The sequence below is a fragment of the Aplidium turbinatum genome, chromosome 8 (genome assembly GCF_918807975.1).
Source record: "Aplidium turbinatum chromosome 8, kaAplTurb1.1, whole genome shotgun sequence".
NCBI lineage: Eukaryota > Metazoa > Chordata > Ascidiacea > Aplousobranchia > Polyclinidae > Aplidium > Aplidium turbinatum.
Window position 1 is genome coordinate 21556840 of NC_137479.1, and position 59275 is coordinate 21616114.

The 59275-nt window shown below is 38.6% G+C and overlaps 2 protein-coding genes across 5 annotated transcripts; both read right to left on the reverse strand.

Moving 5' to 3' along the window:
• Positions 1-8213: 8213 nt before the first annotated feature.
• On the reverse strand, positions 8214-27051 carry LOC145776155 (serine/threonine-protein kinase/endoribonuclease IRE1-like). Its single transcript, XM_082587556.1, has 24 exons — positions 26932-27051; positions 24822-24970; positions 23995-24064; positions 23800-23872; positions 23011-23139; positions 22657-22761; positions 22262-22321; positions 21677-21881; positions 21088-21166; positions 20346-20454; positions 19752-19858; positions 19348-19436; positions 18313-18436; positions 17978-18102; positions 17239-17368; positions 16694-16753; positions 16389-16491; positions 15931-16127; positions 15596-15737; positions 15078-15205; positions 14682-14878; positions 14400-14576; positions 13796-13909; positions 8214-11769 (listed from the first exon to the last, which is right to left on the reverse strand). Exons 1-24 carry the CDS (start codon positions 27049-27051, stop codon positions 11055-11057), a joined length of 3507 nt encoding a protein of 1168 aa, XP_082443682.1. The 3' UTR covers positions 8214-11054.
• A 4847-nt stretch (positions 27052-31898) lies between these two features.
• Positions 31899-51712, reverse strand: LOC145775137 (intraflagellar transport protein 56-like). Of its 4 annotated transcripts, none has more exons than XM_082586364.1 (17): positions 51593-51712; positions 48493-48621; positions 47519-47611; positions 45940-46054; positions 45302-45351; positions 44814-44962; positions 44167-44236; positions 42907-43083; positions 42578-42680; positions 41927-42036; positions 41627-41690; positions 39868-39956; positions 39335-39418; positions 39139-39208; positions 38798-38904; positions 32902-33035; positions 31899-32627 (listed from the first exon to the last, which is right to left on the reverse strand). In XM_082586364.1, exons 2-17 carry the CDS (start codon positions 48535-48537, stop codon positions 32510-32512), a joined length of 1578 nt encoding a protein of 525 aa, XP_082442490.1. In that variant the 5' UTR covers positions 48538-48621; positions 51593-51712; the 3' UTR covers positions 31899-32509. The 4 variants fall into 4 exon arrangements, with proteins under 4 accessions (XP_082442490.1, XP_082442488.1, XP_082442491.1 ...); XM_082586362.1 differs by lacking the exon at positions 51593-51712 and adding an exon at positions 51016-51184; XM_082586365.1 differs by lacking the exon at positions 51593-51712 and adding an exon at positions 49238-49328.
• Between the last annotated feature and the right edge of the window lie 7563 nt (positions 51713-59275).

Below are 59275 nucleotides of genomic sequence, written 5' to 3' on the forward strand. Positions count from 1 at the left end.
AGTTAAGTTTTTTATAACTACTGTAATTTGTGTGTTTGTGTAACTTAATTTTTTAATTGTTAAATTTAGCCCTAACATTTAATATGTCTACACTCGGTGGTGACAAGGACTCGACCGCCGTAGACTCGACTGAGTTTAAGCCTGATGATGTTCTTTGCGGTCGGGCAGGCCATTCTGGGGAGGGACCCATTAACGATGAGGCTAAGTCAGTTCGAGAGGCCCGGCATCTTAGACGGGATATTTTGACTCAAATTGGGGAACTTTCTGTAGCCCTAGGTTCTTTGAGTGATAAGCAGGAACTGTTAATTTTTCGATCTAACTTATCTACTTTAGAAGAGGAATTAAGGCATTTCCATGCTCTTTTGAGTAAAATTGTTAACTCTGCAATCTTGGCAGAACTTCGTGATAGGGTAGATCCCGAATTTAACTCGTTAAAAAATAACTTCGAACAAAAAGAAAGTGAGTTCTCAGATAGGTTGGATGCTGACATACATCCTGAGGATAGCGCCTCAAATGTAAGCACTAGGATGTCTGAGAGCTCGTCACGGATAGTTGCACAAATTAACCTACAGTTAAGACGAGAGGAGCTCCAGATCCAAGCTGAGGCCGAAGCAAGAGCTGCTGAGGCCATCGCAAGAGCAGAGGCCATACGAGCTGAGGCCGCACGAGCAGAGGCTGCCGCGAGAGCTGAGGCCGACGCGAGAGCTGCTGAGGCCGCACGAGCAGAGGCTGCCGCGAGAGCTGAGGCCGACGCGAGAGCTGCTGAGGCCGCACGAGCAGAGGCTGCCGCAAGAGTTGAGGCCGAAGCCGAAGCTAGAGCTGCTGAGTTCGCACTCAAAGACGCTCAGTTGAGGGCCGAACAACGTAAAGAGGCAGTTTTAGCTGAATATCGTTCTGAGTTGGGCTCCCGGCGTAGCTCTAGGAAGGGCTCTTCTAGGCATTCCAGAAGTGAACATCAATCGCAGTTTAATTTACCTAACCTTTTCCAGACGCCTGTTCAATCTGTAAGTGGACCAGTGCGATCCACACGTTTTCCAGCTGTTTCAGGAGGTCTCGGGGCCGCGGCTAAGGGTCTTCCGAAGGACCTAGTGCCAAGGCCTGCGAATTTTAGCCGAACTCTTCCCCCAGAGCGTACAGGTCACGGGGCCGCCATTAGCAGTAATGCTTTGCCCCCTTCAAAGTTTTCTGCGCCGCTAGTTGTTGATCGCCCAGCTACACGTAATTTGGGTGGTTGTGAGAGGCGTATCGTGTCTCCTGATTTTAACGTGTTTGAGGATCGTGATCGGGCTGTGCATGGGACTGAGCCCACTCAGCCCCTTAAGGGATATAGCTTGTCTTCTCCCGCTAAATCGAGTTCTCAACAGCAGGATTGCTTTTTTGAATACCAAAATAGTAGGACGTTCTTCGATAAGGCGGCCTTGATTGGTTACGATGGTAATAATATGCCATTTGTCTTCTTTAAAAATCGTGTTATGGCCTTGATGGCAGCTTCGCCCTTTAAGGGAACTCGTTTGACTTTGTTGCAAGCAGCTTGTGTTAGAACAGCTGCACAAACGATTGCTAATTTGGTTTCCGACACTCCTGGCTTGTCAGAGGAAGACAGGATAGAAATGTCATTAGCTCGCTTGTCTCAACGTTTTGGAGTTCGTGGAGGTCTTTTCGCAGAACCGGAAATTAGAAAGTATCGCTATGGTAGCAAATTGACTTCTATCTCTTCCAGTGATTTGAAAGAGTTTAAAGATGAATTGTCGCAGTGTTTGCTTTACGCGAAAGCTTATGGTCAGCGTGATAAATTAGAAGGACGTTTTGTTTTGGATTTGGCTAAGCGACTCCCGTTTGACGCTAAGCAGCGTTATCTTGACTTTTTAGGTGATCAGTATGGTAGCACTGAGGAACCTACCTTTAAGAGTTTGTTTGATTTTGTAGTACGGGAGGAAACGCGCAAGTCGACTGATTTTAGCATTATGCTAATGGGCGATTCTGGTGAGTCGCAGCATTTTACAAAGTTTGGCAAAGGAAAATTGCCTTCATGTCCGGTTAGGCAGACGTCGGTAAAGCCCCATGATAATGTGATTTCAGGGAGTTCGCAGTACTCGACTGCTGTTGGCGCACCGCGCGGCGGTGTGGCCAAACATAGTGACATACCGGCGTGTTTTTGTTGTTCGTCACGTGGTCAAGTTGAATATCATTTTTTGTCTAATTGTAAAGAATTTTTGCGCTTGACACCTAAAGATCGGAGAGATGTCATTGTGAAAGCTGGCAAATGCTTGAATTGTTTGCGCCAGCATATGGTTAGAGACTGTAATCATGCAAATAACTGTCGTAAGTGTGGACCTACCAACGATAGGAAACACTATTTTCTTCTGCATGATTTTTATGTGACGTCACGTGATTCTCTGGATTCGGTCGGTAAAGATGATGCTGGTGCCAGAGTTCCTGTGCGTAATGTTAAGATTGGAAATGTTAAAGCAGCCTTTAACCGCGTTACTGCTGCTCGTGTTTTGAATCCAATGACGGGCAAATCGAAGTTGGTGTATTGTCAGCATGATCCTGGTTCGCAGTTGACCTTTGTTTCGAGTGACTTGGTGTGCGAACTTGGTCTTAAACCGTATGATAAAGCGTCGTTTAAAATGGATACTCTGGCTGGTCAGAAACCTACTTGTGCTGACCTTGTTAAACTCAACATCCAGTCGTTAGAGACTGATGAACTGTTTTGTGATATAACCTCGGTGGTTAACCCAGCTTGGGCTGACGATGTTAAAACTTTACCTCATAAACAAGATTTAAGTGGTTTCCGTCATTTTCATGACGTGAATATGTTTCATTTGAATGATTGTAGTACTGTAGATGTACTGATTGGCAACGACAACGCTTATTTGATGTGTGCAAAAGAAGAGCGTGTTGGTGACAATCGTAGTGAACCGCATGCTTTGCTCACTCCTCTCGGTTGGTTGGCTTGTGGTGGTAAGTCACCCTTAGTTGAAAGCGTTGCTAAAGTGTGCAGAGTGCAGACGTCTTCAGAGTCGGATGTCATCTCTGGCTTTCAGCGTAAAATTGAGTCTCGCGATATGGAAATAGCAGACCTGAATAAAGTCATTCAGGATTTAACTTTGCAAAATGAAACCTGTGAATTGTCTCGCAATGATAATTTGGCTAGAGAACTTGTCGAACCGAATATTGAGTTGAAAGATGGTCGATTTGAGATACCTGTTCCGTTGAAGGAAGATATCGATTTACCTAACAATTTTGTGTTGGCGTCAGATAAAGCTGCTGATTTAAAGAAGAAGGCTTTAAAACAATCTGAATTCCGAGGAACTTGTGTAAATGATGTAATGTCTTCTTGTCCTGAATTGTCTGACTTGTTAAACCCTCTGGCAGATGTCTTGGCTAGATTTCGGCTTGAAAGATTTGGTTTCATGGCTGATGTGACCAAATACTTTTTTCACATTTTGGACTCTTCAATTCGTAAGCCCAATTTTATTGAACTGCTTACGTACACAGGCAGTGCCGTTCGGATCGTGAACGAACGCCCTTTGGTACCTTTGAGTGACGACCCTAGGGATTTTACTGTCATCACCCCTGCCTCACTTTTGACCCCATACTTAGACCCATACTGTGCTGTTGGGCAACCACATGATCGTGACCAATTAAGAAGGGATTATCGGTTCAATTTGTCACTTTCTCAGCAGTTTTGGAATAAATGGATCGATTTTTACTTGCCAGGTCTTCAGGGCCGGAAAAAATGGCTAAAAATGGCCGAGAATTTGGAGCCTGGTCAACTTGTAGTGGTAGGTTCTCTCCAAGACATTGGTAAACGTGGGAAGTATCAACTTGGGAGGGTGCATGAGGTAGTTCCACAAATTAGGAAAGGGAAGCCTGTGGTTCGTAGAGCCAAAGTTGCCGTCTGCAACTATGATGAGAGTACGGGGAAAGTGAAAGTAGACTACGTGTTGAGGGATATTTCGTGCCTCGCCCCCGTAAAGAACACCTAAGTGTTAGGGTTTGAGCCTGGTTTTGTCTGCGGTGGCCGATACTTGTCTGAGCCCAGAACAGTCGGTTATTATCGCAATAATTTATTGTATATAGCGTCATTTTAGCGTGTACCTATGGTACCAATTTCATGTATCGTCGCGTATTCTTATTGCTGTTCATTCTTTGCATGCCCTTTGTATTTGCGTATTAACTTAACGTGAGTGACTCAAGCAATTTGTGTATCATGTGTTTTATTCATTGGCTCACGATTGTCCTTCAATTCTTTTTTAGTTATGCCATGTTAGACTGTCATAACTAGGGGCCGCTATGTTACGGCCAATCTCTGTACAAATCAAACGTCATATAAAACCGTTCAAGTCTACTGAATATTACGTCATGGAAATTCCTAAAGCATGTGCCAAAATTGCACCATCGTTCATAAGACCTGTTTGGACTTGTTTGGGCCTGTTTAAACAGGAAATATTACATCAGCTTGAACACCTGTTGGAATGACTTCATAATTGTCTTTCATTTATTGCGTCACAGTTACTTTCTACGTGAATTTGAGATATTGATATCTATTCTGGTCATTCGTAAAATGATTGTTTGAAAGTTGGCCGCACTTTTAACTGTTGGCTTAGTGCTTGCTAGCTGGACAAAGGTTCCGTCTTTTATCCAAGTAATTTGTATTGTAGTGACAGTTTTTAGGTGTACGGCGTTGCACCAGTCATTTCGATAGCCTCGGGCTAATTTTACTGGAATACACTTTGAATAGACGTTTCGAAAGTGTGTTTATTTTTGGGTCATTGCATGCAGACGAACGGATTTGGGAATCTTACGTTACAATTTTCCCACGAAGAGATTATGGTTTACCGCTGTGACCACAGGTTCACAGTTAAGTTTGTTCAGAGCTTTTATCTTCACACTTGCAAGCGCTGAATAGCCACTTTCACACACAAAAAAAAACGTCGCAAAGAGCCATTGTCAGTGGCGTAGCCAAGGGGGAGTTTTGGGGGTTACAACCTCCCCTTTAACACGTGTGACGTCACGATATTGAGAATGATGCTTTCAGTCTAAAGTTCTAAACAAAACTGCATTAAAAGACCGAGTTTTGCCAATACCAAACATCTCAGCCAGGAATTAGCAACAAGAAAACATAGAGACTTAGCTTTATTTCCGAAAAATGCCGAAGAAAACATGATCTTATCCTTTTGCTATGCCATGCCACTGGACAGCACCATTTTACAGGAATATTCATACTCACATTCTTGTTGAAAATGCTCTCAAAATGCACCAAATTCAAAGTAATTTTTCAAAATTTTCTGGGGGAGGCCCCCCAAACCCCCACCTCTGGGTCGTCAAACCCCCCCCCTTTCAAAACTCCTGGCTACGCTACTGGCCATTGTTATCGACCAATGGACAAAACAAGAACCAAAAGAATAAGCGCTGGAAAATAAAGTCAAAGCTAGGTCAAATTTTCAGTCAATAGTGGTGACAAGATAAGGTGTGTTACCAACATTTCTGTTAACGACTTGTACAATACAATTGCATACCGTACTAGTGTAACACTTTACCGCATTCGCTCCACCCAAAGGGGGTGGGGCAAGTTTAAGGACCACTGATCTAAAGGGCCTTTATCAGTGGTGTAGCTGGACTTCCAGCGCCTTCGGTCAATTACTCTGTTTGCGCCCCTGATAAATTCGTATGCTATGAGCTATACCGGTAAGCAGGATGATTACACGTAGGCCTACCAGTGGCCATGGGCCTACTGATAATTTTGAGTTTTATTTATATACGATTCCAGATCTTGTCAAACGGAAGACTTTTACAGAGTACCGATTGTGTTCTTTCTTGCATGACGCAGTGAGAAGAAGTCAGGTAACAATGTGATGACATCTTAAATCGGAATCAAAATTAAAAATGAGCCCGTCGCTAAAAGACCCTTGCAGTTATAAAGCCACAATATATAGCCTATAGCCATAACATCATTATTAGGGCGAATTTTTGTTGCTAAAATTACTTTTTTTTTTATTTGTACCAATTAACAAAAGAAATGTAGAACCAAAATTTCATGGTTGTGGGGTCAATATTTAAGAAGTTATAAAGTTACCAAAAATAACTTTTTGTGTTTTTAGGTTACTTTTCATTTGTAAGGTCACTTTATTTTTACATACTTTTTTTGCCTAATTCCCTTATTTATTTTTCATTGCTACTATAGAGATAAATTTACATTCCATGTAGGCCTAATGCCAAGACTTTTAATGTATCTTCTACTATGGTAGGCTACAGATTTTAGGTTTGCACGAGCCCAAGCTTGTTCGTATCGCGTGTATTCCCAAAAACTCGTGAAGCAACTTTTTCAATTAAACAAATTGTGTTAACTATATTTAACCACTTGTTTTCCCTGAACAGCTAAAGTGTTTGTGTTTGACAGAAACTTTCTGCCAGAGAATGTAAAACATTACATATGTGTAATTTGAATGTGCAACTATAATTTGAGCACAAATTGAAGCTAATTTAAATGTTTTTTTATGTTAAATTGCTGCTTTTTCTTTGGTTTTTTTGTTTTTGTTGAATAAAGTTACTTTTTGATTACTTTTTTGCAAAATTAAAGTCACTTTTTTGAATTTTTTAGGTTACAAAAAAATCGCCCTTATCATTATTTATAAAATTAGAGTTTGTGTGATTACTATTGTATCATATTATAAAGTAATAAATTTGCTGTCAAATTTATTTTAGAACACTGCACCAAGTAGCATTGACATGGGGTCCAGAGGATGCATTTAGACACGAGCCCGAGTTTAGGGCCTCTAACCTTTCCAAGGAACGCTATAACTTGAAAAAACCGTGTAGGCTATTCTTTAATTTTAGAATTGCCTTGATTTTGGGACCGAAGATCTAATTGGTGGGCTACTGGGCCAACACTATCCTCTCAACGCCCTGGTTGTACGGGTTTGTGCAATTGCACAAAAATTATGTTAAATTATATGTCCCTACAGATGTACATGCGTAACATTGTAGCTTTTCAAAAAAATGTAGTTTTTGTAATTATAAAATTGCAACTGTTACTGCTGGCAAGTTCAATTTTGCTCAATAGCTACCAGTATTACCTGTTGCGTGTAGCCTAATATAACCTACAGTGCCGTATAGGTATATTTCCATTTCTGCCTTCTTTAGAATTAGCATTAGGACAGAATGACTCACGCAGTGCCATTTCGATAACACTGGAGATTGTTATAAAGTGAAAAAAACGCACAAATATTTCTGCCTGATTGAATTAGTCTTATCGCCTAGTACGGTATTGTATTCGTGCACTAGTTTGCATTAAAGTGATGTCTTTGTCAGGCACGAGGCAAAAAGGGAGATGTGACCCCCTTGGCTATTATCATTTAGGCTATGGCTAAAGAGTTTACGTCAAAATGCTTTCACAACGTTTCAACGAAGAAATTCACTAAAATATTAATTTTTTGAAAATAGAGTAAGTTATTTGGCAAGTAATTTCCGATGAAATCGTAAAGCCACCACCACAATCTGAGAGAATGCTTCAAATTCGCCTTTTCAAACAGTGCAACTTGATGACGTGGCATTGGCCTGCATTGTACTTTACCCTGTGGTCAATTTTCTCATGGATGGCTTTGAGCAAATTAAGGGCTTTGCAAGCGAGCAAAATCCATTTTTACACATCAATTTTACGTTTGCAGACAAGATTTGGCAGATTGTCTTTTCCCTGTGTTTATGAAGCTACTAAATGAAGCTTCCAACGTTTTTTTTTTATGAAAGTAAAGATCTTGAGACATTGAAACAATGTAGAAAACACTAAGCTTTTGCTGACTTGGTGCGTGTCACTGCTTTGATGGCGAAGACCTCGTTGAGCGTTTGTTTATCTCTCTCTCGCATATCTAGGTTGCAGGGATTCTAAATCTCTGCAAGTTCGCTTGAGAAAGTTAACTTACTTCTGACAGTGCCGCTATAATTGTGTTGGCAGCTATGATGCAAAAACCAATGCAGCCCCCAAAGATTGCTCAAATTCACTTGTCATACAGCTTTTGGGGATATTCGAAATAAAAGTATTTCAAATATTGACATTTCGATTCGATGTAGAACTCCTGTGTGGGTGATTCATTCAAACGTTCCGAGCGATTGCATTTAGTTATGTGTTTGTCACGTGTTTTTAAAGATTCACTAATTTTTGGACTGACAGCTGTGAGTATTTAATCAAAATATTTTAAAACACATTCGGACACAAATACCATTTTATTTGATTCCAAAAACCGAAATTATCTTCGCTCAGAGAAAAATGCATTGAAATTTAAAAAGAATAATGTAAAAACAGAAACAGACGATACAACTTTGTAAACAATCACCCCAATGGCACCAAGCGGTTGGAACAATTCAAGAACAAGCAGACACTTCACTTTATGAAGCTCCGTTACTGAGTTTGCATTAACAGTTTAAAGCTTACATAAAGGTTTTCTTAATCCAAAGATAAAGCTTCCTATATAATAATAATACAGAAACAAAACAATAAAAAAGGAAAACTATAATCTTAAGCATTTCTGGAGAAAAACGCTAAACCTGGATCCGAGGTATCCTTAATGCAATACTAAAGATAGTTAAGAACTTCAGATCATGAGCATCAGCCCAAAGTAGAACTCAGTTTGTTGCATTATGATGTATATTGACAACAAGCATATGCTGTAAAGTGTAGACGAATTCGATTTAATGCGATCAAGACAAGCATCTGTCAACGAAAAGCAAGCGGACTTTAGCATGAATAAATGATATTAATTTTACGTCTTCTAACAATATAAAATGCTGCAAAGTGTTTTAAAGACACACATAAACATGCTTCTGCGAGTAACACAAAAATAAATGAACATGGCTTTCGAAGACAACGAGCAGTTTCAAAAACACATTGAGTACAAAGGAATGACTAAGTTGTTTTCGCTTCAACAGAGGAACTGCGCTATTTTAAACACCAGCGGCATTCCAGCTTGGTTATACCCGCAGTGTTTTCGTTCATTGAGATCAATTTCCAAGTTTTTGACACTACCAGTCAGGACGGTAATTAAAACCTATAGAAGAATGAATGCATTGCACATTTATTTCAAACTAAGGTTTTTCAGTATGTTCTTTCAACTAATACCACATTTGCGTGTTACAATTTAATTACCCCGACTTATTCCCATTCGTTTATGCAAAAAAATTGACACATCTTTAAAATGTTGAGAGTTAAGTAAGCGGGAATCGAACCGAAATCCTCTAAAAGAAGTACAGTTCAAGTCAGAAAAAAGAACGTGATCCAGCTACTGCGACGCTGCATGATTTCGAAGCTTTGTGCGAACAAGACCAACACCAGCAGGAAGTCAGCTGATTGGACTTGGCCGAAACACAGGTGAGGCAAGTCATGAAATGCTGGCCGCGATACAAAGGCAACAGTTCGAGCTTAGGTGTGGACAACTGCTTACAAAGGCAAGATTTTCTAATACTTTAAAAAAACGAAGTCAAGAAATCTATCAGAGCCTTAGATAGATAAATTGGTAAAAAAATATCATCATTTTGGCAATAAGTGATAAGGAAAAGATCTCTCAAAAATATAAAATACAGAATACAGAACAAGTGCACATTATTTGTTATGTCGAACGGGCAGTGACGATTGCTTGAAATTTAGACGTAAAACAACACGTAGAAAAGAAAACTAATAAAAATTCGTATGAAACATGGGAGTCTTCAACATTTAATCCACATGTACAAACAGCAGTCCATGCAGGCGGCGCTCCTCTGTCATGGTACCATCAAAAGTTATAAATATCTACATCAAACTAATGATTTCCAAACAATAATTCATTTATTAAACAATAATTCATTAAGTACATCAAACGAATTAAATTACAATGCAATCATCATCCACATTCGGTTTCGTCCCCACTAGTGGGGGTGGCCGACTCTTTCCTTGCAGCGATTGCCCGCTGCAAGCCGCATGTTTCCGATGCATATAAATAACACACCAGAGTAGCACCAAGCAAACGATCAATATTGGTTTTCTAAGATATTTGTAGTTTTAAATTCAATAATTTTGCAATTTTTGTTTTCAAGGTTAAAGTTCAAAGTGCCATACTTCGTTGACTGTTGATCCCAATGATGTAAAATTTTAGATTTGGTAGTTTTTACCTACAACCATCATTTCTACCAAGCTTCAGTAAAATCGGAGATGGCAAATAGTGATGTTTAACCCATTGGTAGAAGTGGACATCCGCAAACTTGAAAGTAGCGCGCCATCGTTACTACTTCACCATGCCAAAAGAGCGGTGCTACCGTTACTTGCTACCTTCTTTCATTGTTATACTTCATTCCAAGCATTGACTGGCTCTTCTATGAAAAGTTTTCAAGTTTTTTGGTCTTTTGTGATTGGTATTAGATCAGCGCTGATGCTGTTTTTGTGGGTTTGTTGCATAAAATAGCAATCAATAAAAAGTACCGCACTGCTGCTTCTCGTATCAAACGTAGCGCGCACTCTCGCTACTTCTCCGCGCTACTTTTGTCTTGGGCTGACACTGGAAAGCTCTACAGTATTCAAGTATCTTGTAAAATCAAAACGACCTTGAAAACGTATGATATCAAGTATTCAGCAGTTCTTTGTGCTTTCTTTGATACTTTTTGAATACCCGATGCTCATCTATATCGTGTAAAGAAACTGAAATTAAATGGAGCTCGATCAAAAATCTAAAACGATTCATTGTTTTCCAGTTTAAACTGGAAAGTAGCGGATAACAGAAGTAAGACCGAAGCAAATGTAGCGTCTCTCCGATACATTGGGGAAAAGTAGCGTCGTTCACGCTGTCGCTACCAAAACAGCAGAGGGGCTACAAAAGTAGCGCGCTACTGCCCACCTCCGCCCATTAGTTGCATTGACATGGATGACACGATATTGCGCAACCGACAATAAAAAAATGACAAAAAATAGTCTCATCGCTTCTCTCCCATTGTAGCCTGATCTCACTGCATAGCTATTCTATGGTCAGAGTTGTTTGACACAAAGTTGACAAAACAGGTGGTCAGTCCTCCATACTCCATGGGCCGCATCAGCTGACGTGTCCTATCGCTTCGATGGTCGGTGACGATTTGTTATTTTTCTTAAAGCGTCGCCGTCTTGGTTTCGTTTTGACTTTTTTGTTAAGTTTCGTTTCTTGCGTTTTCTCGTCGGATGAAAGTTCGCGTTCGACATCGATGTCATTGTCAACATCTATCGCATCCACGACAAGTTTGTTATGTCTTTTTAGAGACTCTTCCTCATCACAGACCTCTTTTTCTTGGCTCAAACTGTTTCTGTCAGGTGTTGGAAGAGATTGCATTGTTTCTATGCAGACGGCAGAATCGACTCCTTCCAAGGACGTGGGAGGAGGCTGTTCCTTTTTCTCTTCTTCGGGAGAGTCCTCCTCAGTATTCATGATGTTGCTGGTGAGTTTATCGTTTAATCGTGGCGTTCGCGCGTCATCAGAAGTATGGAAACTGTCCTGCGATTTTATAACGTCAGTGTCGTCACAGAGAGAACGGCTTTTGTCAGAATGAGTGAAGGAATTTTTCCCAGGTTTAAAGATTCTCGCACCAGCTTGGCCGTTCGCGTATTGTCGGTTGGGACTGTTGTGCTTCAGTAAGCTCTTGAAGGCATATGATGATGCAGTCGATGAGGAAGTGGAGGATCTGTTGGAGCGCCAGTCAAGATCCTTATCGGCGGCGGATACGAGTTTAGAAGTTCGTGAAGTTTTCCTGAAAGTGGGTTCGTTGTTCACCAGTGCGCTGGAATCATAAAAATAATGAATGAAGTTAAGACAGTGGTTAAACAGCGCTTGGACAAATAGTAAAAGTCACACAAGCAAGCTGAAATATTTAAAACTTCGATTTGGATTTCAAATGAGCTCTAGAGCAGTGGTTCCCAACCTGGGGTTCGCGGACCCCTTGGGGGTCCGTGAGAAAGCATTTGGGGGTCCGTGATTACCTCGATGAATTTTGGAAAAAAAACTTTGTTGTATATGCACGGATGGAGCACCAGCTATGCTCGGAAACAAATCCGGATTTGCTGCTTTAGTAAAAGACGAAGCTCCTCGCGTGGTTGTTACCCATTGCTTCTTGCACAGGTACGCCTTAGTAGCAAAAACTTTACCAGCAAGTCTCAAAGAAATTCTGACGAATTGCATGAAAGTCGTTAATTTCATCAAAAGCAGAGCTGTAAACCACCGCACTTTCAAAGCGCTCTGTCAAGAAGTAGGGTCAGATTACGAAGTACTTTTGTATCATTCTGAGGTACGTTGGTTATCTAGAGGAGAAGTTTTAAAACGACTGCAGCAGCTAAAAAATGAGGTATCAACTCTTTTGAAAGCAAAAAGAAGTCCCCTCTCAAAATTGTTTGAGAGTAAAAGTTTTGAAAACGGCATGGCCTACTTAGCCGATATTTTCGGTCATATTAACAATGTTAATCGTGGCATTCAAGAACCAGGTGTGACAATAATAGATGCACCTGAAAAACTGAAAGCGTTTTTAGCCAAGTTGCCGGTTTGAAAACGCAGATTGGAAGCAGGTAATTACGCTAACTTTCCAATGTTAGAAGATCTTATCTTGATGGATGAAGCTCAAAGAGAATGTATTCTTTTGATCTCTATGAGAGAAAATTTTTGCGCATGCTTGGAAACCCTGCAAATCTCATATCAACGTTATTTTAATTTAGAACACCTGCCGAACGAAGTTGAAACATGGATTCGAATTCCTTTTCTTTTGACTTGAACAACATTAGAGATGGCGATCTCAGTAAAGATGACCTAATTGATTTGAGATCAAAAGAGTTATTACGCATTGAATTTCATTCAAAAACTGTGGAAGAATTTTGGTGCTCATAACTGCAAACCTACCCATTCTTGGCAAAGCAAGCGATTATTGTTTTGTTACAATTCATAACCACTTACCTTTGCGAGGCAGGATTCTCAGCTCTTGTTACAATAAAAACTAAACATCGAAATCGCATGGACCTTGAAGATGACATGCGTGTTGCATTGTCAAAAATTCAACCACAGTTCAGTCGTTTAGTTCAGGAAAGTCAACAACAGCCCTCTCATTAAATTTGCTTACGTTGAAAAGTTTCGGCATGGCACTTTGGTCACTTTAATATTCAAATCCTGCTGACATTTCTTGAACAATTCATTCATTTTCTTATTTAAGCAACTGTTTAACCTGATATTTGCCGCAGGAGTCATAGCGGCAATGCAATATGACACAGTACAGTAGTTGAGAAGCATAATTAAATCAATAGTGTGTTGATTGAGTTTTAGGCAAAATTTAGGTAGGGGTCCGCAGAATTAATAATTTGTCTAAAGGGGTCCGTGACAACAAAAAGGTTGGGAACCACTGCTCTAGAGCAACCACAATAAATTTCGAATTAACGACCAAATGAAAATTGAAGATCCCAACATGAACAATAAAGAAAAATGGCAAGTCGTTGCATGATGTTTCGGGATGAAAACCAGGTTTCTTTGAAGAAAAATAGAGATACCACAATAAGTTGGATTGTCGAACTCCAAATAAAAAAATATTTACATTGTTATCAATAAATCAGCTGGTGTACTTGAACCATTTTTTATGGCAGCTGGTGCCGTTTAACTAAAGTCTAAATAGATTGATTTGCTGGATGGGAAACAACTCAGCAGCTGATTGTAGCAAGAATTGACAGCGATTAACAGTAGTGACAAGTGAAACGCAATTGCTCGCTGTTCTTGTTCGTATCAGTCTTGTGCTGACTGCCAGGTAGATCGCCTCTTCTACATAATAGCCGAACCTGGTTTTATTGATTTTCCAAGCAGGCTTGGTGTTCATTGCGGGTTTAGTGAAAACGCTTTGTTCCATCAGAGGGCCTTGACCATGTGCGGTTTCGAACGGGTGATCCTTTGCACTGAAAATAATTGCGCACGTATATAACTTCACGAATGTTGGATGTTGTTGAACACAAACTGACAGAACACACGGCAAAGTTCCCAAACAGCAAATCAATCATTTTTTACATTGATTTTAGCGTCAAGGTAAAGACTAAAGGTGAGTCCCATACTTAATCCAAGCATCGGGGAATGAGAAGATAAGGTTCTCATTATACTAAGCCGTCGGCACTATACGAGAGTGGGGTGGCCAGTTGCCTTCTCTCAGCCGCTTTTCCTTCAGCAACTAAGCCCACGCAATTTACTACACCTTGGGTAGAGGTGAGCGATGTTTTTAACAACCAGCTGAAGCCGGGAGTCGAACCAGAATTGCATGATTGGAAAGCGAGCACTTTATCCGCTGCGCCATCTCACTGTCTGCAGACGTTAAATCAATGTAAAAACAATTGCTTTTCTGTCTGGGTTGTTTGAAGTTCATTGAAAATATCAACGGCTTAAAAACGAACCCACCTTTTTCCATAATAAAGACTAAAGACTGTTTCCTTCCGGCAGCAAGCCATCGATATGTAGGTGTGGATCAGTAGACGAGGAAACCTCAAAGTGAAATAGGCAAGATACTCGTTTGGGATTGGCCCGAGTGACTGCTTGACTTGATCAGGCAGCTCACGATAATGATGCTTTTTGTTTCTGCAAATCGACATTCAGCAATCATTAGACAGGGCCATCTTTTAACGTTTTTGCATTGCCGCGTCAACTCATATGAAATCAACGCATACCAATGTTCTATCAAACCTTATAGCTCGAAGCAGATCCCTCACTGATCCTATCTTGTAAGTACGAAACTTCTTCAAGTCATCTTGCAGTGGCCGACAAAGGTGTTGAACCCAGTCTCTTGGAATCCCATTCTCTATGTCCATGAGGGAGTCTCCATCTAACCTCGTCATGGCTGGACTATCGATGGGATCCTTTTCAATTCTATCGCTAACATCCTGCGACAACAGATACCAATGCATGTTTTCTTAACGTTAGCTTGACATTTTAAAATTGATTCAATACTTATAACCTTCTAATCAACAAATCACAAGAAAAATGATCTAATGCATTTATTCATTTTAGTTTCAGCTATCAATTAAACCGATTCATTTCAAATCAATCAATCAACATAACAACAAAAGCCTGATGTATCACCTCAAAAAATTGAAGTTTCTTGATAGCGTCCCAGAAGAAAGGATGGGCGAGCACTGAATCAGAGTTTGGACGCTGACTCGGATCAACCACAATCATTTGTCGGATCAGATCTCGTGCTTCTTCTGGATCTAATAACGCAGTTGCAACGTTGTCGGTGTACAACGACAGACTTCATGTAGATGAAATTATTAAAATCTAAATCATGACTGTTGTCACTAATCACATAATTATGAAATAATCCTGAGAGCATTATACAAGTTGCATTATCAACGTCTGTAGGCATTGAATCAATGTGAAAAAATATTGAATTGCTGGTGAGTTTAGTTCAAAACACTTGGAAATTTACCTATTGAAATGAGCTAGAAATAGGCGTGTTGTATACGTTTGCAAAAGTAATCAAGAAGAATTACACTAATAAGAAGGGAATAAGAAAGGAATGAACTGCATTTAAATGAAACTAATTATTACAGTATCTGCGAAAAAAAACTTGTGTTACAGGACGTAATTACAATGCTAACTTTCGTGAAATTGAAACTCATCCAATTCATGGTCTCCGCTGACAATCCTCACTTGCCGAGCTATAACGTCACCGAATGGATGTTTCCCACTGAGCACATAGTAGAACACGCAACCCATCGAGAATATGTCCACCGCCTGCGTCTGTGTGAAAATCGAGGATTGTAACTACCCAGCAAGCAAAATTGCTTCTTTTTACATTGACTCAACATCTGCAGACGCTGAATCAATGTAAAAAGAACCACTTTTACCATCTTGATTTTCTTTGGCGTTTGATCGACTCAAGCTAAACAAAAGCACATCCAATAGCACGCGAAGCCGAGAACAAAAGCCTTACCATTCTATATTGTTTGTCCAATATCATTTCGGGCGCTATCCATCCATCGGTTCCTGCCGCACCTGACCGATGAGAGAAAGACACACGGCCTGGAACCAGTTTCTTGCATAGACCAAAATCCGAGATGACCGCTCGCTGGACGCCAAGCTTACGAGGAACAGATATCAGGATGTTGGTTGGTTTCACGTCACGATGCACTGTGTAGATGTGGAGGTCATAACTTACGCCAACCACCAAAATATGCCTTTTTCACGTCATTTCAATGTGTGTAGACATAAAAACAATAAAATAACGACAACTTTCACCAGCTAAAACATGGCAACATCATTTTATCCACTTGTTAAACGCTCGTTTTTAGTTTCCCCCCTTAAATTTTTTTCTAATTGAGAATTCATCGTTGATAACAGATGGGTAATAACGGTGGCAAAAATTCAAAGTTGAGAACTGCAAGAGGGTACCTATTTTGAGCTGATGCAAATGATCCAAACCCATCATGGCTTGACGAAGGATCGACTGGGAGTCCAGCCCTGTACTGCATCTGTACTGGGGGTTTTCCACATACTAAACAAGTGATCAAAAATGACGAAATATAACATAAACGTTTAAAAAATCTAAAACACGACTGCTACGTAACGACATCATGCCACAGAACAAAAGTGGTACAGAGCAGTTTTTAAAGACTCAACAAACGTTCATTTATTTAGTTTCTCCTGAAGTATTCTTTGAAGAATATAATCAGACCAATGTAAAGTAACAAAGTCACCTCTTGCAATGTATTGCTGCAAAGCTCCAATGCAATGTACTGAAATTGGGCATCTCTCTCCTAAATAAAATTGTTTGTCAATTGCGCTTTCAAACACGACGATGTTGTGTTTGTTACAAAATAAATAAACGTTAGGTAGTTTTGATCGTATTCAAAACACCCAAAGTGGTCATAGGACCAAAAGTGTCTCTTAAATACTATGAAAATATATTGGAAAGAAATCCAAAAAAGGTATCAGAATAAGTTCTCAATAGACTTTAAAATGTAACTGAAAGACCCAGGGATGTAGCCACGGGAGAGGCTTGAGGGAGCAATCGTCCCCCCCAAATTGTACTTTGTCTCTTCCAAAAAAATATGTTTTCAATACTATTAGAAAGTTTTAATAGTATTACATGATGTTTCATGAATGTTTGGCTGCACTCAGTAGCCATTTTTTAAAACAAAATGTTTATTTCAAACATTAAGATATTTCCTCCCCCAACAGTTGCTTTTTCCCCCTTAAAATTGTCTTTTTAGCTAGTTCACTGATATGACCATCAACCAACCATGCAGTGGTAACGTATGACGTGAGAATGTTCATCAGATTCCTTCAACAACTCGACTTCTCGGTCGGCCACGCCGAAACAAGCTGGAACCACCCTCTTGACCGCCACATCGCGCCCATCGAACCGGCCCCTTAGAAAGCACAAACAAAACACAAGGTTAGTGATCGCACAGGTCAAGCTGTTTATCATCAAGTTTATATCAAGACGGAGGAGAGAAAAAAAGAAATGCGAACTGTGTAAAGTGCAGCAACTTTATCAGTAACGAAATGAAAAATTTACAAAGAGTGTTGCTATAACTTAAGTATAAAACTCTGCACTTAATAAACATATAAAAACCATGAGACAACACAGAGTTTACGCTACAATTTTTTTTTTTTTCTATTGAAGTAGGACAGCACAACCCGACATTCGAAAGCAGGAATGGCAGGCAGATTATGCAATTAATTCCTTGCCAAGTGGTGGAACATCTGTTAGTTACAATCCTTCATGCTGCGTGATGTCGAGTGGTGCTGCTCAATGTCAAAAGCATTGCTTGCAGTTCTAGAATAACAAAACTGAATCATTATTTAGATTTCCTGCAAGAGCTCCACAGAAGCCTAAAGTCATTGATCTTTGTATTTGTATTAAATTAATACGTTAAATCCTAGCCTGGTTAGTTTTATATTCTTGTGGTGCAGCAAAGAAAATTTCACCAGATCACAGTCTGCCAGCAACATATTAAGCACCGGTTGCCACTCACCGATAAACGACAGTTCCTTCACTTCCCCTCCCCAAAATATCGCTGGTGTTCAGTAAGATGCGCCCGACATGCTGGTATCCGTCGTGTGGCTCTGGAGCTGGGTGGCTTCCTGGCCACAGCGGCTTCTGTGAACAAGTTTGCAATGACGAGCCTCCCAAGCTTAAGCTCAATACTGACGGTAGACAACTTAACCAATGAGAACAGCACCAATACTTATTCCCATCTCACAAAAGTTGCTTATTTACACTGTTTCAACGTCATCAGACGTTGAAACGGTGTAAAAAGAGCAATTGGGAGCTCGGATTCACGAACGTCGCTTGAAAACTAGCCTATACCTTCAACAAGGCCACGATCACCAGTCCAGTCATGAGTGACGTAAGCAGAGCGACCAGCGCAATGTCGTACTTGTTTGTTGGGGGGGGATGATGCGCACGAGAGCGAGGACGGTAATTCAACTTTCTGTGACAGTTAATAATAAAATGTTTTTAAGACGTCTCATTACAAAAACTTGACCAAGTGTGATTATTGAAAATATACGTTCAGTTTTCAAACTTGTGAAAAATTCCAGGGGTGCTGAGTGCTGAAATCTATATGCCAAATATTTGGAAAAATGTTGGCGAGAAATTATTGAAAAGAAAAATGTGACAGAAAACTTATCTGGCAATGAAAGTGTAAGCCACGATATTCCCATAAGGTCGTGGAAACTAGTCGAGCCTACTAAAGTGTTATGTTACGATGGATTTGAAGTTACGATGCGCTAGTGTCATCAAAAACAGAAGCAACAAAAAGTGCGTTAGGTTTACGAAGTATCGAACACAATTAATCTTGTAATCGTGAGTTTCATCTCCCATCAAACTCTTGCAAATATTTTAAGACACAATTCATGTTTAAGCGATAGATGCTTGGAAAAGTTGAAAGGTTGTGGAAATTTCTGACATAAACAAATTAACCGGCTCGGTGGCTTAGTGGTTAGTGCGTCCGCCTCTGAATGGGTAGGCATGGGTTCGATACCCTGTCGGCGTCGGGTCATACCAATGACTTTTTAAAATTGGTACTGAATCGAATCCAATTCCTGCTTGGCACTGAGCAATAAAATGGATTCGGGTAATAATGTATTGTTGCGCCTCTACAGTATACGGCTGCATTGACACTGTCTGCTTTGTAAAGCGCTGAGGAGCAACGTATTCTGCGATGGACATAGCGCTATATAAAAACAAGCAGCATTATCAGGATTGGGCAGGGAAAGATCTGGAAATGTATGGCTAAGTAACCTCAGTAATATAAAGTAAAATCAACTGAACTGAATAAGCTATTTTTTGGTTGGTTCAAACCAGCATATAAACTAACAGCCAACCAGCTAAAAATCAAACCTTCTTCGTAAATATGAATTTCTTCGCAAGTTAGCAATATGAGCATGCAGCATTCGTGGCAGGACAATTTGTTCACCCGGCTTGGGCAACTGAAAAGAAAGCAAACATTTTTAGGTTTAAAAAAGGCAAACCAAATTAGCGCAAGCTTGAATACAAAGTCATGAAAAGAAGCAGCAGATGACGACATCTACGATTGTTTACAATTCAATATGGAAGTCAAGTGCGTAGCCGTGTGATCATAATGTCTGACCGACATTCGGTCAATCTGTCAGACAAGCTCGTCAGGATAAATTACTCGTCTACAGCAGATGGTCTGAAGTATCCATAATAGTATACCCAAAATGCTAAAACTTGGGCGATCACAAATCACAACTTATTGTTTGAAATATAAATAGCTTCGAAACCTGTTCGGGCAAGATCGCACTCTGGTCAATGACGAGTGGTCTATACGCAGCGATACCCTTCGTACTTCGTAGAGCCGTTGTAGCAGGCAGAGGGGGTTTGTGGTAACCTGGACAAGACGTTAACTTTAGCTCTTGAATTTTACCAACAAAGTTTGCTTGACAAATGAATGGCGTGGCGCATTGGAAGGTATTTAGAATAGGTTAGATAAGACTATGCTTGTTATTTCAGGAAATGATCATTGGTGGCTACCAGTTTATGTTCTAGTTATGACTGCTGTTATTTTCTGGTTGCAAAACTGAACAATAAACGTATGAAAGTCGCTTTTCAGTCTTGCACGATTCAGAAGTAACTGGATTAGAAATTCCAGTTACTCGGAGCGTTTCGGAACTTTATTGCTTTCTTACAATTCATCTGCATGTGTAAAATCTGACACACTAACCAAAAAACTTAAGATAAAAAGTTGAAGAAACAAAACTGTGTGGTTAGTCTGATTACACCGTTTAATTCCTATTCGCTTCAGGTAGCGAGGTTTTAACTGTAAAATGAACCATCATCAAAAGTTGTCAAATCGCGTACAGAGAAGACAAACTCACCTACAACCTTCCACACTGGCATTGTCATGCTCGCTACCTCCAGATCCGTTGGCTTCGGTCGTTCTGTGACGCCATCAGGTCCAGGCAGAGACTGCAAGTGCCGATGCGTCTAAAAACCAACATGCTTTTCTTCACTAGCGATAAGATTGATTTGCAAAATACCAATTGTTCAAATCCAGTGGCAGACATCTGAGAACGCCAATTGTATTCATCTTGCTCGTTTGCCTCAAGGGCAGAGAGTCTAGCCTTTTACTAGCCCCCAGATTGGAGATTTCTGCCCGGATTATAGTCTATATGCATATTTGTGACCATTTTTTTTTCAAGGACCTCTGAAAACTGTATTTGCTTTAACAGTTACTCTTTTTTTTTATTAGAAAGATATTTTCATACTCTTAAGCGTATAATAATTTGATGGTATTGTTATGTGTATTAAAATTACAATAGCGCATTTTGTGATTGCTGTTTTAATTCCAAAGCGCGTCCGAACACCATTGTCAATTGTTATTCTGGCAGAATGATTCTGTGCGATCAGCCCAATAGAACAATCCGTAAAAAACACGCAGTAAAGAATGGAATGAGAGCAACAACACGCGGATCCTGATAAAAGCACTTCTCGTTGAAATATTCATTTTTATGTCGCTTGAAAGTCAAATCTTATCTATTAGGATCTATCGTAGTGACAACCCAGGTCAAGTAGATTGAAATCCAATGCAATCGGAAATCATACAAACCTCAAACTTACATTGAAAGTGACGTCATTATGTATCATCGCAGAAAATGCGTACAGACCATGTTGATATTGTCCAACGTACAATGAAGGTCTGTAAAGTTATTTGTAGTGAAGTTGAGTGTGTTGAGCGATTCAAAATCAAACAAGCGGTTTAAGTGATCCATGGCTACCTAGGGATGCCACTAGATTTGTCATATTTTGATTACTGAAACTGGCTACAGTCTGACTGACATTTTCAAAAATGTTTTTACCTTTGTTGACTCGTGATAATTTAAAGCTTTTTGTTGCCTTGGGAAAGCAGTAGAAAAAGTTATTAAACGTCCATTCAGACGGTTAGCAAGTGTTTAATAACAGTCTGACTGAAATTATATAAATCAAATTGCCTTTGTTTTTGAACGTCTAATGATGTTAAAACCCATTTTTGTCAACTGGGGAAGACAGTAAAGTAGACGATAAAATATACTATTTAGAAAATTTCATTCGGACAATTACTAAAAGTTGGCAAAACTTAAAAATTCTGCAGAATGTGACAAATCAGGCCGCAGCTCTAGGTAGCCATGACCGCATCGACATCAATTACACAAAGTTGAGAAAAACTTACGATAAAGTGGCTTCTTTGGGTTGAGATTGAGAGGTTTCCTGTAGGATAGTATCCCAAAACGAAATCTTGTCTTCTGATTGCCTCAACAAATAATCCATCGTCTCTTTAGCAACAGTAGTCATCTCAACTTGCTGCAGACCATCAGGAAACCAAGCATACATAGCGACCACGGGATAACCGTAGTTTTGGGCCCACAGTATCTGACCTGAACAACATGAGAGTCCACGTCAAGGTCTCTATTCGGTGTGTTAAATTACACTCACATTCATTTTGTTAAACTATCGAATGCCCCCTCCCCCAGTAACAAATTCCCGCGTACGCCACTGAACGTACCCTCAATACGCGTGGTTCACTGGGTTGAGTAAACCAATTGCGTTAAGCTAATCTTATACAATATAACTTGCTGGTTATAATTAGCAAATGGGCGATTTTTAATTTGATTTCGTTTCGAAAAACATTTCGAATGTAAAAAATAGAAAAATAAGGGAAAATTTTGTTTTAGGAATAATGCACTGTACATCGGTAAAATGACATTGCAATGATTACATTTGTTATCAACCCTTGCAGCATATAACGCTTACATACCTGACTTTTTATCCACAGTTATAACAAAGCCATCAGTGCTTGATGAAAGATGGATAAGTTCTGTTTATAACACAATCGAAAATTGTAAAACCAGAACTTTTGAAAACCTCATAAGTTAATTTCGACATGCAAGTTATTCAACGGAACGTATTATAACGGTAAATTCTATTTAAATTTTTGATGCTGACAATTAATTTTATTAAATTTACGTAGACATAACGTGGATTAAACCCCATGAAAAGTTAACAAATAGATAAGAACACATGTAATTGTAGAAAGACGGCAATCAATATTTTTTGTCCCAGTCGTGATTGCTCGTTGTTCAATGCTTTGTATTAGTAACAGCATGTCAATAAAAAGAAATGTTGAAAGCACTTAACAGAGTCAATAACTACCATAGTTTTCAGCCACTTTTTCGTTGACGTGTGAAGAGTAGTCAGAAAACGTCACATTCCATCTCATTGTGTTTGTTTTTGTGTCAAACATCGTCACTTGGTATTCTGCACACAAAAATAAGAATTATATTGAAATGACGCCAATTGTACAACTATTTAACGTTTGATTGGATTCTTTCCACAATGGCAAAAATTCAATTGACTGCTGAAGGCGGCGACCGGCGATCAATATGTGGCATGAATTAGTGGTGCGATACTAATAAGCCCAATCTCATGGGCGAAACACGTGTCTATCGCTGTCAATTCTTGCTACAATCGGCTGCCGAGAAACTGCTTAAAATGTATTGCACTAACCTGATCTTCCAATGTACATATCCTCAGTTTCGCCCCCGGGACATTTATCAGACGCTGCCTCTGTCGTTATCACTTGACGCTTCTTCCCATTCACGAGATTGATGGCATACCATACGTCCTGTTTCTTACCTGAAGATAAACAACATTATATCTTCCGGCGTGCCGGAGGAACCGGGATCGGACACTGGCTTTGATACATGTGACGTCGCTGCTGTCATATGAAAGAGACAGAAATCCATGCAAACAACATGCTTGGTTGTTGCATGTATAGTGTGTATAATATACATCGCAATTCGCAGATATGCATTGCTTTTAGCACTTTAAAAAACAGACTATGTCGGCGAAGCCGTAGCCTATATATAGAAGGGTGCCAAGTAAATTATCTCCCTCAATCTATACCTTTGCTGAATGCCAAGCAGAAATAAAGATTCAGTAACATTTTTTAAAATTACTGGTATGACCTAACAGGGTATCGAACCCATGTTTACCTATTCATAGACGAACATTCTAACCACTAAGCCTGTTTGATGCAAGCAAGCAGTCAAGGCAAGTGTCACAATGCAGAAAAGTGACTGAGGAGAAAAAAATCATCACAACTTTTTGTCCATCAAAGTCAGATAGGACGAAAATATTGCAAACAGCAATAACAAATCAAAGTGCAGCGCTGTTGACTGTGCACGGTATCCATCCATTTCTGTGCCATTAGGCTGCAGTATAAACAGCACCGTATAGAAGTTAACGTTTTGAAAAAAAAAAACGCTTAACGTTTTACATAATTGTTCATCATACCTGTGTACAAAATTCCATCAGCCGATTTACAAGGGGAAGCTTGAACTAATTCTGGAATCGTAAACGAAAGTTTCTGAAATGTAAAAATTGCCGCTTTTTAAAATTTGCAATGTGTTGTGTTGACAGCTTCAAAGATTTGCAACGATTTTGTACTTAAACAATTCTTCTGTGACATAAATACACTGGTATACTTACACTGAGCCCATGTATAGATGGGTCATACACATACAACGAACCATCCCGAGGGTCTGGCAAGAATGTAGGTCTGTAATGAAATATTAGTTGAGTAGCACATAAAAAGAGATGAAAAAGAATGTGATTTAAAAAATATCTCTATTGGTTTTTCACACGAGACATAACCAGTGGACATTTCCACAGTTTGGAAGTTAGTGCCCAACTTGTTCCAAATGCAATAAATCCAAGCGGGTGGCTTACTGACTTCCAACCAGTGAGTTTGAGTTTAGTCAGAAAATTCTTTATAAAAACATGTTTTTTAGAAGCATACATAATATTTTCATGAGTAGGCTATGGTAAAATGCCAAGTACACACCACACAAGCATCATCCAGATTGCTTGTTACACATTAACTGGCTACATTAAAATCTTTCTTGGAAAAATGAAATAAAAAAAATACTATATACAATTATACATATATTATACTAATTTTCTAACCACTAAAACATGGTTTGCGTTGTACAATGTCAGTTTTTGTGAAAAAAAGTGGGAAAGTATGATAATCAAGAAGATACTGAACATTTGCAATGTTATAATCTAGTGTGATTTTTAGTAGCTTATCTTATGTTTTTTGTATCTTATGTATGTCTGTCTTTGAAATTTTATACATTTTCCATACCGTAGTATTTCAGTTCAGCATAAAACTCCAAAAAAAAACCTTAGCTAGTAGCTACCCATGCCAGATTCATAACTGATTATATATATTTGTACAAAGTACAGTCAAAGTGACCATTTGATTTGTGATCATAGTGTACTAGTTTGAAAGCCGTGCAACCTAATTTTCATACCCTGTGATGGTGCTTGATGATTTCATTAGCACATTAAGGACAGGCTTCTCATTTAGTTTCCATTTCACTATTCCTGCACGCTTACTAACTGCATGTAATGTACCATCAAGTGTCGATACAAGCAAAAGTGGATCTGTAGAAGCTAAGTCCTGCAAGTAAGACCAAATAATTCATATAGATTTATTTTAAAGAAATCGCTTGCTAAAATAAGGAACACACCAAAATGGAAAAAAAAAAAACGAATAACTTTAAGACTAAGCGTCATGTGATTGTCATTCAGAAGAAATTTTATCACAGAAAGAAAATGGAGCGTACCGGTATTCTTAAATACTTTCTGATTTTTTAATACAGAAAGAAATATTGCTGCAATCTCTAAATAATATCATGTTGCTAAATAAACAGACAAGGGAATTTCATGCAGGCTTGCATCTTAAAAGTTGGTCAGAATAAAAACAATAGATTTTAAGAAGTCTAAAAAGCAAATCATTGCATTTAAAAATATCATTTAAGATTTGAAAGCATCGAAAAACAGGTGCTGTTGCAGTAAAAACACAAGTACACTTCAGAAATACCGGCATATACCGTAAAACGCCCTAACTTTAGCCGTTTTTTTAACTGCTTTATCAATTATTTCAACAATAGTCCTTGAATAAACAAAAATTCTATGCTAAAAACATGAGACTGGTTTATTCTTCACAATCATGGTATTTTAAGACTGATCACAGTTTTCCAGGTCCCTTTTTTTTAAAAAAGCCTTGGGTGGCTAAAGTTAGGAATGAAATCCTAACTTTAGCCGCATAAATTAAACTGCTTTCATTAGCCATTTATGGCTGCTATCTATAACTTTAGCCATCAGGAAAGTTTTAAAAAACATGGAACATGATTTCTACTGACACTTTAGCTGTGTTTTGCATATAATTAAGGGGGGGCGTGAGGGGGGGGGGGTAAAAAAAATTTTTTTACTCAAAGTTTACAGCAGCAACACAGAAAATGAATCACAGTTTGTAAATGTACTGAAAACCAATGAACAACAAACAGAAAATCAGTCAACAGTTCGTGTATGTACCGTACTTAAAATCAATCAATGGGAAGACCTAATCACCACATCGACAGCATTTCAGATTTAATTTCAAACACTCCCCTATCATTGTACGGTATGGCACATTCGCTTGAGACCTTCCCCATCATCAAATGCTGCATATTTTCTTTTTTTAGACATTTTAGTTATGGTACTTACAGGTAATATAGGCATCTGAAATGTCAAGAAAGTATAAATAAAACCTTGGTATACCATCACTGAACCATACGAATATGGATTAAGTGGTGGCTAAAGTTAGGGTATTTCGTCTGAAGTTGAGGTCCTTACTTTGGCCACCCATAATATTTTTAGTTGAAGTTGGAGTAAGCTCATCAAATTTTAACATGGGACTCTCTGCCATATTACTAATCTTTCTAACTCACTGATTTTTTTCTGGATACTTAGAAAGTACATGAACCGGAGTCAGTTTTCCAGGGTGCATTTTTCCCGGTTTTAGCAAGTTTTAAAAACTGTTGATTAGTAGTCCCCCATATAGCTGGAGATTTCACCAAACACCTTTAAACAATCCACATAGTCCCTACTGAAGTGTATGTGCAATATGAATGTGATAAGCAAAGCAGTTCTGCTCCAGTACCCTTTGACATCACAAATCCGGTTTCGGCTAAAGTTAGGGTCCCGTCTAAAGTTAGGGCGTTTTACGGTATATGCTATATATACCTATCAGTATAAGTAAAATCTAGACTCTTTGAACATGAAAATGTATTATATATATATATGTGTTACAGTAAAATGTTGCTGAACAGCAACATGAAACAAAAACCAAATACAAATGTTCCAAAATCCAACATCTAAAGCTATCATAAGGTGTACTACATATAAAAGTATAACAGCACAACAGAACAAAAAATGTACTCTGGTATAAGCTCTGGTAGTTTGTACTAAAAACAAAGATCTTGGCATCCGGGAGTTCATATCAACAATTTGTCAAGTTTCAAGCTTGCATTATAGAATGCTTGGTTTCAAAAATGGAAGGTGTGTATTTAAAAATTGTTAATAGTATATTCCTCCTACCTGTGTTAATGGTGCAGTAACCACTGGTGACGATTCAAAGCCATTAGCTTTAGCAAAAGCTGACTGAAACAAGATAATAGACCAAAAGATCCACTTTTTCAATGGCAACCAACCTTTCATCTTGTCATTAAATGTCAATTTGCATATTCTTGAGATGAGCTATTCATATGGAAGAATTTATTTTGAAAACATCAGAAGCTCAGTTTACCTAAAAACTTGTTTATCGCACTGATGTTTAACCCTTATCCTGTAATTACGGGCCTGGGAGGCCCGGTGAGAGAGAAAATTCTTTTAATTTTTTTCTTTTTTGGTTTTTAGAGCTGTTGCTCTAGAAATGCCTAAAATAGTGTCGTTGGCAAAACTTAAAACCGGAGTGTAAGGATTAATAAGCCCAAAAAAAAAATTGTTGGCTGAAAACAAAAGTACACCTCAAATTGCAATTTAGGGCCTCGGAGGCCCGGTTGTAGTTTAGAGTAAACTTTAGATTATAATTTAAATTATAATAGAATTAAGAAGTGGTAGGCATACACCAGCAAGGTGGTGTTCGCCCATTTTAAAGTTCATGAGGCAGTAATTCTAGAACTGGCCTGTGTTGACTTTGATTTGGGTACAAACATCGGTCTTGCATAGCGTGAAGTGTCGACCTAAGATTGGTGACCTTGCCATCTCTGAGCTGTGTCGTTCTGTGTTCTGCAGCGGCTGTTTGGAGAGTTTCACTATCCCAACCTGAGTATAGCTCCAATTAGGATTTCAGGGTGGGATTGGGGAATGATTTGGATGTCGGGGGGCTCTCTTGAGTGTGGAGCTCATTTATCTTGGGTTAGGGTTGTGTTTGTCCATCATTCACATTACGCTCTTTTCATTTTGTTTCCGTATATATATATGTTAATTCCGTATATATATATATACATAATATGTGTAACGATCAATGCATCCTTCCAACCGCTACATATGGTGCAGAAACGTGGAACCTTACAAAGAAATTAACACTTAAACTAAGAACTATGCAGAGAGCACATGAACGAATCATGATGGGTTTAACATGACGAGATAAAAAGACTGCCAAATAGATCAAAAATCAAACGAAATTATGAGATATATTAAGCACAATCAAGAAACTAAAATGGTCCTGGGCAGGTCATATAGCAGGACAATAGATGGACTAAAAAATTAACAACATGGACGCCACGAGAAACCAAAAGAAAGACAGGAAAACCAAAAGTGAGATGGAGGGACGACATTGACAAACAATGCAATACAACCAATTGGTACCAACTAGCACACAATCATGTAAATTGGCATGAAAAGGGGAAGGCTTACGCGTTACGCTCTGCAGTGGGCTCTCACAGGCTGAAAATGATGATGACCAATGACCATGTTAATTCATTTGCATAGATAGTAGTAGACAAAACGTTAAATGTCAGTAACATATATTGGATTATTGGGCTGCAGATTCATTGCTTTATATCCAATGAAACATACATTTACTGTTTAGTTTTACAAAGATTTAAAACTGTCAACATTGAAGTGATTACTGGTAATGCTTACTGAGTATTCTATTGGCGTGTCTATAACCTATTTCGATTATATCACTAAGTTATGACTGTATTACAATAGTTGCTTAATACATGTGTTTTTTATATAACCACAGTTGTTTGATTTTGACACTGGATAGGCTGAAAATGTAGTTTTTTGTTGTTAATTATTGCAGGGATGAAACCAGTTTCAAAAAATTTGGGGGGAAAAGGGAAAATCTGGAGTCACCCCAAGAAAATATTTTTGAAACGGTAGAGCTACATTGAATTTAGCAGATTCTGTGGCAATTTTGGGATCGCAATTTTTCGGAGGGCAAAATAAAATTTTTAGGGGGGCAGTTCCGCCCCTGGGCAACCCTGTTGCTACATCCGTGCAGTATAGGCAATTTTGGCCTACAATCATTTTCTGAAAACAAATACAGCCGATGTAATGAACTGAGATACGATTGACATACTTTTTCATATTATGTTAGTATTGGGCCTCAGAAGCCCGTAATCACTGTTTGTGTTACAGAACAGTAATTACAGGATAAGGGTTAAAAAAGTTATCTACCAAAGTTAAAAAGGTAAGATGTGACTCCAACATCATTCATCATCGCATATGACCAGGAAACTGTGTTTCAAAAGCTCATGATAAACCATTATTACGACAGCAAACATGCAGTATTAGGCCGAAACAGATCGTTCACTTGTGAAATGAGTTATGATCATGCGGCTTAAAGCGAAACCTACCGTAATCTATCAAAAAAGCAAATTGGACATACAAGTTGAACATTATGCGGGTAGCACAGCAACAAGGAATGGAATATTTTCTATCAATCTGCAGTTGATATGAAGCATTAGAAGACATCTGACAACTGCTAAGATTTTTTGCTGTTAGACTGTTTGTGTTGTTTGTACAGTACGATATTCAAGTTGATTCAACACAACAAAGTTTGGTTTGGTATGCTGTGGTGAAACCCTTCAGCGTTGCCGGACAACCTTTTCTCAGGTTGTTAAATTCATATCATAACTTATTGTCCGTAATCAATGCGTCCGAGACAAACAAGTTACTAGTTACAAGACAGACTAGTTACAATAGTCGATATGCCAGCACGTCAATAAACAGGAAAAGATGGCAATACAAAGTTTTTAAAAATACTCTGGCTCTACTCTGGCGTGGATGTGCGCTTGAGTAACGCATTTTAAGGACTGTTCTTCATTCAGCGGCACCTAGTGAATGGAATAACTCAGACACCACTCCAACCTTCGGCAACTCTACTCTGCCAATCTCGATGACTGGGCCTGTGCCAGTTGTTCAAAGCCTCTGTAATTCTGTTTGCGAAACAGCCAGGATTAAGCTCTCAAACAAGCTTTTTCAAGAGGATAAAGATTCCCACAATTACAATGTTATTAAGGCCTTTGAGCCTTTACAACATACATACTGTGCAACTGGTGACTCTAGGACCACACTACGGCCCGCACGGTATTCAGTTTAATGCTCGAGTGTATAGTGAAGCTACCCCAAGTTATATCTCATTGTTTCGGGCTGCCTTGGCTGTAGAATCGAATTGAGGGAGACAAGTAATAAATCATAAAAACTTTGTGAATAGCTGAGCGCACTCTTTGATGGTTGACATCAAAACAAGTGTAAATTTTCATGCGTTGTATAATATAATTGAGCTAAAGCTTGTGATATAAAGATGCTTGAAATTTCACAATGCGAGTTTAGCACTTAAAAGTGTGTGGAACAGTATTGTCAACTTTGCGGTGTTCTCACTTTGATGTTTTTTTGAGTTAGAGTATTCTTTTAAATTTGCAAGTTACTTAGGTACTTTTGGGCTTGTTTAGTTTTCTACTGCAGTCAATATTTCGCCATTTCCCAAATAATAGTTACATGAAAAGACGTCACAGTATTGCTGTTGCAGTGCAGAAAGCATATGCCACCACTGTTTTAGGACAATTTTCAGGTCTTCGAGAACAATAAATTGTAATGACAAGGTAGAGTGTAAAACTACTTAGTAGGTTACTAAATTTTCTTCTAAAAACATTGATGGGATCTGTGCTATAGTTCAATTTTCTTTTAAAAACATTGATGGGATCTGTGCTATAGTTCAATTTTGTATTTGGCCCGCTCGTAAAAAAAATTTGCACATGCCTACTTTACAAGTATGTAAAACTACCAGGAATAACCTACCGTATCAAAGGCTTTGTCAGTTTGAAGATAAACATTCAAAACCAAACAACCAGTTCCTAGCAGTTGGCAACTTTATCAACCAGTTATCAAATCACGTGACTAATGTTGTTGTTGAATGCAATCAGGCATAAACTGACGTGTACAACAAAATTCAGTGAATCGTCGGTTCCAGCCCATGTCTAAAGGATGTCAGAAATTGTCAGATGTGCCTTTGGAGGCTCAGTCTATAGCGGAAAAGACGTGCACAACAAACTTATGAATGCTTTCATGACCTTGTTGTTGGACACAGGGGCGGATTTAGCTGATGGGGGACCGGGGCACTTTTAGTTCTGGGGGCCTCGTGCTAAAAACCACCTCTACAGTAGCATTAATCCAGCACAGCACTTTTTAAAAACTTCAAAGGCTGAAAGAAAAAAAAACAACACAAAGTCACATTTTCCCCCGTCGGGGTGCCATTCAAAATTAATAAATTTGTCTTCGATTTCTGACTGGGACCATCTGGATTCTGGGACTTTGCTCTCACATAAAATAATACGGTATATCTAGTCAGTCGCTTGGTTTTTGAATCTTTATTCTCGGACTGACAAAGCCTTGATAGGTTATTCCTGGTAATTTCGCATACGGTAGCCTACTTGTAGAGACTCTTGACGCAGGGCCGGTTACCGAGATTGGCAGAGTGAAGTTTTCCGATTGTAGAAGTGTCGTTGCCGGAGAATTATTCCATTCACTAAATGGATAACAGTACTGAAATGCGTTGCTCAAGCGCACACCCTGAGAGTCGAACCAGCGCCGCGTGATCTTGAGCCGGGCACGTAACCACTGAGCTAACGGGGAGGACGTTTTTTACGTTGAGTTAACGTCAGCGCACGTTGGGTCAAAGAGGACTGGTGTGCTGTAGTGTACAACGGATTTAAAATACTTAGTTTTGATTACTTCTACTTGAGCATTTTCTGGTTGCTGACTTGGTCAGCCAAAAAAACATGGCTTCATTTAGGTCGGTTTCTTTTCACATAGATTCAACGTCTGCGCGCGTTGTGTCAATGTAGAAGAGAACTAATTTGCTACATGACTTAGCCTATTGTATTTAATTATGTTCTACTTTTTTTTGAACAAGTTGTCTTGACCACGACTTAAACTCCGCTGCAATTTCCATATGGGGACATTTTTTGCTGCAGCTGCACGGCCTTTCTTTTCTGATCTGTAGATAGCCTACTATAAATATTCCCGGCAAACACGTTTTATTCACTTAATCACTGTTCAGTTAGTTTTTTTTTTAATATCATCGTAATTCAGGATTTAGAGTTTCAATCAATCGGTTCCGGTTATTACGTTCTGACATTCGGTAGCATCATTACCCAATTCGCATCAGGAGTTTTTTGTTAAACACAGTCTATAGTTCGACTTCTGAATTTATGTGCATACCTTCAAGTGTCATACATTCTTTCACCATCTGTCAAATATTTCTCACTGAAATAACTTCTGAAATGTTTTCAAGTCTTTAAGAGTAGGTAGGTCTGCGCAAACTTGTTGGATAGTTTGTTTTCCGGCAAAAAAACTGACACCAAAGAGACAAGCCTACGACGCATAAAATTATAACACATTGCAAACTAATTTCATAAATATAAACATGTGAATTAAAAACGTGTATAAAATCTAATCAACATTTTATTAGAAGAGCCTATACGGTAACTAAAAAACTAACAAATATCTTATAAGCTTATTCTAAAAGATGGAACAAGACGATATGGATAAGATACAAGAAATATTGTAAAAGACAGGATGCTGCAAATGCTTCAATTTACAAATTCATCGGTTTTATGACTGGCTCAAATAGTAGCCTAGGCTAAAGATTGCAATTATAGCAATGTCATTTCAGAGAAACTTGATTTTCTTTGGCCCATTTTCGAATGGTTCTGACAATATATTCCACCTGAGGATTACTGGTTGTGCTTCGCAAAAGTAAAACGATTTCTTGAGTAGTTTCCCTACAATACAAGAATGAAATTACTGCTGCAAATGGAGCTCTCCATCTTCATAAGATGGAATTATACTTTTTTTTCAAGACAGAAAATTTACAAAAAGCATGCACTACCTCACAATAGAAATTGTGTGACAAACTTTTACAGCTTTTAAGTTAAATCTTCATTTTGACCATATGGAAAGTAATTATTGTAATAAAAAAACATCATTAATTCATAAAGCTATGGCTCTAGCCATTGATTTTGCACAGAGCACAAAAAATACTTTATGAATATATACTTTGATTCATGACCACCAACGATTTTCTGGAACAACCCGACACAAGCCCCTCTCTTTCCTTCCCAGTATTCGGGGTTTTGATCCAGACGTTCCAAGACGTCGAAAGCCTTCGCAGCGATATAAAATTGTCTCATCTGATGACACAAACCTGACCATCAACCGCTGTGAACAACGGATCGGAACGAGAAGAGATAAAGCGATAACCAACGTGTAGCCTACCAATCGGCAATTTTCTTCTTCCTGCGAGGCGTTGATCCACCTAACAAATCAGCCCTTGTTTACATCGTTTTAATGTCTGCAAACGTTGAATCAATGTGTAGATTGTAGAAGAACTAGTTTTCTGGCTGGAGATAAACAGACCGTAAAGTTTACGGTTTACGGTAAACCACACTATCAATAATATTGTACCATCTTCTTCCGACCATAGCCGTAGGAGATGGAGGGGCAGGGGGGGCGGTCGCTCCCCCGCTGAAAAAAAAACGCCGCGAATTTGGGCAAAAATCTGCACTTATTTGGGCAAATCAATCTTATCATGATATTTCGACATTTTACCAGTTTAGAAACTTTACGTAATTGTTATAATTTATGAGATATATACATTAATATTTTCCAATCAATGTAAAATGCATTTTCATCGATTTTGAAAATTGTTGCATGTGGTATTGCAATTTGGGCACAATGATAAGTTTCGATTCAACACCACCTGTAAAAAGTAAAGTGTAAAAGAACATAATTGGCAAGCAAAGTTAAGCTTATTTGTACCGATATTCACCAGCATGTACATAGGCTGCATTTCTTCACAGGTGAGATTTCTAAGCTTGCTGGGTAGCCTGCTAATAACCTTATAAGGTTTTTGCTTATTACTTTATGTGCATTTTGTATGTAATATATACATTAACATTTTTCTTTAAATGTTAAATGTAGTGTCATCAATTTTGGAACTTTTGTATTTGTTATATTGCAATTTGGGCAGAATGTTAAGCTTCGATTCACGATTCAGTATATATCTGCAGAGTGTCAATTTAAAAAAATGCAATTAGCAAGCAGAGGTACCGGTAAGCTTATCACTGAAGTTCATTTGGAATTAGGATATACACTACGGTACATTTTTTCGCTGGTTGAATTTTGAAACCCTGCTTTGTACTGGTAATCTTATGAGGTTTTTTGCTTCTTTCTCTATATTCTACTAATGTATGATAGCCTATTTATTTGTAAAAATATTTGGGCAAAAATGTTCAGTTATTGGGCAAATCAATCTTACTATGAGTTTTCAAAATCTTTCTAGTTTAGGAATTTGTTTATAGTGTTGCATTTTGTATGAAATACATTAACATTTTTTTTAAATGTTAAATGTAGTGTCATCAATTTTAAAACTTGTGTATTTGGTATATTGCAATTTGGGCAGAATCTTAAGCTTCGATTTAGTATATATATGATATATCATATCTGCAAAATGTAAAATAATGCAATAAGAAGGCAGAGGTAAGCTATTACTAATAATCATTAGGATATACACATTTCTTCATTGGTGGAATTTTGAAACCCTGCTTTGTACTGGTAATCTTATGAGGTTTTTTGCTTCTTTATCTATATTCTACTAATAAATTTATTTGTAAAAATGTCCAGTTATTGAGAGAATCAATCTTACCATGAGTTTTGAACATCTTACCAGTTTAAAAACTTTGTATATTGTTATAGTGTAATATTTTGTATGACATACATTAAAATTTTCCCATGAATGTAAACAGTGCCATCTTCAATTTTGGAAAATATTGTATTTGGTATGTTGCAATTTGTGGAGAATGTTAAGCTTCGTTTTAGTACCTGTGAATTTTCCAGTGTTTGATTTCATGTTTTTGTGGGCTACAGTTGAATTGTTTTCTATAAAAAGAATTTTTTGTATTAACTGCTGTTTGTGTTTACTGGTCCTAGGGTTGATATGCTCAGCTATTTACCATGAATGACACAGTATTATAGCAATCAATGATCAAATATACAGGCAAGTGTTATGTTGTTTTGGCATCCAATTCATGCAGTTAATATATCGGGCAATGTAGATAGTATGATATTGATGATGTTGTCTGTATTTTCTGGCAAGGATTGAGTTTGAAACTATTACCTATAGGATAGGCCTATGAGTTGTTTTAGTTCAGTGCCTACGATTTCAGTAGTTGCTTCATCATGAACTTAAAATATCTTGGTAATGATGTTAATGAAAAAACATTGGCTACAACTTCACTGTAATGAGATCAATATTCATACTAATTAATAGCAACTTAGCTTTCTTCAAAGGTGCAAATTTGATGCTCATAGTATGATAAATTGTCGAATTCTTTTCAGGTTGCAAGGTTTTAAGTAGCATGGAGTAAGTAATGTTACTTTAGTTTGATGAGTAAATAGGTTGTCATTTTAGATTTTTTCAATGCAAATTTACGAACCTTGAGTCTTGAGATTTTGAAATGATCTGAGGGCATGGATATTTAGCCACTGCTGTCCAGTTATTGTTGAATTCTCAGTTTAATTTGTTGTTGAATCCAGTTAGGTCTGTATATATATATATATACATACATATTTTTGTGCCACAAGAAAATTATTTCAATTTGATGGTTTATTAAGTGTAAAGTTAATTCAGCCTTGTTTTGCTGCCTGTGTTTTTATAGTACACTGCTAAGTTGATGAATGTTTTTTGAATTTGATGACTTATTTCAATTTGATGGTTTATTTAGTTTAAAGTTAATTCAGCCTTGTTTTGCTGCCTGTGTTTTTGTACACTGCCAAGTTGATGATTGTGGAGTTCTTAGACTACACTATCTCAGAGGTTGTGAGTAATATTGTGTTTTTCACAATATGTTTGCAAAGGCAAAATTTGGGCAAATTTTGGAAAATTTGGGCAAATTTTGTTCGCCCCCCCAAAATTTTTTACTCTCCTACGGCTATGCTTCCGACCAAATGGACTTGAAAGTCAGCGTGTCTCGGATGACAAGATTTAAGACTGGCTGCTATCAAGTAGCCTCAGCGTAGACCGGAAAACATTGCATTGGGTGATAAAACACCATAGCCCTCAAAGGTTCACACAAAGACGATATACCTACCCATACCCAGACAGCAAATCTGCGGACGTTGAATCAATGCAAAAACGGTTGATTTGCCTTCTGAGTGCAAATATACTATACATTAGGATGTTTCCTTTTTTTACGATTTTTGAAACCAAAAATGCTTGGGGTCTAATCAGATCGGATTTTGGCCACAAACAACCGATCCAAAATATTTTTTCGATTGGACGACTTTTAGAGGGTGCGCGGCCCCCCCAAAGTTTGAAAATTTGAAGCGTGGGAAAATTTGCAGGAAATATGCGATATCTCGGTAACGGAAAGTGATAGGAAGACGTGTAAGGTGTCAACTTGTGCGGAATGGCCAACTTCCTATCTGCGTTTAATACATTTTGCTACCCTATCTGCAACGAAAAAAAAGTTAATTGCAAAAAACTGTTTTTTTCATATTTTCGATGTTTTGTTCTACAGAAGCAAAACCCTTGGAACCAGTAACTACAGTGATTACAAGTTATAGAGAGCAACAAACATGTGCTATGGCATAGGGTACAAGTGTGCATCGAATGTTATACAACAATGGACTTCCTTTCACGATTGGCTTAGAATACCGTCATCTCCTATCGCACAGTGTCTCTCACATGTAAACGTTTCAGCATAAGCTACCAACACAGAGTAATTAAACAAAACAGTTGACATTGACGTGGCTGTGCAAATCAAGAGTCATACACCATGTGAACGCGAATAAAATCATAAATTCAACAGTATGTACAATACTTGCGGACTAGAGGTACTCAAACGCAGAAACAGGGATCCCCCAGTCATGACCAGTGAAAGCAAAACAAATAAGCAACATCATGTAGAACGAAAATTCGGGCATGCTACCCAAGAATAAAAATTACTGCCGGCATGTAACACTTAATGATTATTCTTCCGCATTGCTTAAATGCACCACATGCACCAATAATCGCATTAAAGACAGCTTCACTATTAACAGAAATTTCCTTGAGAAAAGACTTTACTCCGATAACTCTTTCCATAGTTTTGTTCTTTGCTCGATCATGCGTTTGAACCAAAAACACATAACGATCCATACCATTCACATTTCGATCATCATAATGAAGCTGCAGGAAATCAGAAGCAGAGATGTCATCATCACATTTTTCTAAACACAGCTTTCTTGTTTTTTCCCTACATCTATACATGGTAGTCGGTGAGGCAGCAATATCGTCACCAGCACATGCAAGCAACTGGTCAGATTGTTGGCGAGTAGAAGTGTTTCGCCGGTCAGCTAACATACAGCTTAAAGAACTTACGGCAATTTTTCGTTTTTTTGTGTACATCTTGCCACTTGTTACTGCTGTCTTGGCGAAATCAGGATCAAGAATTAAGCCTCGTGTCTCATCTTCCGAAGACTCACTGCTGGAAACGGTTATATCAGGTGTAATCATATCTGCAGGTCTTCGCCTTAGCCTCTCCTGTGCTACCAGGCTGGAAGTTTCTGAGCTGGTTGAACAAGAGCAAGATGGTTCATCTTCACTTGGTAACTTTTGCTGGTAAGAACTCTGATGACTCAATCTATTTTTTTACCCTTAAAGTAAAAGATCTGTCGCGAGATGCAGTAATAAACATCTTTCTAGCAGAACTTTGATCTTGCAAAAACTCAACCTCCTCTTCTGGGATACGGTGCATCCATTGACAACTACAAGAAAGTCTGCCGTTGTAAAACTTCACCTGTGATGGAATGGCACATTTACACTTGCAGATATCAAACAGCTCATGGAATATACCTTCTGTCGCTCCCGTCTGTGGCTGTTTTCTTTTCTTGATTGCCTTAAATTTGTTTATGAGCAGTTTTAACCTGGTCTCAACTCGAATGATGCTTATCACCGGAAGGCTGGCACTAACCCAAACATGAACTATATCATTTATCAACTGTCCCTTGACATCAGCAAAACATGGAGGCTTCTTAAAGAACTTGGGATTCGTTTCACTGCATTGCTTGCATAAAAAAATGTAGTGGTGAAGAACGCTTATGTTTGTGGGTAGTACATTCCCTGGCAGCTTTTCAAATTTCTGCAATGTCTCACTGGCGTCAAGTCTTGTTTCTGGCATAATAGCAATTGAACTAACTACAGTACTTCTGGGTACAAATAGCCAATACTTAAATCTTAACACCTGCAATGACAATCCATGGTAAATTATACCAGCAGATGGCGAATGACATCGACTCAATCTGCAACGGGAGCTTCTCAAAACAACCCTATACATTATAACTAACAAATCTTCTTACTACAAACTCGAACAAGAATGTAGTTCTGAAAACTTAAAAAGCACAGTATAATATTCTACAAGTCGTCCACCTGCATTGTTAGATCAAAGTGCATTTAACCAAACCTTTTGTTCGTAAAAAATGTCATTTGTCATCACTGCAGTTACTGGAAGGGTTTTGCTTCTGTAGAACTGGGAAGAAAACATCGAAAATATGAAAAAAACAGTTTTTCGCAATTAACTTTTTTTCCGTTGCAGATAGGGTAGCAAAATGTATTAAGCGCAGATAGGAAGTTGGCCATTCCAAACAAGTTGACACCTTGCCCGTCTTCCTATCTCCTTCCGTTACCGAGATATCGCATACTTTCTGCAAATTTTCCCACGCTTCAAATTTTCAAACTTTGGGGGGGTCGCGCACCCTCTAAAAGTCGTCCGATCGAAAAAATATTTTGGATCGGCTGTATGTGGCCAAAATCCGATCTGATTAGACCCCAAGCATTTTCAATTTCAAAAATCGTGAAAAAATGAAACATCCTACTATACATACTATCCTACGTAATGCAAGGGCAATATCTCACCTTGTAACATTCATTGGCAATAAGATGTAAAAGTGAAAATGAATCTCCAGATGTGTCCATCTTCATGTAAAGTTCCCAAGCTAGTTGCGGTCGTTTGTTCTTGATATCTAAGCAAAAAATTGCTGGTTGGTGTAGAGAAGTTCGCAGGTTTAACCTTACTCGATGACATGTTATATGAAAATCAGGTTCGAGTAAGATAAAAATAAATTGTTTTTTGCACGCCATAAACTAAAAATAACACTTTTTCTTTCCAACATTGAATAGACATTTAAATTAGTCTGTAGGCAATTTGTCGATTCTAGTAAGTCAAAAAAACAAAAAAAACAGACAAAAATACTTACAACATCTTGCCAACCAGCTTAAATATACATAATCGCTCTTCAATTTTTCACTCTGAATCAAGAGAAAGATCTAAAAATAAGAAAAGGTGCATAAACAAAGAAGTCTTTGATCATTTAGCTAACAGGTCTATGCAAAAGTGATTACCACCTTCAGAGCACACTTCAAACCGTTGAAACCAGATTAAGCCTTTGGCACCTCTTCCGCGTCTTTAAAGTTTCCAGTGGCAGCTTTCGCTTGAGCGTAATTGAAGTTGTAATGATCATCACTGTACATGTAGCCCTGTAGGTATGGCAGTTGCACAATGACAAAGATTAACATGAGTCAACTTTGATTTTAAGTCAAAATCTTTTACATTAAAGAATGGTTTGTGTCGAAACTAGAAACTACTTTATTACTACTGTATACTACAGTGATGTTGAAGTTGCTCTTTCAATACTGGTAAAAAAGTAAAATCAGCGGTTGGTGTGGCAGTGATGAGGCTATTTGGTGCATCAAAGTTTGCGTAGTGGTATTTAAAGTAAATACAGTAAACACACCTTGCGTAAACAATTAAAACGCATCACAGCAAAATCGCAGCGGGCGAATCATCTTTTGACTCCCCAAGTCCAATTATGGAGCTTTTATAAAAATGATGAAAGTGAGCAATCTGACTTGTAACAAAGCCAAGAAAAAGGAAAAAACATAAAACTGCAAATCAAAAACAAGACATTACAACCAGAACAGCTTACCTTAATAGTATTGAGGTAGACTAACACGTCATCAAACTGCTTGAGAAGAAAGAAACACGAGGCCATGCATTGTCGACCCAGCACCGTGTCTGGTGTTAAAAAAATCTTTATTTATTGAGTGGTAACCATCTACCGGAAGTAACCATTTTTGAATCGTTTTAATGTAAAATGACATTGAAATGATATAAAAAGCCGCATTTTCTGATTGGGAAGGCATGGAATGACATTTATTGCATTAGTTCATTACAAAAATAACACAACAAAAAAGAGAAAGCAGTTCAGAGGCCCTGGTCATCGTTCTTTGGCTCTAGTGCTGGTAGGCCTGAAGTCGATTTCAGGTCGGGTAATATCAAAGACTTCAAAAACGGTATCGATTGTGTTCTTTCTTGCATAACGTAGTGAGGATAAGTCAGATAATAGTGTGGACTGTGGTGTCATCCTAAATATCACACAAAATTAAAAATGAACCTTGCCGCTAAAAGACCTTGCAGAGCGACAATAAACAACCATGGACTAACGTTATTATTATTATTCTTTGTGTACCATGCCTGTTCTAGGCTTCGGCGTTCATGCATAGTACTATTCATTCATCCGAATATTTGACTGCGTTAAAAATTGTTGTGGTTATAAAGTGAAGAAGATCCTTGAGGTTATTGAGGAAAGTGAGACGCTGTTTTCCACGAGCTCGTTCTCCTTCGATCTTTCCACAAAAAGCATTATGTTCCAAATTTGTTCCTTCCTCATGACATGGCCAAACAAAAATTGTTTTTCGCTTGATGATGTTTTTCGAGAGGGTTCTGGTTTGATTGGTTTGAGTTAGTATTTCTTCATTTGTGTTGCGGCTGATGTTGATATTCGTTGCATTTTTTTTGAAAGAACCACATTTCAGTGGCACTTAAATACTTCTGCGTTTCTTTGCTTAGCGTCCAGGTTTCACAACCATACAGCAAAACAGGATATATCACGTTAACACACGCTTCTTTGTTGTGAATTGCAAGTTTTTGTTTCGAAGAATGTATGCAGTATTTTGGAAAGCCCGTTTCGCTTGAACAATTCTTGTTTTAATATATTTTTTTGCATTTACCATCATTCGTAATGAACGATTCCAGGTATTTAAAAGTTGACTTGTTTAATTGGTTTATTTGAAATCAATGTATTGCAAGTTGGAAGAGATTTTGTTTTCTTGCTAACGATCATGCTTTCCGTTTTTTCAGTATTAATAGTCATGCTAAAGGTTTCGCTTTCTTTTTGAATGGCTGCAACTAGTTGTTGGAGTTTTTCTTCGGACGTGGCCATTAGTGTAGTGTCATCTGCATACCGTATCTAATATTGTTCATATTCACACCTACTATTTTAATTCCTTCGAGATATTCAATAAAGCACATGATACGTTCGCTGTATTATTAATTATTATTGTTCCAGCACAATGTTAAAAAGAATGCAAGAATTCTCAAGGAAGTGAAACTAAATTTCTGCAATGTTTAACTGACATATAAATACATTCTAAAACTTTCGTCATACTCTGAGTAGAAAATTATTAAGCTAGACTTCACCTTAAATAAACTGAGCTACATCTAGAAACGAGTCTTTCAACTTCGTGCCTTGCTAAACGCATAAAAATACAAAATCGTGGCATTTTTTTAGTTAGAAATATATGCAATTGACTAATCAATCTGTTATTTAAATAAACTGAAACTGCGTCTATTTTAATGTTCTACTAGGTTAGTTAAAATGCGCTTTCTCGCTTTTGCTAACATACCACATTCTCCTGCAGCTTTTCCTACAAGCTGAAAAAACTGCTGAGCCATCTTCAAATGTTCTTTCTAACAAAACAATTACAGTGTTTGTGAGTCATACCTTGATACTTACAATATACGGATTGAATACATTACTTTTAAACATATTGGATACATTTTATAATTAAAAATAAGACTGAAGAGTCTCATTGAAAAAAACAACCAAACCATTATTTCATACTCCTGATGAAGTGATTTGATGTTTGAGAATGGCAACGATATAAAAATTTTTTAATCGTTACAGGTAAACCGCAGTTTCTTACCGTTCCTTCTTCTTGGCCAACATAGGCAAACACCACAGCTTTCAGTACATATTCCCACGAATTTGAAGGATCAAAATCCTTCACGAGATTATACGCCAAGCTGTATTGGTCTGAAAAAGCATAAAATAACTGTCAGCATTTAAGCATCAAGAGAGCTGAATTCGCAAAACAGGTTAAAACAAAAAAGCCAACAATGGCTCTTGAATCTCTCGATTGATTTCAACATCTTTAGTTTTTTTTTTTTAATTAACAAATACTGTATAGTGGTAAGTAAAAAAAGTCCCATACTTGATCCAAGCACCGGGGAATAAGAAGTTAAGGTTCTCATTATACAGAACAAGCCTTCGGCACAAACGAGAGTAAGGTGGCCACTGGCCAGTTCCTTCAGCAACTACGCCCAGTCGCCCACCCAATTTACTACACCCCGGGTAGAAGTGAGCGGTGTTTTTCAACAACCAGCAGAAGTCGGGAGTCGAACCAGGATTGCATGATTGGAAAGCTTTTATTGCTTTATCCGCTGCGCCATCTCAGTAACGACAAACAAATGCATGGAAAAGTAGTCCAATGATCCAAAAGTATCAATTAAATTTTTAGAGTTTTTTTTTGGAAAATCCTAAAGAAATTACACAGTGCCGGGCTTCACACGTTCACCTTGACGTAAATGGTATATAGCAAGATTAAGCCTGGCCTCATGAATGACGTCAACGAGCGGGGGTAGGACTCTGAGCGCACCTTCTCCTCCACGAAACACAACCTGCGTGAAAGGTTTGTTAAGAAATGATGTTCTAGTAAGCATTCTGTAGAATTCATAATAACAGTCATATATTCCAAACACCTGAGAGTGAAGCAAATTTAATCAACCTTGTGCAATTTTATTTTTTATTAAATCATTTAAAATTAACCTTTTTCATGCTTTTTCAAGCATATTGTAGGTTAGCCTAGGTTTATAACATACAGATGATTGGCGACTTAGTTTCCACCTTATTATGCTTGATTAAGTCAGAGCCAAAATAGAATGGTGGAGTAGCTGCGTCAATGAAGTGCTTTAGCTCCCCTTCAGCAGATTTTCCATCGTAGAGTCGAAAGTGGTTGCAAGCCTTCAAGTTCACGCCGATAGCGCTATGCGGATAGCTTTGTAGATAAGTCCCCAGGATTTCCTAGATCAATGAAATAAAATTATGCCAAACGAGAAAGTTCATTTTCATCAAAGTTAGAACGTAAATAAATATGCTTGATATCGATATAAGTTCAATGCAAAATACCAACAATATAAAATCAGACAAATTTTGGCTCCCTCAATATTCACGTTACAAAAATACTCTCGTCCGCACAATGCTCATAGGGATGTTGGTTCGACACCGCTCCAGAGCACGGCCGCCAAGACACACAATACATGTTAAAATAATGAAAATAGCTGATTCATTGACAATGTTGGTTTGCTACTTCCTGTGGCTGTTGCGAGTGTTGCGTTGCATCTGTGATCACTAGGGCAAGTTTTTGCAACTTTTTTTACAGCTTCCGGCAGCTTCCTAAATACTCAGAATTTATGTAGTATGATGTTTTAAGCTGTTTGTAGGAATTTTATATTGCAACTTTTTTCTATTTTTCATGCAACTTTTTACTGCAACTTTTATCAAGTATTGAGCAAAATGTAAAGGAGTGATTTAAAAAACATGCTATAAAACTGTTTCTAGTACAGTATGGTTCTATTCTCTTTGATTTGCACAACAAAAGCTATGTGATGGATTAGCTGCATCTCAATGTTATCTATGACGCAACAGTTTGCTTGCAAGCTAGAAGTTCAACAACCTCAGCCAAGCACGACAGCGCCCGAACTAAATTAGAAGTGGAAGTATGACTTGGCTTTTGGCCAAGCCCGCATAAACGGAAACAGGTTGTGTCTAGTCTTTCGAAGTAAATGAATGGTAAAAAGGTAAATAAATAAATGCAACTTTTTACTGCAACTTTTGTTAAAATTAAGTGCAACTTTCTCATGTTTTTAGTGCAACAAAAACTTGCCCTAGTGATCACAGTTTATGTAGTCAACATAGCCTACACAGAGTCACAGACGTGTTGTACGTTGTCGGTTAGTTGCAATGAGCACAAAATATAACACAATTAATACTATCATAAGAGAATCAACTGCAACTCGCCTTTTAGTAAGATCATCTCACAAACAATTTAACAAAAGGTGAGTTATAGCTACAATTCAAAATAAATATAACTCACGTATGGCTTACCTGAGATACGTCGAAGTAATCCATCTTGTAGTAACACAATGCAACGTACACATTCAGCGCTACGTACTCTCTGAAAATAAACCAAACTAAATCAATGAATGTCTGAAGACATTATTATAATTAATACTAAAGTTTCACTGCCACACAAATTGTTTTTTTGTTTGTTTTGTATCAGAACTACAGTTTTCTTTTTAAAATGAATTCTTTCACGGTATTTTGACGATGATTAAAAACGTCGTCATTGAACATACTAGGGTGATTGAGATGGCAACGAAGTTGATTCATGTAAACAATTTTTAAGAACATAAAATCAGCAATGAAGAAATAAAGAGAAGACATGGCAATGAAACTGTCAAGTTTTAAAGTGTAACCGTTGTGCAAACTACTTGTCAGTAGGCACTTGTCATATTCTATTTATTTCACTAGTTACCAGTGACCATTGTTCAATAAAATAAAATCTGAAAATGTTAGGCCCACAAAGGCCTAAACCACAAAAAACATAGGCCGACAAAACCATAGGATGGTGGCCAACGTAAGCCTACTAATCAATGTCACTATAAATGTGTTTACTGCTTGATGATGATAATGAATAAATAAAGACTCCACTCATAATTTGCTTGCAACAACACTTTGATCTGAACACATACTTGTTGAGAGCGATCAGGTGCTTGTACATGTTGAGAGCGTCGTGGTAGTGTGTTCTTAGATAATGAAGGCCAGCTAAACTCAGCTGATCTTCAATGTTGTTATCATCAAGCTTGGCATGGTGGGTCATCATTGCAAGGTCCTTTCGAAGCTGGAATTTAGGAACATGTGCAAAAAATCCGTTTATTTTACACATCAATATCTAAATCGACATTGGTGTTTTGTATAACAAGAATACGACACAGTAAATAAGATACACACATAACTTCCTTTCAGATTCACAATGAAATATACAGCTACTACAATCGTCCAAGGTTTTCTGGCTAGTTTTGCACCGCTGCTGTTTGTATACAAATGTATGCCATTTATTTTTTGCGTATTTTTTGTTTGTTTATTCAGATATGGACATTCTCGTCTGACACAAATAAATAATAATAGGCCTAATGTACTTTAAAAACATACTAACTACAAGCTATCGAAAGCAACTCACTTTGACAGCGGTATGAAAGCATAATCTGTTTTTCAAGGGACCATCTGGGCCTAAATGCAAAATATCTATTTCAGTGAAGTGGTTCGAAATACAGTCATCAAATGTTTCAAAAACAAAACGATATTGATATTTTCATATTTTGTAGCAATGTGTTGTTTTTGCTGTGTTAGTCAAAAGTAGTAATAAAATAAGCTAATGTTAGTGATATATTTTACAAAAATATATACTAAAAATATTTACTGATCTATTTGGAATTAAACTTTTTTGAAATTTTATTTGTGTGAAAAACAAAAAAACTAACAAGGTGCTTATCAGAAGTCCTTTTTGAATAAGAAGAAGAAAGTCAAAACAAATGAAAAATACGTTATAGGCTATTTGCTAAACTGCTTGTACTGTAGATGGAAAGTATGACAAACAATGTTGATAAGCAGTGACTCCAAACTTGCATGAATTCAAAACGCACCGATCCAGTACAAAGTCAGCGACGATACGTGATATATTCTTAACGCTTACAACGTAACATATTAACGCAAATTACAAAGCTTACAACCATGAAATAAGATCTCGAGTCAACTAAAAATTTTATGAATCGGTAGCCCATCAGTCAAGCCAAACTTTTTTTTCTCAACAAAATATACCTTTTTGGCAAAATTCATTTGCTTCTTTGTACATTCCCAAATAGAAGCAACAACAAGCCAAGTACAGATACACAGACGAATCACAGTTGGCTCTGTTTGTTATTTCAAGATAAAACTAAAAAGTAATAAATTTATTTCAAAAAACTTGTTTTCATAAATACTTGTCATCAGCACACACTTAAAGTTTTAATAGTGTTTGAAGTATATACATGTAAGTATGAAAAGATATTACTCATTAAACGCAAGCTTGTAAACTCCTTTATTTTCCCTCCTAGACCGCAGTAATTTCTGAACCACCACGCCGGCAGCCGAAATAAAAAATCCGTCTTTACAACAAAAACTGTCGTTGTATATTGAATGTGAGTGAAAAGAAAAATGTTTCCCAAACGAATGAGAGTGAAGAAATGTTGGCTTGTGGATTGTGGAAGCCGGCGACAAAACATGGCCTACCGGCAAGGTAGATTCGGAGGCCATTTAACGACTTCTTGATGGCCATGTCCGCGATGTCAACATTGTATCTTCAAAAATTCAACTTTTTTAGTTAAAACCTACAGGGTACACTATAGATTCATGTAATTGTAAGATAATAAATAATTATATAATAGTGTTTCCAATTCCGGAAGTAGTGATATAATCAGCCTTTTTCACATATGTCACAGGGCAAAAACATTGGACAACTCATTCTTCAAAGGAAAAAAGGAAGTGTATAGGATGCAGGTTACCTTGCTCCTTGTCGAACGCATGCTTGCAATGTAAGACAATCAGCTGAAAGTCCATTAGGCAACGCAAAATCAATTCAAGATGAAGTAGAAACATTCTTGTGCATTTTTTTTTGAAGAAGTCATGGCAAAGATGGTCGTTGAGTAATGAGCATACAAGCAAATGAGGAGAAACTCGCAAAAGAAACAACAATTGGAAACCAATTGGTATGAATGAAACAACTGGCCTAATCAGGCTCTTGTTTATTATGGGCGTGTAGAGATCATAGCCCGAGTCACTTCGATCTATATGGTCAGTGGTCACTGTGATCTTTAGGTATAAAGCAAAATATTATATTTGCATTTGAATGTAATCATTTTGAACATATGCAGCTTTGAATCGTTTTAATGGTCATGACATACAGCTGAAAAGATGACAGACGGAAAAGATTGCTCTGTTTCTGTGCTTTTAAAATTGTTTCATTGAAAACTGTCAGAAGCATTATGCTGTCGTGAGCGTGACTAGCGATGAACAGCAAATATATTCTCATGTTCGCTGTAGCTTTTCCTAATACATGCTATAAAAACGGACAAATACGAAATGAAAATTTTGTTATGCTGCTGAATGTGAGCTGTCTGTTGTCTAGCTTTTTAGTTTTGTTAACTATTTGTGCTGTATATTATAATATATTACTATTTTCCTCCTTAGTTCTTATAGTTCACATGATCCATATATTTGTGGTACAGTTTTATTGAAAAAACTTACATATGGTCAGTGGTCACCACCGACCCACATTTGCAATAAAGATTTGTGAAACATTCAGACGTTTAAGTATTAACAAAGTATTTTAAATAAAACAAGAACATTCAACAAAAGTCACCTCATGGGCTTTTTTGTAATCTCCCAAATGAAAATGACAATAAGCAATCCACAAGTCAACTTCTTTATCAGCTTTCCCAGCATGTCTATTGAACTAAAAACAGTTCATTACAAACCTTACAAAAGAATAATATCTGAAGATACATCTTGAAAAGGTGTAAGCGGCCATTGGAATTCAAAATCATGATTTGCAGACGGCTACAATATTTGCAAGCAGCTGTGTTAAAATAATTCATTCCTTTTACTACTAGTCTACTACTGTATGATATTGTCTGGTTCAATGACCTGGGTTCCTCAGGCTTGAGGGTTGGGTGGTATGTCATGTCAATTCTATTGTTTTGGGCAAATAGTGCTTTTTCCAATCAAGTTGCAACACTTGCAAGTCCTTGCTTATGTTAAGCATCTACTTTATTTTACTGACCTCCTTGGACGTTCGGACCAAGGATTTCGTGACACATAACATCCTTCATAAATTGTATGTTTTATGATATTAGAAGTTGTAATTCAATGTCTAATGCCAATGCATTCTCTATAGTTCACAAAATGAAATTACCGACTTGATTATATTTGGGAAAAATATAGTTAAGCTGTCAGGAGAATGTCACGGATCTTTGCTCTGATAAAAGCTGCTATAGAACAGGAAGGCAAACCCCGGTGCTTACATAGCAGCAATGGCATGTGCTTTTCCTTGGGAATGACATTAATACTCAATTCATTGCACTTGTTTCCTTAAAGTAAAACAATCTAAAACTATACACTTTGTCAATCTTCTTCTTTGTATGAACCTTTATCTTTTTCGCCACTCCAATGGTTGAGGGGCTCTGCCTTTTACCACCCTTGAAATGATTCATCATCCAGTTCTCGCAAACCATGCACACAATTTGGCACATGATAGATGGTCTGCAGTCTACCTTGTCAATCATAAAATATAACTGCCGGCCAACATGTAAAGTTTAACAATGATAAAAAGGATACCTCAAGTAGAGTTACAGCCCCAGTGAAATCTCTATCGTCCAACATGTCATCAAGCTTAGGAGGTCTTTTCTTTTTTACTTTTTCCGTAGTAAAAATGCCTCCAACTGCAGGTTTCTGTCTAGAAAGTATCTGGAAATAATACAGGCATCAATTACATAAACGAAATAAACTTAGTTGAATACCTCTTCACTCTTCAGTCAAAGTGGTCTATCAAAAAATAAAAATAAACAACAGTAACATTATCTCAGAAATATATATGGTTGAATATTAAAAAGTGATTAGTAACGTAGACTAATTAAAGTGTGGTAGGCCGGAATGGCCCGTTTCGGTGGGTCCGATTCGGTGAGTCCAATTCGGTGAGTCCGATCCCTTAACGGGGGATTTTCTCATTTTTTTTTTAAATTATAGGGTACCGTAGCCTAATTATCATTGCCGTTTTAGGGTTCGGGGTTAGGATTAGGGGTTAGAGGTTAGGAACTCATCGAATCAGACTCACCGAATCGGACTCACCGAATAGTGCAGACCCGTGGTAGGCTAGCCTATAATGGGGATGACATTAATACCATATATATATTTCCACTTTGTAAATTCAATGTTAAGTTACAAGAACATTATTCTACAACCATTAAACAGAGTCAGTTTTTTCTAAAACAGATATTATACGCATGGCAAAAATCTCATATGAGAAAGCCCTTCTGAAATGCAAACAACTTTGAAAACTAAAAACTTTGATAAGAGTGCTTACTTCTTAGGCCTATACCAAGAATGCTCAGCACAATTCAAGCAAATATAACATCAAATAAACTGGAAGTATGATGCCAAGATCATTACGTTTGATGCCTTATTGAGAAAAAATGTGTCATTCTTTAATCTTTATACATGTACAGCTACCGCAAAATGACTTTGGACCTTTCTAAATTTTCAAGAAAAACAAACATTTTGTATACAATGAAACCTTTTAATAAAAACAATCAAACTTTCTCAATATTTTGTCATATTGCATTGTTAAAATCTTTACATTTTTCACAATCTTTGCATTGTTAGTCATAATGCTTATTGTTAGTTGTATGATCTGATGTAAAACCAACGCACAGCTACAAACATGGCATAAATTATGCAAAAAGATCCGAAGTCATTTTGCGGTAGCTGTAACGATGTAGTCTACGTACTCAAGCAACAGTTTGATAAGGTCCTTGATGACTTTAGACTATTTTTAAGATCTGACTACCAGAAATATTGTCAGCAGGCTTTATATCTTGATCGCTAATTGAATACATTGCTTGATTCATTTGTTTTGTAGCTTTTGTCTGTTTACTATGGGCAATTTTTGTCTGCAATAAATCGTTATGATAAAAAAAAAAAAAATTGTCAAAAGGAAACAAACTCATCATCATCATCATAATCCATCGTCGGTTTGTTCCCCACTAGTGGGGGTGGCCGATTGTTTCCGCGCAGCAATTGTCTTAATCCCTTTTCTCCATTTTCAGTCTGTCCCTTGCATCTTCCTCCTTCAGTCCAACTTTTTTAAATTCATCCTTCACTTGTTGTTTCCACGTTCTTCTTGGACGACCGCGTTTCCTCTTCCCATCCACCTTTAGATCTAGTGCCTTTCTAAGAAAACTTCCTTCCTCCCTCCTTATCACATGTCCATACCATCTTACTCCATTTGCCCTTGCCAGTTGGTCTATGGTCTCTCTCATCTATAGCATATCCAACAATTCTTCAGTCCTTTTTTCCCTTCTCGTTTTCACCCCACACATTGCTCTCACCATTGACTTTTCCGTTCTTCTCAGGATTGCCAGTTCACTCTCTCCCAACACCCATGTCCCGCCACCACATAGCATTGCAGGCCGCACACAGCTCCGATATACTTTCCCTTTCATCCTTAGTGAAAATTTTCTGCCATGCAACATTTCCCCACATTCCCTGAACTTTGCCCAGCCCAATCCTGCCCCTGCTGTCACCGCTGCTTCACATCCACCACCTCCATTTATCCGATCACCCAGACAACAGAAGTCCGCCACTGTTTCGATGCCATGGCAGAACTCATCATCATGGCCTTCCACTTCATTCCTTCCTCCACTGCATTTCCCACAAACAAAACACTTCGCCAATCTTGTTGCGGCTCTCTTGACATTAGCACATCTTGCATGTACCCACTTTCCACATTCCTTGCATTGCATTGAATTTCTCATCACTCTCCGGCCACATATTCCACAGGGATCTACTTTGCTCTCAACAACTGTTCCCCCTGCTCCACTCACCATCACCCCAGTTTTTTCAAGATTCACCCCCACACCCCCGGTTTCAAATGCTTCTTTCCATTTCTCAATTCCATTTCTCAAACTATTCATTTAAAAAAACACTGATGTTTTTACCACAACCAACAATATTTAACAAAACTAACAAATCAATCGTGATTATGATAATGCAAAAAAACAACACTTTAATGCCATGCGAATTTTAACAGGCTGAGTACAAATACCATACGGTAATAAGCCACAGTATATATTAAAAACATACCATTGTTGAATCTTGGCCAAAATTATACCAGCAATATATTAAGCCTAATATATAGTTTTTTACTGCACTAGTTTATTATTATTGCATCAAATATCACATCATACAAGCAAAAGAATAATTTTCAAAAACTTCCTGTAAACATGAATTGTTACAGCCTAGGCTAACACTGGTATCTGTTAAAACAATAGCAACATTGAAACAAATAAATGATCTGATTATTTTGTTTTCTTATCTTCAACAGTGATATCAATCATTTGAACTATTTTAGTCTCAATTTTGTCACTTTTATTAAAATAGAACTTTGAAGCCGGTGTACAAGTCTCTGCCCTGGGAAAAAATGCTATAACATAGACACTCATATAGACAGGATTCAACCAAACATATAAGGTGAAAATACTTTACCTTTGCTTTACTGTTCACACACTACAACCCATGTGTCTTGGTCGATTCCTGTCTATGACGTCATGGTACTTTTTACCAAAACAGAGACTTGTACACTAGCTCCAGAATTTTTTTATGACTGTGTTATCCTTTAGCCTATCTTTTTGTTTTTGTGTGTTACTGTTATTTTACCTACCCTCACTGATAGTCCATAGCTGTTTACTTTTGCATGTGTATCACTGTTGATACCAACTGTTAACTTCAATATACTTATTGTCTTTATTGGTTTGTTTACTGTATTTAATTGAAAGATGAATAAGCACTCTGATTTGCAACATCTCACATGTTATTATTATAATAATAATTATTGATAAACTATATGACTAACAAGACGAAAGTAAATGCAATAAGCCTAGCCATGAACATAATTATACGAATAACAAGGCAGAAATATTGGATTAACTTCTCAATTTCACTCATGAAGTTTAACTATTAGAAAAAAAAACTATCCGAAGTGCTTTCACCAGGCCATATAATAGCGCACAACTAACCTAATGATAAATTGGAAAAACATTTACATCTACCCTTCAGTATTTGATCATGAACCTCATTTACACACAATAAAAATTTACATAACAGAAAGATATAAGACAGAGGCGTGCCACATACGGCCCGCGGGCCAGAGCACGGCCCGCGGTACCCATTTACGTGGCCCGCACATTCTTCATCAAGTAGCCCATGATTTTTAAATACTTTTCTTTTTCACTGTTAGATCAGAGGATGTTGTTATTTGTAACATCATCATTAGCATTATTGACTTTTAGCATTATTACCGTACATCATTAGCATTATTGCTGCGTCATTAGTAAGCTTTGTAGAAAACCGCCTTGTTCTTCTGACAATGATTCAATAACAGGGGAGGAAGACAAGCACCTTCACGTGGTCCCCCCCGTCAGTAACATACGAAATTATACAAAACACGTATGCGAAAAGAAGCTTGTCAAACAAGAGCTAATGAGACTGTTCAGCGCAGGGTGGGTAGGGAATGCCCTTTTCAGCGGAATGGCCCGTTTCGGTGAGTCCGATCCCTTAACGGGAGATTTTTTCAATTTTTTTTTAAATTATTGGGTACCATAGCCTAATTATCATTGCCATTTTAGGGTTAGGGGTTAGAGGTTAGGAACTCACCGAATCAAACTCACCGAATAGTAGCAAACCCCTTTTCAGGGCACGGCAGTGCTCGCAGTGTCGAAAAGTACCGACGACCCACCGTACTGCAGCTGAACACCAAGGGCATCACGGCCAGCAAGCTCAACATCATCGAGCACCTGGCCACCAAGCATCAAGCCCTCATCATCCTCCTCCAGGAGACTCACTGTACATCTGTGGATAAGTTGGTAATAACCAACTTCACATTCGCAACCTGCAGCAGGAAACACGGCCTCGCCACGTTTGTCCATGACCGGCTGAGCTGGTCCTTGGTTGACCAATCCCAAGCTCAATCGGAGATCGAGTGGCTTTGTGTAGATGTAGCAGGCTACAACATCGTCAATGTCTACACTCTACAAGCCCCCACCTTTGCGGATAACATCAACAGCCATCCCAGTGTTCCCCCACCCCGGCCTCTACGCTGGCAATTTTAACTGCCACCACACTGACTGGGGCTACAACTCCATCAACAACGACAGAGAAAGTCTGGCCGCTTGGGCAACCAACAACAACCTCGCCCTCTTATACGATCCTAAGGGCGCACCGAGCTTCCACTCCGGTCGTTGGAACACTGGCACGAACCCAGACCTGGCTTTCGCAAGTGATCGCCAACCGGACAGACGTGTGCTAGAGAAGTTCCCAAGGTCTCAACACCGACCCTCGCTAATCACGGCCCCCTTGCTTGCCACACCTATTCCGAGCAAGCTTGTCAAGCGATGGAACTTCAGAAAGGCCGATTGGGAATACTACAGCTTTCTCACAAACGCAGTACCTCCCATCCCCACGCTACCATCAAAGCTACGCAGTACCTCCCATCCCCACGCACCATCAAAGTAGATGAAGTCTACCAGGACTTCTGTGATGCAACTATATATCTGCGGCAAAAGACTCCATCCCGCGAGGTCGACGGAAACACTACATACCTTGCTGGGATGTGGAGTGCGACAGGCTCTACCGCGACTTCCTCCGTTCCCCCCAGGGCACCGCCACCACCAACTCAGCAACAGCCCTGCTGGCAAGATTGGATTCAAAGAGGAAGAAGCGCTGGACAGAAGCCATAGACTCAATTGACTTCACGCACTCCAGCCGCACAGCATAGAGTACACTCAACAACCTCACTGGCAGATCACGTGCCTCTCGTCACCAATGCCCCATTTCAGCAAATGCCATCGCCTCACAACTTGTGAAAAATGGAGTGCACAGAACGAGAGACCGTGAATCAGACAAGTCCGTCCTCAAGGAAATGACGGACCTCTGAAAGGTCCCAACACCTGTCGAGGGCAACATCTTTGGTAAGTTTAGCCCAGAAGAATCTGCCTCCGCCCTCCAGCACCTAAAGCCAGGCAAATCCCCGGGCCTTGACCACCTATGCCCGGAACTAATACTCCAAGCTGCCCCCTCTATGAGGTCCTGGTTAAAAGACTTCCTTTCCTGCTGCTTGCATCACCTGCGCATCCCAAGAATCTGGAGAAGAGCCCTAGTGGTTGCAGTCTCAAAGCCGAAGAAGCCCCCAGGGGATCCGAAGAGCTACCGCCCCATCTCCCTGCTCTGTATCCCCTTCAAGATACTCGAAAGACTTATCTACGCCCGTGTCGAACCGATAATAGACCCTCAGCTCCCTCGGGAACAAGCCGGCTTTCGCCACGGAAGATCAACCGTAGACCAGGTCACTCTGATGACCCAAGACATCGAGGACAGCTTCTCGGCAAAAAAGAAGGCTGGCACCGTGTTTGTCGATCTCACGGCGGCCTACGACACTGTATGGCACAGCGGCCTTACCTGCAAACTTCTCCATCTCCTTCCTGACAGGCACATGGTCCATATGATTATGGAACTTGTGCAAAACCGCAGCTTTACCCTTTCCACCGGTAGCAGCCGACGAAGTAGACCACGTCGACTCAGGAACGGCGTCCCACAGGGCTCTGTCCTGGCTCCTATCCTTTTTAACACTTACATCTATGACCTGCCTGACACCATCTTCAGGAAGTATGCTTACGCAGACGATCTGGCTCTCCTGCATCCAGCCGGAGATTGGCAGTCAATGGAGAGAAACCTAAGCCAGGACATGTCAACTATATCAACATATCTCCAGAAATGGAAGCTGACAGCACCGCACCGAACTTCCACTCCGGTCGTTGGAACAAGCTCAGCAAGGCAAAGATAGTGTCAGCGGCCTTCCATCTAAACAACAAGGAAGCAAAACGTGAGATCAACATCACCACCGATGACGAGCACCTCCCCTACTGCGCCGAACCCACCTACCTCGGCGTAACCCTGGACAGATCACTCACGTACCGACGACACCTGGAGTCACTGCGCAAAACACTATCGGCGCACATTGCACTTTTGAGGCGACTGGCGGGTTCCGGCTGGGGAGCTGATGCGAAAACCCTTCGCACAGCTACCTTGGCCCTCGTCCATTCTACCGCTGAGTACTGCGCACCAGTGTGGTGCCGCAGCTCTCACACCCGCCACATTGACACCGCCATCAATGACGCACTACGCACTGTGACTGGATGCCTGCGTCCCACTCCAACGGACTGCCTTCCCATCCTTGCAGGCATCCAACCTGCTGAGCTTCGCCGTAAAGGAGCCATGATTTCCCTTGCTCATCGCACACTGGACCCCGACCACCTCCTCCACAGTACACTCCAGCGCCTACCTGGAGGACAGCAGCGACTGAAATCAAGACGCCCATTTGTGCCCGCCGCACGACAGCTTCTGAACAACGTTGAAGATCTTGGAATAAGTGCGGCACACTGGACGAACTACACATGGAACATGGAGTGGCAAAACAACACCTCCCGACTCCTTGATTTCCTACCCGACGTCGATCCCCACCCTCCGGGAATGTCCCCGGCAAGACTTGCGTGGGTTCGGCTTAACCGCCTACGAACCGGCGTCGGTCGCTTTCGTTCAGACATGTGCAGATGGAGCCTGGCTCCTTCACCGGGATGCGAGTGTGGCGCCACAGACCAGACTGTAGACCATGTCGTCCATGACTGCCCAATCCATCAACCACCACATGGAACGCTTGGACTGAAGGCCCTGGATGACGAGACTGTCGAGTGGCTGATGACATCATGCCCAAACATATAGTCCGGAAGAACAGCTCATACGACGAAGAAGAAGAAGTAACATAAATCTTACTTTATGGGTGCAGTGTGGTGAATATATTAATATTTATTCTACAAAAAGCTTAGCATAGTAAAAATGTCTACAAGTAAGAAAAGAAAGATTGATTATGAAAGGCGGAAGTTCAACAATGAGTGGTGTATAAATTAATTCGTTGTTCAACACAATCAAGATGTTGTTTGCCTGATTTGTCAAAACAATATAGCAGTACGGTAATGAAAGAGTACAATATGAAGCGACACTACTGTGCAAAACACTCTGCTATTTATGATAGCATTGTGGGTCAATTACAGGTTAACAAAATGCAGCAGTCGAAAAAGTCTTTGAGCAAACAGGAAGAAGTATTTCACGGTTACAAGAAAGACATTGAGCTTGTTACAAAACTGAGCTTCAAGATATCTGAAACTCAATGTGTAACTTGATTGTGTGTACTTTTCTATTAAATAAATTGTTCATATAAATTCATGTGTTATTCGATAGACTGGCCCTCAGCATAATTATACGTTGTGGCCCATTGCGATAAACAGTTGCACGCCCCTGATATAGGAGATACCAGAAAGTCCTACCCCACACAGTAGGCTGTAATCAGTTTGTTAGATTTACACAGTACCGGCAGTTACCATACCAGCGTACCTACTTACCATAACCAAGAAAGCAAGACCAGACGACAAATTAAAATATGACAATGTTGCCAACACAAAAATTATGCTATTCCCATTACAAATTAGAAAAAGGTCTGAAGACTCTGGACTGAATTGCATAGCAAATTAGATAGCTATTATAATTTTGGCCAAAAGAAGGTTCTGTTTTTCGTATATTTTGTATATTATTATATAAAACAAATTTTTGCAAGTTTCTTGTAGGCCTTATAATTATAAATCATTAGTAGTTAGCACTTAAAGAATGAAATAATTCTACTGCAACAACACTTCAAAAATATAATTCTTACTCCAAAAGAATAATTTTTACTGCAACAACAATGCAACAATCAGTTCATCTCATTCAGTTTGGAATCAAGTTAGGCATTATTTGGCTGCAACGTTTGCGATCTGGAAGCTTGTTTTTTCTTTGCAATAAGCTCATACTCGCTGAAAACCAAGGTATCATTTTCAGATCATCTCCAGTATCATGCTGGTACTCAGGATGTTGCTGGAGCAGTCACAGCTAGGTATGGGTGGATGCTCCAGGCAATTCGACGTCCTTTACACTTTACTTTGGCAATCTCGGTAACCGACCCTGCGTCAAAAGCCTCTACAGTCTACAAGAATGCGAAAATACCAGGAATAATAAATCATGGCTTTGTCAGTCCGAAGATAAAAATTCAATACCAAACCAAATTGTCCAACTGGAAGTGAAAAAAATGAATCGTTTTTAAAGGTTTTTGATGGAAACACTGAGGCATAAAAATAAAATTTCACGGAGAACTTATTTTTGACTTGATAGAAGGGTTGCCAGATGGCCTTTTTTTAGGCCAAATTCCAGAAAACTGGCCTTTTTAAATTGCAGTTAGCCTACAAAAATTGATGCAAATAAGGCCAAAAAATCTGGCCTTATTTGGCCCTTTTTATGGCTGCAAGTTTTGACCGGTTTAGAAAGTATTATTTTAAGGAAATTCAATTTCAATGGTATTATAAAAGTATCACTTATCATCACTTAGAGGCTGACCTATATTCGTTTTAATTTTAATTAGTGAGTAGAGACATTGGTAGAGAGTAGAGAATGTGTTAGCGGTGGACAGGGCGATTCTACAGTATTAAGTTGCACCTGCCGTAAACCGTAAAGTATACACTTGCCTTGTTTGTTAATGTGATGTGTTTGCATTCCATTTGTGCAATCTTGTCGTATTTTGTTTGCTGCTAAATAATTTCAAAACCGAGTAGGCTACAGTATTAGTTTTAGTTCTTATGACATCTTAAACGTATTGATTTCGTACTGGGTTGGTCTGTGAATAAGTTTATTGTAAAAGCCTACGACAACACATTTCACTGATTTTTGATCTGATCCGGTTTGCAATACGCAAAATGCTACAAAACGACAGAAAATCTTTGCATTCGTTTATTTTTGATTTTTTAGATTTGTGGTTTTAAACTTCTATACATCAAATAAGCTGGGATTTTTTTTTTGCTGAGACTTTTCGGTCATTTGTCCAAAATGACTTGAAAAAATTCGGTCAATTTTTATTTATTTCGATCATTTTTAGTCATTTTTGGTCATTAATAGTCAATTGACTATATTTTTTCGGACATTTTGACCGAATTGACTACATTTTTTTCGGACATTTTGCTAAAAAATCGGTCAATTGAATTTTATACATTCTTTAGTTGATACAAACAGTGTTTTATTTTAATAATTCTTCTGTATTCATGTATAGCCCTGAAAATAGTTTCCAATCCTGTAGTTGTAGACATCCCTGGTACATATACTCAATAAGACAAACTCATGCTTTTTGCTTAGCTAGATGTTCCGAATAGCACTGTTCATGAATTGAAGTAATAGTGGTTTCTAGTTTATCTGCTACTACAGTAATTTTTCATTAATCAAATTATGCAAACGAACCGGTCATTATGCTCTGACAGTGCTAAATTATTATCTGTCAAATTTGATTGTAAAATGGCATTTTCAAAAAATTGTTTCAATTAAGTTGTTAGCGTTTATTTAGCCTTAGAAGTAAATAAAAAATTTGGCCTTTTTTTGGCCTTATTTTATAATGGATTTGGCCTTACTATAGCTTGAGTATCTGGCAACCCTGCTTGATAGAATTGAATCTTTATTCTGGGAAAGCTTCTTGCAGAGCTTAATCCTGACAGTTTCGCATACTTGTAAAGGCTTGGAATCACTGACGCAGGCCCGGTCACGAGATTGACAGGGTGAAGTTTCCGATTGTTGATGTTTTGTCCGGGAATTATTCCATCCATCAGATGCCACTAAATGGAGAACAGTCCTTAACATTCGATACCCAGTCATTTGGTCGACAGACATTTGCTCGACAGTCATTTGGTTGACAGACATTTGGTCGACAAGACATTTGGTCGACAGGACGTTTGGTCGACAGACATTTGGTCGACAGGACATTTGGTCAACTGGACATTTGGTCGACAGAACAATTCATTTTAGGGTTGGGTTAACTAACCCTAACCCAAATGTCCTGTCGACCAAATGTCCTGTCGACCAAATGTCTTGTTGACCAAATGTCTTGTCGACCAAATGTCTTGTCGACCAAATGTCTTGTCGACCAAATGTCCTGTCGACCAAACGACCGTCTACGTTAACATTCGTTGCTCAAGCGCACACCCCAGAGTCGAAAAAATGTTCTTTTTAGATTTCAATATGATATAGCCTACTGTAGCTCTGCAATCATACTTTGTCAATACATGTAATATTGACAAACAAAACAAACTAACTTTAGCTGGTTTAATTAAAATTATTGCAGATTTAAGTGGATGCAACCTAGTTTGTACCATGAACAGTTCGGACCGTCAGTTCGTACCTTGAAAAGATCGAGTGAAAAAATTAAAAAAAGCCGAAGTTGCTGATC

Excerpts from the sequence above, each read along its gene's own strand:
- LOC145776155 (XM_082587556.1), bottom strand. The coding sequence starts at position 27,051 with ATGAAAGGTTGGTTGCCATTGAAAAAGTGGATCTTTTGGTCTATTATC. Across the intron at positions 22,322-22,656 it reads AAAAGTGGCTGAAAACTATG|AACTTATCCATCTTTCATCA; the intron begins GTAGTTATTGAC and ends TGTTATAAACAG. Across the intron at positions 17,369-17,977 it reads GAAGGAACTGTCGTTTATCG|GGGCCGGTTCGATGGGCGCG; the intron begins GTGAGTGGCAAC and ends GTGCTTTCTAAG.
- LOC145775137 (XM_082586362.1), bottom strand. Across the intron at positions 44,237-44,813 it reads CACCTGATCGCTCTCAACAA|AGAGTACGTAGCGCTGAATG; the intron begins GTATGTGTTCAG and ends GTTTATTTTCAG. Across the intron at positions 42,037-42,577 it reads TATATACCATTTACGTCAAG|ACCAATACAGCTTGGCGTAT; the intron begins GTGAACGTGTGA and ends ATGCTTTTTCAG.